Source organism: Nomascus leucogenys, chromosome 18, assembly GCF_006542625.1.
Source record: "Nomascus leucogenys isolate Asia chromosome 18, Asia_NLE_v1, whole genome shotgun sequence".
NCBI classification, from domain to species: Eukaryota; Metazoa; Chordata; class Mammalia; order Primates; family Hylobatidae; genus Nomascus; species Nomascus leucogenys.
The window spans coordinates 82,665,011-82,737,099 of record NC_044398.1 but is presented as its reverse complement, the minus strand read 5'-3'; the positions used below and the strand labels follow the sequence as shown (position 1 = coordinate 82,737,099).

Genomic DNA, 72,089 nt, shown 5'->3' with positions numbered 1-72,089 from the left:
TAAAAAACAATTGTTTTGCTTGGTGAAGACCAGAAGAATCATGCCAGCTCTAATGCAGGAGAGAAATACATTTTAAAAAATAAATATCCTTGGCTATACAGTTGATTGCCTTTCTATTCAAATTTAATCTGAGCAAAATATAACTTTAATTATAGAAATTAGATGCTACAAATCAGAAATATCCTTACATTTCTTGAGTTAAAAAAATGATCTTCCTTTATTTGTGTAAAATTTCATTTGGAAAAAGGGAAAAGAGAGTAAAGAGATGGAGTAAAAAGATGTGCATCTGTAATGTTGGCTCTGTGCAATCAGTATCTTGATAACCATATTTTATACAAACTCTCCAGCAAAACCAGAGAGTCAAGATGTTTTAGGAATTACTCCTCCCCACTCCTCCACCTCCACATTCCACCACTGGGAGTCAAATTGTCTGTGGAAAAATACATTCTAATATTAAAAATGGCTTTCTGATTGAATTGTGGCATATTCTTGAAGCTGCCGTCCAAGAGTCTCTTGCAAGAGTTTAAAAATTCTACAGATCAGGTACTTAATGATTTACAGAATAGGAAAAATAACGCTGGTGGTTTGAGCTGAAAAGCACTTTGTCAGGACTGCCTATGATCTTCTTAATACTGGCAAAGAATAATGATTCATATTTCTATCCATTATGGTTGGGTTGAGGTGAGGGTCAAAAGCTGGGCTCCATGAGATACTGATTCCTAGACGGTCCCCATCCTCCTCATCCCCACTGGTCTCTGAGCTGAGTCTATACTCAGGCAGAGGAGAGATAACTGCCATAGTCAAACTCAGGACTGCTGTGAGGGATCTCTTTCTTTCTTTCTTTCTTTCTTTCTTTCTTTCTATTTATTTTTTTGAGATAAGGTCTCACTCTTTCACTCAGGCTGGAGTGCAGTGGCGTGATCACGGCTCACTGCAGCATTGATCTCCTGAGGTTCGGTGATCCTCCCATTTCAGTCTCCCCAGTAGCTAGGACTACAGGTGTACACCACCACAACCAACTAATTTTTTGTGCATATATTTTTTGTAGAGACAGGGTTTCTCCATGTTGCCCAGGCTGTTTTGGAACTCCTGAGCTCAAGTGATCCACCTGCCTTGATCTCCCGAAGTGCTGGGATTATAGATATGAGGCACCATTCTGGGCCAGGATCTGTTTCTTTTGTGCCCTGGTTTATTTCAGGGTGTTGTATGCAGGACACTGATCAACCCTCACATTCTCTGCCTACAGTGTATATAACTGTGCTGAAGGGGACTTTTCCCAGAGCCAGACTCTAAACCTTGGATATACACAGATGCCCAAATGCTGTAAAGTACTATAGAGTACAGATCATTATATAGCATGAATATGATCATTTCCAAAAAGCAATGTGATTTTAAAACTTGCTTTATTACCTAAGCTCTGGAATTCATTACTTTCCAGTATTTTTTGGATACCTGTGTTATCTTGGTCAATGTAAATTAATAAGAATGATGGTTATGAATAATGTGCTGTCATTGACATTTACTTGGATGTCAGAGAATGGATGTTAGCAGTGGGGATATCTGTGTGGATGCAGAACCTGGGACTCATTCCTTCTTACTCACTACCTTTAGAATTTATTCTTCCTGGGGGCAGTTCCAAGATGGCTGAATAGGAACAGCTCCAGTCTACAGCTTCCAGCGTGAGTGATGCAGAAGATGGGTGATTTCTGCATTTCCAACTGAGTTACTGGGTTCATCTCACTAGGGCTTGTCAGACAGTGGGTGCAGGACAGTGGGTGCAGCACACCGAGAGTGAGCCGAAGCAAGGCAAGGCATTGCCTCACCCGGGAAGCACAAAGGGTCAGGGAATTCCCTTTCCTAGCCAAGCAAAGCTGTGACAGATGGCACCTGTAAAATCAGGTCACTCCCACCCTAATACTGCACTTTTCCAATGGTCTTAGCAAACAGCACACCAGGAGATTATATCCCGCGCCTGGCTCGGAGGGTCCCACGCCCACAGAGCCTCACTCATTGCTAGCACAGCAGTCTGAGATCGAACTGCAAGGCAGCAGCAAGGCTGGGGGAGGGAGGTGCCCGTGATTGCTGAGGCTTAAGTAGGTAAATAAAGTGGCCAGGAAGCTCGAACTGGATGGAGCCCACCGCAGCTCAAGGAGGCCTGCCTGCCTGTGTAGACTCCACCTCTGGGGGCAGGGCATAGCCAAACAAAAGGCAGCAGAAACCTCTGCAGACTTAAATGTCCCTGTCTGACAGCTTTGAAGAGAGTAGTGCTTCTCCCAGCACGGAGTTTGAGATCTGAGAACGGACAGACTGCCTCCTCAAGTTGGTCCCTGACCCCCGAGTAGCCTAACTGGGAGGCACTCCCCAGTAGGGGCAGACTGACACCTCACATGGCTGGGTATCCCTCTGAGATGAAACTTCCAGAGGAACGATCAGGCAGCAACATTTGCTGTTCAGCAATATTCGCTGTTCTGTAGCCTCTGTTGCTGATACCCAGGCAAACAGGGTCTGGAGTGGACCTCCGGCAAACTCCAACAGACCTGCAGCTGAGGGTCCTGACTGTTAGAAGGAAAACTAACAAACAGAAAGGACAATCTGCACGTGACCATCATCAAAGACCAAAGGTAGATAAAACCACAAAGATGGGGAAAAAACAGAGCAGAAAAGCTGACAATTCTAAAAATCAGAGTGCCTCTCCCCCTCCAAAGGAACGCAGCTCTTCACCAGCAACCGAACAAAGCTGGATGGAGAATGAGTTTGACGAGTTAAGAGAAGAAGGCTTCAGAAGATCAAACTTCTCCAAGCTAAAGGAATAAGTTTGAACGCATGACAAAGAAGCTAAAAACTTTGAAAAAAGATTAGACGAAAGGCTAACTAGAGTAACCAGTGTAGAAGTCCTTAATGACCTGATGGAGTTGAAAATCATGGCACGAGAACTATGTGACGAATGCACAAGCTTCAGTAGCCGATTTGATCAACTGGAAGAAAGAGTATCAGTGATTGAAGATCAAATGAATGAAATGAAGCGAGAAGAGAAGTTTAGAGAAAAAAGAGTAAAAAGAAATGAACAAAGCCTCCAAGAAATATGGGACTATGTGAAAAGACCAAATCTACATCTGACTGGTGTATCTGAAAGCGACGGGGAGAATGGAACCAAGGTGGAAAACACTCTGCAGGATATTATCCAGGAGAACTTCCCCAACCTAGCAAGGCAGGCCAACATTCAAATTCAGAAAATACAGAGAATGCCACAAAGATACTCCTCGAGAAGAGCAACTCCAAGACACATAATTGTCAGATTCACCAAAGTTGAAATGAAGGAAAAAATGTTAAGGGCAGCCAGAGAAAAAGGTCGGGTTACTCACAAAGGGAAGCCCATCAGACTAACAGCGGATCTCTCAGCAGAAAGTCTACAAGCCAGAAGACAGTGGGGGCCAATATTCAACATTTTTAAAGAAAAGAATTTTCAACCCAGAATTTCATATCCAGCCAAACTAAGCTGGATAAGTGAAGGAGAAATAAAATCCTTTACAGACAAGCAAATGCTGAGAGATTTTGTCACCACCAGGCCTGCCCTACAAGAGCTCCTGAAGGAAGCACTAAACATGGAAAGGAACAACTGGTATCAGCCACTGAAAAACATGCCAAATTGTAAAGACCATTGATGCTAGGAAGAAACTGCATCAACTAATGAGCAAAATAACCAGCTAACATCATAATGACAGGATCAAATTCACACATAACAATATTAACCTTAAATGTCAATGGGCTAAATGCTCCAATTAAAAGACACAGACTGGAAAATTGGATAAAGAGTCAAGACCCATCAGTGTGCCGTATTCAGGAGTCCCATCTCACATGCAGAGACACACATAGGCTCAAAATAAAGGGATGGAGGAAGATCTACCAAGAAAATGGAAAACAAAAAAAGGCAGGGGTTGCAATCCTAGTCTCTGATAAAACAGACTTTAAACCAACAAAGATCAAAAGAGACAAAGAAGGCCATTACATAATGGTAAAGCGATCAATTCAACAAGAAGAGCTAACTATCCTAAACATATATGCACCCAATACAGGAGCACCCAGATTCATAAAGCAAGTCCTTAGAGACCTACAAAGAGACTTGGACTCCCACACAATAATCTCTGGTACCACATCAGAGACCTAGATCAATGGAACAGAACAGAGCCCTCAGAAATAATGCCGCATATCTACAACCATCTGATCTTTGACAAACCTGACAAAAACAAGAAATGGGGAAAGGATTCCCTATTTAATAAATGGTGCTGGGAAAACTGGCTGGCCATATGTAGAAAGCTGAAACTGGATCCCTTCATTACACCTTATACAAAAATTAATTCAAGATGGATTAAAGACTTACATGTTAGACTTAAAACCATAAAAACCCTAGAAGAAAACCTAGGCAATACCATTCAGGACATAGGCATGGGCAAGGACTTCATGTCTAAAACACAAAAAGCAATGGCAACAAAAGCCAAAATTGACAAATGGGATCTAATTAAACTAAAGAGCTTCTGCACAGCAAAAGAAACTACCATCAGAGTAAACAGGCAACTTACAGAATGGTAGAAAATTTTTGCAATCTACTCATCTGACAAAGGGCTAATATCCAGAATCTACAAAGAACTCAAACAAATTTACAAGAAAAAAAAAAACCCCATCAACAAGTGGGTGAAGGATATGAACAGACACTTCTCAAAAGAAGACATTTATGCAGCCAACAGACACATGAAAAAATGCTCATCATCACTGGCCATCAGAGAAATGAAAATCATAACTACAGTGAGATACCATCTCACACCAGTTAGAATGGCAATCATTAAAAAGTCAGGAAACAGCAGGTGCTGGAGAGGATGTGGAGAAATAGGAACACTTTTACACTGTTGGTGGGACTGTAAACTGGTTCAACCATTGTGGAAGACAGTGTGGTGATTCCTTAAGGATCTAGAACTAGAAATACCATTTGACCCAGCCATCCCATTACTGGATATATACCCAAAGGAGTATAAATCATGCTGCTATAAAGACACATGCACACGTATGTTTATTGTGGCACTATTCACAATAGCAAAGACTTAGAACCAACCCAAATGTCCATCAATGATACACTGGATTAAGAAAATGTGGCACATATACACCATGGAATACTATGCAGCCATAAAAAAGGATGAGTTCATGTCATTTGTAGCGACATGGATGAAGCTGGAAACCATCATTCTCAGCAAACTTTCACAAGGATGAAAAACCAAACACCACATGTTCTCAGTCATAGGTGGGAATTGAACAATGAGAACACTTGAACACAGGAAGGGGAACATCACACACCGGGGCCTGTCGTGGGGTGGGGGGACGGGGGAGGGATAGCATTAGGAGATATACCTAATGTAAATGATGAGTTAATGGGTGCAGTACACCAACATGGCACATGTATACATATGTAACAAACCTGCATGTTGTGCACATGTACCCTAGAACTTAAAGTATAATACTAGAAAAAAAATCTTAAAAAAAAAAAGAATTTATTCTTCCTTCTACTGCAGAGGAATGCACTCTGAATAGGTAGATCTCTCAGTCACGCAAGTGGAATCTCCGATGTGGAAATCAAAGAGACCATATGCCTTCTAGCTTCCTTTCCTGAAGAACTGTCAGACACTTAACAAACTTTTAGGCTTGTGTGCAACATCAGGACAACAGGAATTATATGAGTAGATAGAAGGCATCAGGTTCTAGCATGCATTATTTTTAAGCCACAGAATTAAACTGAAAGAATACTGAGAAGAGAAAAACAAATTGATGATATAACATAGAAGACAGAGAAACAGATCAGTACACATAGGTTACTTGGACATGTGTGTTAAAAGTGGTATTAAAAATCAGTGGCGAAAAGATGACCTACTAAATTAATGACGTTGGAACAATTTCCAAGGAGAAAAAAAATTGCTGGATTCGTTTCTCATACCACACACAAAAATAAATATAAGAAACAAAGTTATAAAATAATAAGAACAAAATACTGGATTTCTTCACTACTTCTAGAGTGAGAAAACTCTTTAAAATACCAATAAGTGTATCCTATAAAGAAAAATATTTATCCATTTGAGTATATAAAGTTTAAAATTAAAACAGGAAGGATGAGGCAGGGGGAGAATTTGTACCAGGTATTATAGGCAAAGGATTAATGTGCAAACTATATAAAGGAAGAGGGTGGGGGGGAGGGTGAGGGCAGGTAAACTACTTACTGGGTACTATGACGACTACCTGGGTGACAAAATTATCTGTATACCAAACCCCTGTGACACACAATGTACCCATGTAAGAAACCTGCACATATACCCCCTGAACCTAAAAGTTGGAAAGAAAAAAAGGAAAGGAAAATATACAGATTCGGAAAAAAAGAGATAATACATAAAAGAAGAAGCCACTTTAAAAAAAAGCAGAGAGCAGAGAAAGACAATTCAAACAGGAATAAATCCAAATGGCAAATAAACACATTAAAAAAAACTTTCTACCTTATTTGTAATCAGCAAAATGCAAATAAAGACGAGGAGATACTCTTTTATTCCCAATAAACTGGCAAAATCAAAATGGTTAATGACATAAAATATTGGTGAGAAATGGGAGTTTACATTAGCTTATTAGTATATTTCATGAATGTAGTCAACTTTCGAGAGCAATCAGCAGTTTTTAGTAAAATCTTTGATAGGTATAATGTATGACTCAGCATTTCTACCCCTAGGTCTTCTTGTTTGTAGAGGTGAAGAATTGGAAAAAACCCAAGTGTCTAGTGAGTACAGAATAGGAGTGGTTTTCAAAATATTTAGCAATAAAATAGGTAGAGGCACCAACCAATCAGAACATATGCTGGTCATAGAGTGGGGCAGGGTCCTGCCAGATCAGGGCAGAGTGTTCGGGGCAATATTTTAATAACAGGAATGGCTTACTGGTGAGGATGCCTGAGTTTGCCTGGATATTTAGAGTGGAAGTCAAGGGATGGGATTCTGGATTCCGATCTTCTGGGGTTGAATTCTAGCTCTGTGGCTTAAGAGCTGTGAAACCTTGGGCTGATTCCTATTTCTTTCTTGCTTTAGTTTCTTCCTTATATACACCAGGGATTATAACAATCTCTTCCTCATGGACTTGTTATGATGATTGAGATAATACACAAAAAACTTTTAGAATACTTCCTGGCACATAATAAGCTCTCAATATATGTAGTAGGAAAATAGAAATGGATAAATAAAATGTACTGTATATTTATGGATAGAACATCCCATAGCAATTAGAATGAATGAACTGTATGCATTAACCTGGATAAAGTTCGAAAACAATGTTGAGTGAAAAAGAAAGGCTTCAAAAAGATCAATTTATATTATTTATGAATTCATGTGAGAAATTAAAAGAGAAATATGGACCACGGAGATACCCATCAAATTCATGATATTGATTATTTCTGAAGAGGAAGGGGAATGTGATTGGTGAGGAAAACAAAATGGATTTCAATCTCTCAGTAATTTTTTTAAATCTAAAAGTAAAAAGTCCTGAAGCAAAATGACAAAAACATCAGCATTTGTTGAGTAGTGGTTTGACATTTATAATAATCTCTGAACTTTTCTGTATCTTTCCTCTCTAAGAAAAAAAGAAAGAAGGAAGGAAGGAAAGAAAGGGAAAGAAAAAGAAAGAGGAAGGAAGGAAGGAAAAAGAAAGTGAGAAAAAAAGGAAGATGTTGGGCTAGGTATCAGGAGATCTGAGTGCTAGTACCAGTTTCGCCTCTAATTAGCTACGTGACTTTGAGCCAACCACTGAAATCTTTCTAGATTTCAACTTCCTGCACTGGAAAATCAAGTTAAGATAATATTTACCTTAAGGGAGTGTTTCTGAGAATTCAATGAGATCTGGGGCATAGTTCTGTAAATGCCAAAGCTCTACTCAAACGTTAGTTAAAATAAAATTGGGTTGGTGGATTAATAATTCCTGAGACTTCTGTAGCTCTGATGGCCTGTGGCTAGTGGAGGTATTTTGAGGAAGAAGCAGGGCTATGCATATAAAGTTCTTAGCTCAGGGGCTGGCACCTCGCTTGGAACAGAGACTGCTGGATGCCTACATAGTATTGATTCTCTCCTTCCTCACTCACAGATTCTGATTTTATTCTGGTTGGTGATGGGCCTAGATACAGAGACATATTTCCTAGCCTCCTGTAAGTAGGAGTTGTTTGTTGGGTTTCCAGAAATCTTCAAGAATGCTGCCTCAACCGAGAGAGCTACGTGTTTTGCCTTTCCCTTTTTCCTGGTTCTCTCCTAGAAAGCAGAAATGATGGCTGGCATTCCAACAGCTTTCTTGGACCATGAAGTGACCTTGAGGATGAAAGCCATATGCTAAGTATGATGGCAAAGAAAGATAAAAAGCACCTGGTCTTCAGTAACTGTGGAACTTCCATTACATCCTGGGGCTGCCTACCTCAAGACCTCTTTTATGTGGGGAAAAATAAACTTGTATATCATTAAGTCACTTATGTGGGCTACTGTTATATGCAGAGGAAGCTAATCCTAACTGATACATTTTTGTTATTCTGAAGATGCTTATTCTCTTCCTATGTGTTTTGACTAGGTAAATGGATAAAAATGAAAATAATAGTAAGGACGCCTGTTGCTCTGCTAGCTATGGAAGGAGAGGAAGCCCTCAATTGCTCTCTCCCTTCCTCACTGACCTGTTTTGTTGCTATGAAGATTGTCAAGGACGTGCCTCCAGAGGAGACAAACTCAAGGAAGGCTCTGCTGTGTAGCAGTCCCATGGCCCCAGGCTGTCCTTAGCTCTCATTATGCCACTCACATTGGTGAGTTGAGAGGAGCCCTTCCCCCAGGAGTCTGAGATGGTGAGCATTGAATTTGTTGCCCTTGGTCATACTCAAAGGCAAGACCACAAAAGAACACAAAATAGCTCTGCCTGAAGTGGAGAGGAGAAGAAAGAACATGATTCATGTTTGTCAAATCCTGCATTTATTATGTGGTCCAAAGCTTTCTGTGGTCTGATACTGCAAATTGCAATTTGTACTTTGTAGGAAAAATATTATACCAGTTATAAATAAGTACTAATCAATACTAACCAGTAAGCAAGACCTCAATCAAACTTTGGCTATATGGAGAGGTAGATGATCATTTTTAATGTAGCAGAGAAAAGACAGAGAGACACAAGATGTTCCCCATAAGCTTTAGTAGTAAAGAGGACATAAAAGGAATCCATCAGCCCCTTGGAGCCATGTGTGATATGCAAGGTCCCAAATGAGAAATTCTCTGGAACTTAATGTGATAGTTCCAGCAATTTCACCCGAGATACAGATGTTGTTAAGGAAGTGGGTTAAAAAGGGAATAAAAAAACAAAAAAGAGACATGAAAATTCAGAGACAGCAAAAGAGGGGAATATAAAGAAATGAAAGAAAAAAGCAAAGAAAAAGAAAGGAAAGGGGAATGAATGGACAAGGGAAAGAAAGAGAAAGAAAAAAGAAAAAGAAAAATGAAAGACAATGAACAAAAGGAAGAAAAGAGAAAGAAAGGAAGGAAAGAAGGAAGGAATAAAGAAAGATGACAAATTTAGAAATCCTTCAATGAAACTTTCTCTACCTCCTGAGTCAAATAAAAGCTCTTTCTTGGCAGTGGGTTGGTGTGCGAGGTGTGATTACTTGAATTCAGTAAAGAGCCTGAGAGAAGTGTGCTTGTTCTACTGAGACCGGTGGTACTCTTAGCATGTCTTCCTGCATTTATATGCAGCCAGGGAACTCCAGGCCATTCTCCATGGTGCTCACCTTCGGGGGTAACTCCAACCTCAGTCCTGGGCAGCCTCATCTGGGTTTTAATTCTGATACTACCATTTATGAGCAGCGGACCATTGGGGAGGTCACTTAACTTCTTGTAGTCTGCTTTTCCTTGTTTCCAAATCCTGGGATTATCACCCCTCCCTTGAAGAATTGTTGGGGAGAATGAAAGGGCCATTGTGCATGAAAACTATTGGCAGAGGGCTTGACCCAGAGGAGCACTTCCATAAATGAGATGCCTGCCTCCTGCGTTTCTTCTCCCTCACTCTGCTCAGATGTTATCAGAGGTGCTCTGGGCTGCACTGGTGAGATTCTCCCTGGCTCTGGGGTCATGGGTGAGAATAACAGGCAGAAGAGCGCCAAGGGCAGAGCCTTTGGGGAGCTCCACCTAGTGCCAGCAATAGGGGTGCAAATCTGTAAAGAATTGAAAAACAATGACAAATCAACTAAAATGGGACCTGTTTTTTGGTTTTTTGTTTTTGTTTTCCTGAGACACGGTCTCACTCCCTTCGCCCAGGCTGGAGTGCAGTGGCACAATCTCAGATCACTGTAGGGTTCACCTCCAAGGCTCAGGTGATCCTCCCACCTAAGCCTCCCGAGTAGCTGGGACTATAGGCATGCACTACCATGCGCAGCATATTTTTGTATTTTCTGTAGAGATGTGGGCTCACTATGTCGTTCAGGCTGGTCTTGAACTCCTGGGCTCAAGCAATCCACCCCCCTCAGCCTCCCAATGTGTTAGGATACAGGCTTGAGCCACCACGCCCAGCCCTTTGAAACACTGCATACAGTCCCTGAGATCCGTTTTCTACTAGCACCATGTACCCCCACTTCTAAATAATGTCATAATAAAAACTCTTCCCTGACAAAATTTTTAATGATCTAGATGTTAAACAATAGTTGTGCTTACTGTTGAGTTTTAATGCTATATAGGCTTCAAATCAGCACGTTTTAATTATTTACCTTTTTTATTTTTTCTGAGACAGAGTCTGGCTCTGTCGCCCAGGCTGGAGTGCAGTGGTGCAACCTCAGCTCACTGCAACCTCCACTTCCCAGGTTTAAGCGATTCTCCTGCCTCAGCCTCCCCAGTAGCTGAGATTACAGGCACGTGCCACCACACCCGGCTATTTTTGTATTTTTAGTAGAGACGGGGTTTCATTGTGTTAGCCAGGATGGTCTTAATCTCCTGACCTCATGACCCGCCTGCCTCAGCCTCCCAAAGGGCTGGGATTACAGGTGTGAGCCACCGCACCTGGCCAAATTATTTACCTTTTAATAAATATGTCTTATATGGAAGTTAATCCAGAAACTCCCTGGTTATGTGAAAATAAGCACTTATTTGAAGAGTCAGTTCATAATGGCTTGGAATCCTTTGAGGTTGCGTTGCTGTTTGTTTCTTCAATGCTTATTGTGCTGAATATTCCTACAGCAGATTTGAAAAAAAACAATGATTGCAAAAGACAAAGAAACAGAAGTTGAATTACCTCATTTCTGACACTCAAACATCTTGAGTGTTTGTGTTTAAAATCTGAAACAGTGAAACACTGAAAATTGATGCGGTATGAATTTTTTGTTAAGTGCATATTCTAGTTCATACATAAACTATTTTACTGAACGTAAATAATAGCTTTAAAATGGAAATGCACTCTTCTTTTAAAATTATAATTATTCATTTTAAAACTAAATAATGAATCCAGTAAATAAAATATTACCACAATTGCATGATTTCATAGCTGCCTGACTTGTATTTTTTGTAGACATTTTGGTTTTATTAAAATTTATTCAGACATTGCCAGACAATTCTTTATATAAAATAATATATTGTAAAGAAAGGATCAAAGCTCATGCTGTAAGGTGGATATAAAACCCTTGAATAAATAGTTGTGTCTTTCCCTTTTATGTATGTATAATAAATTTTCCCTCTCTCCCTTCCTTTCTTCCTTTCTTTCTTGCAAGGCTATATGTATAAAAATATAGTAAAGAAAAATTTTCACCGCCTTTCCTGGCCACATTATTTTTAAAATTTCCAATTATTGATAGAAATAATTTTGCTGAATAGAGGAGGAGGTATTAATGATGATCTGCCGTGGGTGAGAAATGTGGAAGATAGGCCACTGACAATAGGTTTCCCTGCCCTGAGCACAGAACACCCAAAAAGGCATGTAGGTGCCAAAGCACAGGCCCTCCCAGTTGTTTGAAGAAAATACTTTTACTCAGCTCAGGGCACTGATTTTCCAGTCCTGTGAGCTCCAACCTTCAGGAAAATAGCAGCAGCAGTAGTCAAAACAAATAGCTTCTCCAGGCATCAGGCAGCTATTTCCATCCTTTTCTCTCCCAAATGGCCCAGACTTAGGCTTCCTTCAGTCTACTTCAGACGATCCAGTAGTTGCACTTTAAAGTCAGCCCACTCTGCAAACTGTGCAGGAAGGAGCAGCCACGTTGTAATCTTTTCTCCGTAAAGTTCATTGATTTCTTCCTGTTGTACCGTGCAGTGCTTTTTTCCTAATGCCCTTTTGAGACTGAATGAAACTTTAATTCTAGCTGAAGAGGAAGGGCTGGGAGGGTTGGACAGCACCGCTGCACCATCAGTGAGACCATGGGGGAGTTAATTATGCTCTAACTCTTTTGTGGCTTGGAGCTCATTACTTCCCCTTCCCCTTAGCCCCCCTTCCCTTTAGGGCTGTTTAGTTATTTCCAGCTGAAGTTGCTCATTGCCTGGAAGAGTCTCCTAGGACTCAACTGCTTACCAAACAATAACTGGAGCTCTTTCTGTCCTGCTATAAATGCTCTCCTTCACTGGAGATGTTTCTTTTCACGATAAAAGCCTGGATTTATATACAGTCAGGGCAGTGCCCTCTGTCCCACTGGACTGGGCCAGGCCAGATCAGTGGTAAAATGCATGATGCAGTGTCATGGGAAGACAGCAGCTAATCTGTTTCCCCAGCATGTCATTAACACAGGTGAACACAATCCATATCAAACATGGTTTCCTTTTTAAAGGCCCTATTTATAGCCCATTAGTAGTTAGGGCGAGTGAGAACAAGGTTTTTGGTGGTAAGAATGCAATCCATCACAGTAATTAAATGGGTTTAAGTACGGTACTAACCTGGAGAGTGCAAAGAGTTCTAACTTGACATATTTACCCCCCAGAATGAACAAAGGCAAGGAAAGTTCCTGTCCGCCGTCAGGACAGGAACCTCTGTCTTTCAGTGTGTTTCTGCTTTTAGGAACTCTATCCATGTCTGTATTCCTTCGTATTCTTTCTCTCTTTAAATCTCTTTCCCTGTATATCCCTGTCTTTCTTTGTTTTCCTAGCAGATTTCTTTTTTTTTTTGTTTAACAAAACCCTTCTTCACTTTAACACTACAATATCTAATAGCATAAGTAAATTCTTCCAGAAATTAAACCAAAAACAAAACAAAACAGAAAAACCTTTACCGTACTGCCCCTACTTTCAGCATTTTACCCTTTAGGCCTCTTGCCAACTCCAGCCAGAGTAATGCACTTGGCTATACGATTAGATTTTTCATCAAGATTTCAGAACGGTCCTGGCACTGCCTCACGTCTCCCTTGCTACCTGCTTTGGTTCAAGGGCAAAAATTCAAGCCACTCGGCTGATTAGATACTCCCCTTAGCCCCCACCCCTGCTGAGAATGTGAGCTTCCCCATAAAATGCTGATCTTTGGTGCTTACAAAATAAGCAGCCAAAAGCAAATCTCAAGCTTTGAGCACGTAATTTTTACCTGTACACTGAAGCATATCATGGACCCTAGAGCCAAGGTGCTGAGGCACCAGGGATATCAGACTCATTTCACACAACCTCCAGAAGCAGCTGCTTGTGGAGGGCCCCGACAGGTGTTTCATACACAGAGCAGCAGTGCACACTGGTTTAGGATGGGAAATGAAGAAGTGGCACCATATCCAGTTGCAGCCACAGGGGGCACCGAAGCAGGCAGGATGTAATTACCCTTGGTGCATTTCTTTGCCTCTCAACTTCAAGAAGTTTATAATTCCTCCTTACTTAAAAAATATAAAAAATTATATATGGTCATAATACCAGCCAATGCTGGCTTCCAGAAACTGCTTTCAAATTTGCCTCTGTGGAAGAGGTGACCCAGGAGGGAGAATGCAAACACTACAACCACGTTTTTGAGGGCCTGGCTCCAGGCAGACAAGACAATGTGAGAATTTAGGGTCATCAAAAAAACACCAGGTCAATTTATTTTTCATAAACATATATTTTATGCTACAGTAGTCATGGTATACCAGAAGAAGATTATATATATTTTTTACCTTTCTACTATAGCAGCAGGCTTTACATTGATAAAGGGAGGTTATGTACCTAATAAATGACATTCAATGACTATAAATTACATTTTTTTCTTTTACCCCTTTAAAAAATCATTAAATATCGCATACATACAGAAAAGTCTAGTATAACAAATAATGAACACCATTATTTCAAAGGATGCAACATCATCAGTACCCCAGGAACCCTAATCTTGCTTCCCCCCCACAACCCCTCATCTCCCAGGGGAAAGCATTCTATTCTGACTTTTAAGGTGATCACAACTTTCTTTACAGTTTGACCACCTCTGTATCCCTAAGCACTACAGTTTAGTTTTGCCTCCTTTGGAACCTTAGATAAGGAAAATCATATACAAGACATTATTTTGTATCTTCGCCTCTGTCACTCTATATTGTTTATAAGCTTCATTAATGTTAAGTGCATCTCTAGTTGATTTGTTTTTATTGCCATTTAGCATCCCAGGGTATGAATATGCTACAGTTTACCCACTCCCACTGGGTATTTATTTACCCACTGGTATTAACATTTGGGTATGTTCCCTGGTGCATACATTTTTCTAGGGTTTTTATGTAGGAATAGAATTGCTGGATCATAGAGATGTATATCTTCAACTTGACTAGTGTTCTGTGTGTGTCTATTTGACATCCACTTATCACAGGGCCAAGTATATTAACTGTTTTTTCTTATTTTCTGTATTCTTTATTCTCTGGCATTTGGGGGCCTTGCAGACCCAGGGAGATGCTGCCCCTCCCAGGGTGAGCCAATTCCTGGAGATTGCAAAGGGCTTGGCCAAGAGCATACTTTTCATATACAAGCCAATGAATCCAGGATCTATAGTCCCAACCACCCTCCTTATCTAACTCTCACATACCAAGCCAATACTTCTTCTGCCCTAAATTATCCCAGGGCCATGTTCCAGGCAACTTGAGACCAACCCTGTAACCCAAGGGCTGATAGAGGCTATTCAAACTAGCTCATCCTAAACTGTTTACTCTGTCCTGCCTTCCCTTTTCAAGGAAACCCTGATAAAGGCTGTGCCCCCAGCTTTCCCCTACCTCCTGTCTTCTGCCTCCTGACCATACCGATGCTTCCCACATGGCCCTGCATGGTAAGCATGCCCCCTTCTCTTGGGAAATGAAGTAATAAATTCTACGGTGGCATTAGCTTCTCTGTGTTGTCGCTCAGTCATGCCTCTGTAAATTAAGTCCTGGGTATAGTTTCAGAACAACTAGAAAATGTCAAACTGCTTTTCAAAATGCTGGTGTCAGTTTACACTCCCACCAGCAGTGTATCAGCACCTTTCCAGAGATGCTCCTTGAATGAACAGGATATTTCATTGTTGTAATATCATAAAATCAGAATTTGAGTGCATCTGGGCCAGCTTCCTGTTTCAGAGATCTGTGCTGAATACATAGTGAAGTCACTGCTGCAAAGCCATGGCCTTAGCCTTGGTCCTGGCAGTGGGGCAGTCAGGAGGGCACCTGAAGGCATGTTCATTGGGTCTTTAAGGAGAAACCTTAAGATTCACAGTGAGTGGTGAATGTTGATTCTTTTGCATTCTGATGTAATGCTTTATTTTTAAAGCACTGAGCTATTTTCTGAATCCGCATATGCTTTAGTTGTCTGCTCAATATCTAGTTCTCCTGTCTTTCTTACCAAGAGAACTCTGATTCGGTTTAGGAGACAATGTGCCCAGCCCTAGTGATGGATCATGCCTGGCCCAAGTCAGTCAGAATAATTTCCTTCCAGCTTACCAGCCTCCCTCACCTTTGGGGGTGAGACGTATCCCCTAATCATGTGACTTGGTTTTGGCCGATGAGATATGAGCAGAAGTCTGGGGAGGAGGCAGATGTAGCTGGAACCCCTTTATCATTTCTTCCTGTTCTGACTGTTGGAGTTATCTCCAGAGCTTTAGGAAACATCTTGAGGTGATAATTGAATAGAATTTTCGAGTCCTGATAATGGCCAACCATTGAATCAACATCAGCAGCCACTTTGTTCCAGACTTCTTATGTGAGAATATAAACCCTTGCTTGTTTAAACTGGTTGTTCAGGTTTTTTTGTTGTGCAGCTACTTGCACTCTTAACTAATACACTGAAGGAAGCCCAAGTGTCTCTGTGCAGAAATTTGTAATTTCAAGGGGAGTAGAGTGGGAAGTGTTGCCTCTGAATGATGCAAACATGAACACATGAGGATTGCCTTTGCCTTTTATTACGTACCCACTTCTTTAATTTTTCACAGATTAATCTGTGTATTTTTCTGTCACACATCTGAGCCCTTACTGTGTGCTAGGCATTGCCTTCGGTGCTGGGGATAAATAAGAGAGGGTTGTTATCCTCAAGGGCCTTGCACTTTATTAGGGAGACAGACACAGAAGTAGTAATATGAATACTAATAATGTCAGTGTGATAAGTGAATGACAGAGGAATGTCCAAAGTACATGGTTAGCACAGAAGAGGAGTGCATCACTTAGCCTAGGGTTGGCAAGGGTTGGGAAAGGGTAGCAGATAACCCAGGGAGGAAGTGAGTTATGGATAGTTGCTATTATTTAATCTTGAAGTCTTGAAATCTCAAGAGGATTTATAAGTCACCTAGAAGGGAAAGGACATTCCAGACAGAAGGAACAGGGTATGTAAGGGCACAGAGGTTTGGAACCATGTGATATGTTGAGGAGCCACTGTCCAGTATTATTGGAGTGTGGCCCTTGAATCGGTGTGAATGTAGTTCCCAATATGAATGGGGCAGTAAGTGTCGAGTGCACATTTATGATATGAGGTGACACATTTGAGTTGTCACCTTTACAGCAGGGGCCATGGAGTTCATTTTTTGTGGGACCAGGTCATGGGGTCCATTAGTCATGGGACCAAGATCAATCCTTGGCAGTCTTGTTTGCTAGGGATCATCTAATTTTTAAATGGCAAATAAGTTTTGTCTTGTAGTCAGACCTGATTGGTAAGTAAGCACCCAGAATTCTATATTTTAAAGAATCAGAAGCTATATGTATTATCAGCAAGAAAGCCTTGATTGATGATGTGGAGCCCATGGCCATGAATTTGCCACCTTTTTTCTAAATGCCTTGCTCTGCAGTAGTTCAGACCCTGTGGAGGAGCCCTCCAGAATCCAGCTCATGCTGTTTGCATATTGCTTGCCTTATTATGTGCACAATGCTGCTCTAATCACCAGAGTTACCATTATAAACTGCATCAGCCATCTGCGTGCCTGGGAAGAACAGATACTAGGGTGAACGCAATTTAAACTCTCCTGGCTTTCAAATGACAGGAAGATGAGGTACTGAATGTCAAGGTCTTATTTAAGGAATGATAAAACAACCCGCTTCATGTGCTATCATTAGAGCAACCACATTTGTTATAGACAAAAATGAAGAACAATTTATATTTTGAGTCTTTCTCTTTCTCTTTCAAGCTAAAATGATCTCAACATTCCGTCCTACAAGCTGTAATGGTACAATGTGTGTATAGCAGGCTGGTTTGATTCGCAACTCTGAAAGAATCAGTTTCCTGGTACTGAAAAATAAAAGCCCTCTGTATTCAAGCGAAGCCCTGCCTCAGGTAGCTAGGTTCTGGAACACATCTATATTAAATTAAGGGACTGGAGAGAAACAGTTCTAGGGGCTAAATTAATATGATCAATGTATTTTTAGTGCACCTATGGAAGACAAAGGTGATTTTCTTGTTAAATGGCTACTCCCAGATCATGTGGGCAGACCCCAGTCACATCAATGGTGCATGCTAAACCTAAAAGACCCTTGACTTAATGAAGACAAGAAACGAGACACACTCCAGTGCCACAGGAACACAGTGAAGAGCAGCTCCTGGGTGTCTGTTGCTAAAATGTTACAGAGCATTTTAGCACTGAAGTGACAGCCAGGAGAAATCATTCTTTGTTGTGTGGACTTGCATGGGTTCTTTGTCATCCCTGAACCCAGTTTCCTCATCTGTAAAATGAGAAAAATACTCCACAGCTTCATTAAATGGATCTGGCCAAATGAGATTCTGTGTGTGAATTGGTCTTTAAATTATATAACACCATGTAAATATTAGGTATTATAATTACTATTGTTACCTCATAAGGCTATTACAAGATTCAGAAGAGATAATGTGGGTGAAATTGCTTGGAAAAGTACTATGGAAAGATCTGTCTGGAAAAGTACAAACGTAAAATGGTAATCGAAGTAATAGTGTCAGTACTTTTAGTTATGAGAGGCTAGAGACAGTATGAGAAGTACATGAGAGAGTACAAAGGCATTATGTAAATAAAAGGTTTAGAGCATTTGAAGAACAGGCAAGTGGTCAATTCAATAAAAATACAAACCCTGGAATTTCCCAGAACAGAAGCATCCATGTTACTGGAGTTGCAAACAGGTTAGGAGTCATTGTTCAGACAGTAAGTCCCTACAGCATTTTATACTTAATAGGCCTTTAGATGATCAGAACGAGAGACTGACTCAGGTTACAGTGAAGAAATCGAGATTCATTGGTGGATATATGTAGGCAGAAATCTGTACCAGACCTCATGGGGGAATTGCAAAGAGCCAAAACTCATGGACAATGGTATGTCCATCAGGAACTAGGAGGTTACACAGAATCAGAAGCAACTCTGGGAACTGGATTGCCTTGTGGTCCTACAGCAGCAGGACTTTTCTAATTTTCTACTATTTGTGCCACTGCACAGCTGAGTATCTCATTGTTCTTCTGCATGTCACTCAGTTTTAGCTGTCTAGGACTGCAGGCTTTCCCCTAGATTTTGCCTGCCCAGGCTTCCTCTTGCCTGTGGCTTCTGCTGCTCTAGGTTTCTGCTGAAGGCCTCTGGGCTTCTGTTTCCTTCCTACCTTTCCACTCGTGAATATCTCTATGATTCTCATTTAGACTCTTCTAGAGAGGGACTCTGAGTGCTTCCATTGATCCCCCTTGTCTTTGTTGGGCTCAGCTTTTGTGTCAGGCTGACTCAGAGAGGAGCTGCTCTGAGGTCAGACTTCTGCACCTAGATTGTGATGGTTAATACTGAGTGTCAACTTGGTTGGATTGAAGGATATAAAGTATTGATCCTGGGTGTGTCTGTGAGAGTGTTGCCAAAGGAGATTAACACTGGAGTCAGTGGGCTGGGAAAGGCAGACCCACCCTTAATCTGGTATCTAATCAGCTGCCAGCACAGCTAGAATATAAGCAGGCAGGAAAATGTGAAAAGAGACACTGGCCTAGCCTCCCAGCCTACATCTTTTTCCCATGCTGGATGCTTTCTGCCCTCAAACATCACACTCCAAGTTCTTCAGTTTTGGAACTCGGAATGGCTCTCCTTGCCCCTCGGCCTGCAGATGGCCTGTTGTGGGACCTTGTGATCATATGGGTTAATACTTAACATATATATATATATAGACACACACACACACACACACACACACACACACACACACACACATATATATTCCTTTAATTCTGTCCTTCTGGAGAACCCTGACTAATACAGGGTTCAGACCAATCACCTGTGAATGAGGAAGAAGAGTCACCTGATCTGAACCTAGCAATTTATGCTCCAAGAACCCCTTCCCTTGGGGCTGTTGGTGGGCACCCCTTGGGGTGGCGTGGGATAGGGATAGGGGTCTGTTGCTGGGCAGGCACTCCCACAGTTTTCTTGTTCAGTGCACATGTGAGGATGCTTGGAGTTCTGTGACACTCAGTTTACTTTCCACTACCAGGTCAGTAGGAGCAGTGGCTTGCAAAAGGCACTTTCTGTAAAAACAAACACATTAAACAAATACCCTAAGTACAATCACGGCAATAATGATGGCAAACAAGGTGAAGGAGGAGGAGAGGGAGAAGAAAAAGAAGAAAAATGTAGGGATTTTGAAATGTGTTCCTTTTAAGACATTGTGAAAGAAAATACACACTGTAGCGCAGGTGTGTCCAATGTTTTGGCTTCCCTGGGCCACACTGGAAGAAGAATTGTCTTGGGCCACACATAAAATGCACTAACACTAACGATAGTTGATGAGCTAAAAAAAAAAAAAAAAATCTCATAATGTTTTAAGGAAGTGTATGGGCGAAATTCAAAGCTGTACTGGGCTGCATGCGGCCCGCAGGCCACGCGTTGGACAAGCTTGGTGTAAAGTGTCAGGAATATTATGCTTGGCTGAAGCCAAACTTTATTTTGGATTCTGGTTATTTTATCTAAAGCAGCTTCGAAGTGGCTTCCTCGACATAATTAAGAATCTCAGAATTTTGGAACAGAAAGAAACCTCAAGAAATCTACTGTTTGGTTAGACCATTTTGCATGGTCTAATCCCTACATCTTAGAGAAGCAGAAATGAGGCTCTGTGAGGCTGAGTGGCTCGGGAAGCTTAGGAGGCCTCTGTTCTGTGATTTCAGAACACAGCAGCGATTTCAGAGATTCTCTGCCACAGAACTGCTAACTCTGGTTGGCTGGTTTCCACTTGAGCACTTGTGTAGATGGAAACCTTATTGGCTTAAATAGTTACCTCTTTCTTGGGGGCAGCTGGCCTGGAATTCCTGCCAGTCTTTCCCTTATAAAACAGAAATCTGCTTTTTCTATAAAGGCATGGTGTATTTTCTAAGCTTTATTTCAGACCCTGGGTGTTCCCAAGCCATCTTTCACTGTCACATTCTCACGTCCAATTTATTCAGCCTCAGAGCTGTTACCAAATGGCTAGAACCAGAAGCCACACTAGTTTCCAGGTGGTTGTGAAGGATCTGGCCACTAACAACACAAAACAAAAATAATATCACAATGTCACTGCCATTTTAATCAATCTCCCAACTTTATCACACAACAGTGGCTATCCTGGGGGAAGTTTTTTATAAGTTTTGTGTTCTGCCAACAAACAATCAAAAAATAAAATTGGCACTGGATTAAAAAAATTCATATTTTATAGTGGTAGCTGAGGTGTTCTTGTGGTTCTAAAATGAGAAACAAAATAACCAAAATATGTATAAGATATCTGCCATGTTTTAACTGTGTGGCTCTGGGCAAGTTACTGTCTCTACCCTTTGCAATTCCTATCTGAACACTAGGATATTTGTGTTCTTAGCACTGTCGTTGGCTTACAGGAAATGCTTAATAAACTACCTATTAATATTGAATACTTTTTATTTAGTCATCATAAGAACTGTATAAAGAATGAAGCTCAGAAAAAATCAAGCAATTTTCTCAAGTTCTAAAAAGCAGAAAGTGGTAGAGTTAGCATAATTAGAACTAATTATCTGAATTCAATTTGGTGGTCTTTTTGCTTCACCAGAGCTAACCACAACTGCCATGTTTTAGGGCTAGGCAATGGGAACCCCAGTGTGTATCCTGGATCTGACTCTCAGCTCCCAGGATTTAGAAACCCCAGTGCAACCCCTATCTCAGTGCCTCTCTCCTTGGAGGCATCTTGTGGGCCATGCCAACACCCACTGCCCCTCTGCTCTGACAGGTGGCGGGATCCTGGGCTCTGGAGGTGTTGAAGGAGAGGTGTAATTTTCTTCCTCCCCTGCCTGTGGTTTGGACTGTTTGACACTCCCTGAGGGGCCTCAAGAACTTCTTGCCATAGACTCTAGGCTCCTTATCTTGGCAAATCCACATAATGCTCAGCAAGTTGGCTTTCCTCAAGTTAAGGTGGCTGACGTGTATGAAATTACTCAGTGAGATTTATTGAGAGCCCCACAGAAAACTTGGCAGGTTTTACTTCTTAAGTGATGACAAAGGTGGCCCTTGCCAGTGAAAGGCCATACTGTTGGCCACCCCTTCTGAAATAGTCTTGTTGACTAAAGTTCTGTGCAGGATTTTATTGGCACCTATAAATAGACAAATTGGCAGCTCCTCGTTTTCTTTTTTATTGACAGATGTGGTGGTGAGGCTTGCTCTTGGATGCTGTCAGGAAGTATCATCTGACTGCGTTTGGTACCCTGGGGGAGACAAACAAAAACTTGAGTGAAAGGAAAATGAGAACTCACCTGTAACCAAGAAGAGTCTTTGGAAAAGGATTTTTGTGTAGGTCATCTGGAAAGTGTTTACTCTCAGCAGTTATGCAAAACTATAGTCTTAAGAAGAAAGTGAGGTGGGGGTGCGGGTAAGGGTGGGAATGGGATAGGGGTAAACGAGTGGGTGGAGACATGTCTGTGTGTCCAAAAAACTGCCCCAAAGCAAACATGGCCACATGCACACATCTAAACAAAAGCGTCTCTTAAGACTTTAGCCTCCAGCATGCTATGTAGTCGCTGCATTCGTTGACTTTCTTGTCTTACCCAGCAAAAGATGTAGATGATTTCCACTATCTTTCCATAGACCCTTGCTAAATGACCAGATGGGAAAAGTCTATTGCCTGACCAAATTGCCAGTCAGCCCATGAGCAGTCCAGACCGTGCAGGATTTATAGCAAAGGAATTTTTGTGATTTCTCCCTGCCCAACCCCCACGAAGAAGCAAGGGCCCTACTCTTGACCTTGGCATCCCCTTGTTGCTTTCTTCTCGTCCATGATACCTAGGCTTGATATTCTTTACCTTGGGTATTCTTGTGAATATTTGCTGAATTTTCATTTATACCAAGTACAATTCAGAAGACAGAGGCTTTCCAAGTTTCAGATCTCCTGAGAAAGGTATGAGTGTGTAAGTATGTTAAAGAAAAGCTCTCAGCTTGTCTCATGGTTTAAAGTCCTCCTGAGATATCTGAGCTTAATCTAAGGAATAAAGTAGATTGGTTCCTCCCTGTCTGATGAGTTTTATCAAAATGTGATAAAATGTGGTAAAGAAAAATTGTGGGCCAACTTCGTTATAGTTCTACTGAGGGACACTGTACAGGTAAACCAGGCCATAACTCATTTTTCCTGTGACAGTTTTTATTATTCTGTTTTTATGCAGTTTTGAAGAGTGAGGGGAATTGCCCTAGATAACAGATGTGAGAGACTTTTTTCTTTCTTTCTGTCCTGTGGACAGGGCAGTGACTCATTGTTGTGGTATTATATACCTCAAGATGAAGTGTGTGCGGTGGAAAGTGTGGGCAGGATTTATCAGTGCGACTTCTTCCTTTGAAGTATCAAGGCAGGCTACTTTGCTGATGGTTTCTGGAACCTGGCCAAGCCCCAATATGCTGTGAAAATAGCCGTCTTAGGTTTTCCTGGCACATGAGAACATTTGCACTCGATTCTCAGACCTCCATTGCTTTCTGATGTTTTTGAGGCCAGTGTTCTCCGGATTTAGGGCCCAGGGCCAGATTGTAACCCTGCCTGTTTGTACTCCTTCAAATGCCCCATCCCAACATGGTTTTGATGGCTCCAGATACAGACTGTAACACCAACTTGAGTTCCAAAGTGCAGGGTGGCTTTAGGTTGCTTTTAAGCATTCATGCATAAATTTCTCTATAGCCCACATTTCCTGCTGCCCTGCCCCCACTAACAAAATGCTGACTCTTAAGGCGTTTTACTGTGACAATGCTTTCTATGGCAAAGCATCTTCGCATTTTCAGCTTGAAACCAAGGCAATGTGTACGCGGAGAAAAACACAGGAATACCATGATAACTCTATCAGTAAATTGAAAAAATAGGGCTGGGCATGATGCTTTTACACCTGTAATCCCAGCACTTTGGAGGCCAAGGCCAGAGGATTACTTGAGGCCAGGAGTTTGAGACCAGCCTGGCCAACATGGTGAAACCCCGTCTGTACTAAAAATACAAAAATTAGCTGAGTGTGGTGGCACGCGCCTGTAATCCCAGCTACTTGGGAGGCTGAGGCAGGAGAATCTCTTGAACCTGGGAGGCGAAGGTTGCAGTGAGCCAAGATCATGCCACTGCACTCCAGCCTGGGTGATAGAGTGAGATTCTGTCTCAAAATTAAAAAAAAAAAAAAGAAAGAAGGAAAGAAAGAAAGAGAAAGAAAGAAGGAAAGAAAATTGCTCCTTTTCTAGTTAAAAAAAAAAATCTTTTATCTATTTGCCTGTACTTTCCTCCTCCCACCTTTATTCATTGTCATACTGTGATTAATTTTGGGAACAAAGGACATAAGAGCCTAATTATCTTAGACTCCCAGACACCCTTCCAGAGGTGAATGATCAGCCACATTTCTCATCACCCAGCTATGTGTAATAAATAGCATCCTTGTAAATGCATATTTCCGAGTAGATGCCCCATTTCAGGTTTCCCTCTAGCCTGGGAACCAGACTCTGTCATTCCTGATTAAAATATTGCCAGCCTATGTGGGGGAACCCATAACTAACCTTGCTGAGCATCTTTTGCACTTTCTCCTTTTGAGTGGGCAGACCCTTTAATAAGGCAACTTGATGTGACTGGACTTGAATCTGGTCAAAGGCTTAGAAAGCTGGCAGATCCATGTCAATGTCCTCCTAGTTGAAAAGACAATTGATATGTTTGCAGCTTCTGCGGGATAAATCCTTCAATCTTCATGGGGGATCTCAGTGGCGCATCACAGCACCACCATGAATACTTGTCACCAGGGGTTGGCTGACTTAGGAAATTTGATAAGCCACCCTTAATTTTCAAAATGGGGTTGAAATTTGTAAGGTGTGGTACTGCTCAGTTCTCTTTTTTTGCTTACTTTCTAGGTGAAGCAGGTTGTGGCTCCCCCAACACTTTGATCCTGTCCTGGGTGAGAGGTGGGGCATGGGAGATGTATCGATCATTATCTAGACAGAAAAACAGAAACTACTCTGGATGTTTCAAACAGAAGGAATTAATGGAGAAAGAATGTTACAAAGGTGTTAGATGGGCTGGGCAAGCACACAGAGAGGAAAATGTGCCCCAGAGATCAGGGAGCTGGGGTTTTTCAACCTGGGTTGAAACCTGCAAGCCCACATTGTCTGCTGAGTTTCTAAAGATGCTGCTGCTGTTACCATTGCCACGGTCGGATCTATGCTGTTCTGACTAGGAACCCCGGACACTACATTTTGATACTGGTGAAACCAGGACTGACACCGCTAAAGCTCAGTGTCACCCATGGAGCTGCCAGAGCCCATAGTTGCTGATCTTGGTACTACTGTTATTGGTGGCTCTACCAGTAGCAGACAAAAAAAGCCTTCTTCCTCCTATATTCTAGCCTTCCTCTAGCAAGTGGACTGCAGTACAGAGGAAGGCATGGAAGAATGGCATGGATCTGGGACCAGCAGACAATAATCCACTCTCTTTCAGACTAGCTCTTTGCTCTGTCTCTTCTCAGTGTACTGTCCTGAGAGGTAGGTCACACAGCAATGGCCAGGAAGCCCCTCCCCAAGACTGAGGAGAAACCAGGTCTACTAGCTCTCATCCAATATTCTCTGAACCACATCATGGCATAGCTAAAGCCCTGCCTCCCTTTTCCTTTCCTTCTGGTTTCCAAGAGGAATGTGGACCACAAAAGGGCCAATGAGATCTACTATACTACCCAGCCACTGCAGTCAATACCTGTCAAACTGATGCTTCAGCTGAATTTCTGGTTGGTTGATTGAATTGGTCAAATGAATGTTCTCTGGACACATTTATTTCTCTGGGACATTGATAAAGTAGCAGCATCTACTTATCACAAATAAAACTTATTTTATTTATTATCTATTGACTTTTTATAAATAAAACTTCTTGTATTTATTATCTATTAACTTTTCAAGGTGATTTTACATTTTTCCCCATACTTTCAGCAACCATGGACATATCATAAATCATCCTTCTTTCATCCATTTGTTTTTTCAGAAAATATTTACCGGGGAGCCAACTATAAACAAGGGTTTATATTTTGTATAGTGGAAGGAATACAAAGAAGTAAAAGAAATAACCCTACCAAGAGGGAACTGATAGCTGCTGAGAAGGAGTACACTTTTACAAACCAAGTAACTGATGTGCAGAAAGAGAACAAGGAAGTGCTAGAATCAGCCAAGACTTCTGATTGGCAAGCCCAAGCCCTCCCCATAAACAACCCCCCACTTGTTGAATACTGAGGTGACACACTCAGTTGCATCAGCTCTAAGATTCAAGTCAATGTCTCTTATTATTTTGAATGGCATCTGATTATAGATTAATATGTGTTTGGTCTAAGGTTACCTTGAAGTGTCTTCATTTGTCCTCATGGAAGTGACTGAGCAGGCTTGGTTTTTTTCCATGTTGCTTAGCTTTCAGATACAAATTAAGCAATATATTGTATTCCTTCTGTCTAACCATGTGGTTGGTATAATTTTTCCACAGACAGCTGAATTCAACAGCCTGTGCGTAGTGATTCAACATAAGTAAGGACAAAATGGTAGGCGGTAAAGGTTGTCAGAAGGACACCTGGGCCTTCATTAGGTGCTGCCACTAAAGCCAGGCCATCAGATATGGCAAACCTCAGGGTGCTGCCAAATCTTACAGACCAAATTCTTTTCACCTGGGAATTTTACCCATTCATCAGACCCAATATTTCTCCTAAGTTAGGAGACACGATGAGAATTTTATCAAATCAATTCTGCAGTTAGTAACTTGACTACCATCTAGCATATTATTCTAGCCATCTATCCATTTCTTCAAATCATGGACTATTTCAGGATATTTCCCCAGTCATACTCGGATCTCACATGATAGGCTGAACCCACTCTCCCTCTTCTGAGTGGCCACTGTGCTCAACAGAGGCATTGATGTTACCATGGTTTCCTTAGTGACACAGATATTACAAAGGGGAGAGTATGGTTGAGGAGTCAAAGCATGAAAGGGAAAAGGGGCCTTGATATTCCTGTGTGCAGGGTGCTAGCCAGACTTCACTGCCTCACACTGGGGACAGTTTTCCAGCTCATGAAAGATTGCTGTCAGGGGATAAAAGCCTCGTTTGGCTCACTTAAGATTTATGAAGTATGTTCTGTGTATCAGGCATTTTACCATTTTAATTTCCAGAAAAGACAGCTAATTTTTCCTGTGCATCTGGGATGTTCCCCCAAGAGAGCAGAGACGAGAAGGCAGTTTTGTGGTGCCACAGTTGTATATGGGCTTAATTTGAAATGATTAGTTTCATTAGCCTTGATATTCTAATTATATCTCTACATTTCACCATCTTGCAGAGAGAATATGCAAAACAAAGGGCTATTGAGCCAGGGTTGGAAGGAGCCCTGATTTTGATTCTCATTTTCCTTTCTGTTTTCAACAGAAATCAATCCCTAGTGTTCAGTAAGGCCTCCAAGCCATTGGAGCCATTTAGCAGAGCCCTGCTAGGGTGTGCGCTCACCTGGACAGGTTCCTGACTAGTCATCCACTGCTGTCAGGACTTAAGGATGATGCTTATCAAGGTTCTTCTTATGCTGCTAGAGAAACTGCCACCTATTTCTCAGAGATTCTTTCCTGGGTAGAGGTACCTAAATGTTGCCCCGAGTTCCATGGAGTGTGATAGCTACCAGATTTGACTTCAATAATATTCTTCATCTCAGAAGCCGGGGTAACTGGGCAACTATGTAACATTTTGTGTTTGTAAGGTGGTGGGATTTGATAGAATAATGAATCTTCACAGAGCCCTGGGTTGCTAGGGAACCTCGATTTAGTTCCACTTTGGAATGAGGAAAATATGAAAAGAAAAAGAGAAGTAAATTTCTTAGAATTTCGCCACTCATGATTCAGTGCTGATACAGAGTTCCAGAATGATTGAATATCCTAAGCCCATGTCAGTCATCTCTCAAGGTTGAAAGGAGAAACCTGGTGAAAGGATAGGGAAGTGAAAGAGAACTGAGGTGGCTGTTTGAAAGGGGCCATGTCTCCTTAGAGACACGTGTCTTTCTTTTTTTTTTTTTTGAGACGGAGTCTCGCTGTGTCGCCCAGGCTGGAGTGCAGTGGCGCAATCTCGGCTCACTGCAAGCTCCGTCTCCTGGGTTCACGCCATTCTCCTGCCTCAGCCTCTCCGAGTAGCTGGGACTACAGGCGCCTGCCACCACGCCCGGCTAATTTTTTTGTATTTTTAGTAGAGACGGGGTTTCACCGTGGTCTCGATCTCCTGACCTCGTGATCCGCCCGCCTCGACCTCCCAAAGTGCTGGGATTACAAGCGTGAGCCACCGCGCCCGGCCGACACGTGTCTTTCTAGGATGATCAATATACAGCATTTTTTCTCCATGGCTGTCATGTACTCTTTTGAGACCTTAGTGTACTGTTTCTAGATCAACAATTTATGATATTTATTGAGCACCCGCAATGTGTCCAGCTTTGTGCTTGGTGATGTGAAGGCAAAAGATATAGAGGACCTGGTTTCTAATCTTCAAAAAAGTCTACACTGTGGTTGAAGTGGTAAAGTTTATTCAAATAAATTAATTTAGAAACTATATCAGATAGATATCATATAGAAGCTTATGCTACCTGTTTGCAGGTCAGAGGTTCCTTTCTTGCCATTGGAAAATAGAAAGGAGAGAGAACACCAAGTGTCAGAGTCCCTGGGAAAGGCTTCTAGAAGGAGGAAAAGCTTAAATTGTGGAAAAGGAAAAGAAAGTCCGATAGGTCCCTGACATTTGTGAGCTTCTAATTACACCAATATCGTGATAATTTCTTCCACATCACAAACACAAAGAGAGATTTGCCTCTGAACTGACAAGCAGAGAACCACAAGGCAATGTTGAGATGCAGAGGATGGCATGTTCCCTCCTAGCTGAGTGACTCATGCTTCCACTCCAGGGTGCAGGGCTTAGATTCATGACAGATAAGGACAGGCCATAGGCCTTACAGGTGGCTTTCAAATACATGAAATCAGGGATCTTCTGTATTTCAACGTGCGGAGATTTAGCATGAGGCACAGAGGTGAGACTGATGAAGAATCTGTTCCAGCTAGGATGAAAGTTCATGAAAGAAAGCAACAGAAAACAGAGTCCGCTTGTAAAGGGTACTGAGGTTAGACCCGATGCAGTAATTAAAGAGGAATTATTATATCTTATTGGACAAGCTAAAGATATGGGATAAGGGCTCTTTTAGAAACACTTCAATGGGAGTGGCATAAGAAAGAATTGGAGGGGAAGGGAAAACTAGAATCAAGGACATGAGTTAGAATGTAGATTTTATGAGAGGATGGAGATTACATTGGCAGAAAAGAAAGGGCAAGTCAGCAAGATTCTGCAAATAATGGGCTTTGGTGATAAATTTTCATAGACTATGAGGAAGGAGATGAAGAAAAAGGAGCGTAACAAAAGATGGTCTTAGCAATACTCCACAACTTCCCAATACTCCATTGTCTAAAGTAGTTTCTCCACTGTGCATGTGTGCTGGGTGATGCTTCACATGCAAAACACTCCATGGGCCCATGGTTGTAGTTCTATTTTTTGAAAAATTACAAACATTTAAAATTGTGGTAAAATGCACATAGCATTAAATTGATCATATTAGCCATGTTTGAGGTATACAGTGCAGTAGTGTCAAGTACATTCATATTGTTGTGTAGCCAGTTTCCAGAACCATTTTCATCTTGCAAAACAGAAACTCTGTACCCATTAAACAACAACATGGCATTATCAACCACCCCTCTCCTTTCTATCTGTAACTCTCATACCGTATTTTTCCTTTTATGACTGGCTTATCTTACTTAACATCATGTCCTCAAGGTTCATCCATATTGTTGTGTGTGTCAGAATTTCCTCCTTTTTTAAGGCTGAATAATATTCTGTTGTACATATGCACCACATTTTGTTTATTCATTCATCCAATAGTGGACATTTGGGTTACTTCCACCATTTGGCTATTATGAATAATACTGCTATAAATGTGGGTGTTCAAACATTTCTTCAAGACCTTGTTTTCAATTCTTTTGGGTATATACCCAGAAATGGAATTGTTACATCATATGGTGATTCTATGTTCAATTTTTTGAGGAGCCACCATATTGCTTTTCAGAGTGGCTGCAGCATTTAACATTCCCACCAGCAGTGCACAGGCATTTCTAATTTCTCCATATTCTCACTTTATTTTCTGTTTTGTTGTCTTTCGTATTTTTTGCTTGTTATTGTAGTCATCCTGATAGTTGTGAGGTGGCCCGTGGTTGTATTTTGAAGGTATGTCATTCCACTCACTGGCTGTAATTCTGTCTCTTTTTCTGTCATTTAAGAAAACACACTGGAATACATGAGTTTATGAATTACTTTGAAATGGCAAGAATATTGAGTCAGCTCTAGTTTGTCTTTTGTAATGGAACTCATTCTGACACCTTGGTATTCTATGATGAGGAACAACTTATTTGTGATACTCCCTATGACTTATGGAGACTCATCAGTGAGTCCTGACATCACAGTTGAGAACTGCTCCTCACTGAATTGAGTTTACAATACAGAATATTTCTTCATAAACACCCAGTGAAAACAGCACATTCCCCCCGGAATCAGTGCTACCAAAAGGAAGGGAAAAAGCAAAAGTAAAAAGGAAAACCAGTCATGTAACAAGATTTTATTTCTTCCCAAGTGGGTTTATCAGAGACACTTATCAGAATCAATGCCTCTCTCCATTTACAGACACTCTGAAATCCAAGGTTTGAAACCTGAGGCCGAAGTACCTATCACTCCTCTCTTAGGTAGATGGTTAGTGGTTCCCACCTGTCCGACTTGGTCATGTGGCAGCATCTAGAAAGGCAAAGCTATAACAATGAACAAGAGCGTTTTCTTTTTTTTTTTTCTGAGGTTTCATTTACACCAACAGGCTTTGTTCAGTTTAAGGAAAAAAAATTTTTTTCCAGCAAGGAACTTACATCTGTAGAACTGCTGTAGACACTTAATAAGTAATCTAAGTACACAGTAGCTTCTAAGGCCCCTCAAAGATGATGAAAAGCTGAGGATGCCAAATGCTATACCCCTAGACTACCGTGGAATAGAAAAAAGATAGGTCTTTGGCCAGAGATTCTGGTGGCAACTTTCTCCCAGCAATTTCTCCTCAAGGCCAGGTGGAAGAAGAAAATATACATAGAGGGTATGATGTCAGAAAGGCCAAGAAGAATACCCCAGTGTATTTTGTGTCTGGATGATTCCTAATATTGTTCTACTTGAGTGCTTTATCCCTGGTCAACAACTCTTTAAGTAGTTACAATAGAGTGGGTTTTTTTTTTGTTTTTTTTTTGTTTTTTTGTCTTCAGCTCCAGTTTGAGGGTTTTGTTTTACTAGGAGACCAGAGTCTCGCTATGTTGCCCAGGCTTGAGTGCAGTGGTTATTCACAGGCACAATCCTGTTACTGATCAGCATAGAAGTTTTGACCTGCTCCATTTTCGACCCAGACCAGTTCACCCATCTTTAGGCAACCTGGTGGTCCCTTGCTCCCAGGAGGTCATCATATTGATGCCAAACTGAGTGTGGACAGCCGATCCACATAGTGTACTACAGCCCAGAACTCCAGGGCTCAAGCGATCCTCCTGCCTCAGCCTCCTGAATAGCTGGGATTACAAGCACATGTTATCACATCTGGCTCCAGTTTAAGTCTTTAAAAAAGCCTGAAGGACACTTAGAAACTCAAGGCTGAGGCTTTTTAAGCAGCAGTGGGGCTATGAGATAATGATACTCTTAGGAGACCTTTCCTCCACCTACTCAATGCTCAGAACCAACTGAAGAACAAAGGAAAGTCAGAGGTTCTAAGCTGGGGATTTCTCTGAGACTCCTGCTCATTCTCCCGTGTGGTGGAGCACCGTTAATTATCCAGCCCTCCCACACTTAGAGGTTGCTTTTCTAAAACCTGCTTGAAATTTGTCTCCACCCATTTCTTTCTCTTTTTAAACTTGTAACTTTGCTTTTGGGAAACTATTACTGAGAGTAACTATGAACACATGCTAGTGGGTAGTGGTAAATAGGGCTGGGTTCAGGGTCAGACCACCTGTGTTCAAATCCTGGGTGCCCCACTTACTAGCTGTGTGATCTTGGGCAAGCTGTTTGCCCTCTCTGGGCCCAGATTTCACAACTATAGTTGGGGAGAGTGATATTGCCTTCTCAGAGAGTTGCTGTGAGCATTAAGGGGATTAAAACATGTGATGTGCTCAGAAGAGTGCCTACATATAGTATGCACCATATAAATATTAGTCATCGTCGTCATCCTGGGCTCTGAGTTCCAGTTCCTCTGCCCAGCTCACAGAGGAGAACATTCAAAACCCGACTGTGTCTTCTATACTAAACTTGCACTTTCAATCTCTTCAGATTCTGTTGTGGGCAAAGTCCGAAGGTATTTTTGTTCCAAAATCACTCAAAATATTTTCTCTCTGACTGTGAAGTGACCTTGCTTTCCCCTGCTCTTGAGTTAGTCTCCTTTTTCCTTTTTTCTCTGTTCCTTTTTCTGTTGCCTCTCTTTCCTTTTCTTGGATTTTTGTCCTTATACCAGAAGGTATTGCAACCTTCCCTACCCCTTGGCCCCCAGTATTCTGGAGGGAACAGAGGTTCCACTCCCGTGCAGATGCTCTCCTCCTTTACTTTAAAATCATAGAAATTGTTTTTCACTTAATTCTTTTTAGATTCACTGTTTTACTCTGTTTTGATTTTTTTCTTTCCAGGTCTGGCTTGCTGCTCGCAACTAAAACACCTTACATACATATACATACATCTATTTTATCTTTGTATGGACATGAGAGCAAAGGTGAATGCGTCAGGGAATATTCCAGGATCTCTAGAGAATATTCCTAGAGCAGGTTTTGAAAGCAGAAAGGAGAGGATGTGGTGGGTGGTATAGTGGTGAGGCCAGAGGGGAAGACAGGCTTGGGGGCCATGGCAAATGTCCTTGTGCCAGACAAGGGTAAACATGTGGCCCCAGCTGAGAGCCCAAGGCAGCCATGATGGCCCAAGGAGGTCTGGTGAGGGAAGGAGACTGGTGGCTCTTTCTGAGGGAGCTTTACGGAACAGTGCTATCTCTGACATAATCTTATAGAACTTCTAGCACCTTTCTTACCCCTCCCTGCACTGCCTCCTCGCTTTCTGTTACTCACCCCAGGGTTATTCAGGCTCTGAATTCCCTTCCAGCACCTCTCTCACTGCCCACAGGCTGGTGCCATGGCAACTGTCCGTCACAGATATGCACAGATGGCCAGATAAGGCCTGGTGGCAACAGCCTGAAGCGTGTGTAACAGGACCTCACCATGGCAGCCACTTCTACTACAGTCTGGGGCCCATTCCCTATGAAGACTCCAATCACAGGGAAGACTGGCCTGTCAAGCTAAGGGCAGCTGAGACATGGTGCCTGAGAACCCCGGGAGGAGGCTTACCTCCCCACCTCACTGCTGAGGAGGGAACGAGAGACTGGGAAGGTTCTCTGGGGATTTCCAGGCTGGGTCAGTGCAGAAACATTCCCATGAGTCAGCCCCCTGGTTGCAGGGAAATGAGCCATTCAGTAGCTGTTACAAGTGATCCTTGCTGTGAAATTGTGCTTATACTGCCCGTGTAACTGGGAGACAATGCACACACATTTGCACAGTCTTCTTTAAAATAGAGCAGGCTAGGGTTTGTTCTTATTATCAATTTACAATAAATTTAGCTCTGTCATTCTGTTGACCAGACGGCTTCTTTTCATCCATTTTCTCTCTCTCCTACCCTTTGCTCTGATTTTTAAGAACTGAGTACATTAGATTCCATATTTCTACCCTCAAAATGTGAGGTGGCACTTGAAATACTAGATTCATGGATGCATTCTTAAAGGTTCAACTCTAAGTACATAAGTAATAAAAAAGATTACTTTTATATTGAAATATGTGGACTTATGTGCAAAAATGAAAGATTATCACAAGCATGAGACTTTGAAGAAGCCATTCACTTGTGGAAGGCATTTGGGCTCACCCTCCAAGTGATGTATTGGCTCCCTCTGCCCTCAAGAGATTTTGGTGGAAAAGTTTGAGAACTGCCCTTGACTGCCCTTGGTGACCTTTGACTGTCTCTATACCAATTCTTGGAAAAGCAGTGATTTCTTGTGGACCACATGCCTCGCAAAACTGGGAGACATGGATCTGGGGAAAGGCTGGGCAGATTCTAACCTGTTAAAATTTCAGATACATAGTTATGTAATCATAATTATTCCCACTATAGTGGGCCATATTGATTAGCTGCAATAAGAGAAATATAGGTGACCAGAGGTGGTGATGAGATCAGCTTGTCTTCACGTTGAGGACTAATATTCTTCAATATGGTTCTTTTCATATTCTAATTCTCTGCATTAACCAGACCATATATGTTCATAATCAAAAAAGCATATTAATTTATGATTGTATTCTCCCTGAATTTAACTATCTCATACCTAGAACTTTCTAACGTGTGGTAAAATTGTTTACTTTGATCATTATCTCTTTCCCAAGAGGCCAAGTAGGAAAGTCAGCACTGGGTTGACCAGAGAACTGGTAACACTGGATGGTTCACATACCATTTGCATGTTTCTTATTTTGGTAGGCTCTAGGTACTTCTTTTGACCACCTTCCTAGCCATGGGTTATGTACTGAGGTTGAGTTGTAGATTTTCACATGCAGAGGAAGAAATAAATGCTCCTGCTGTCCTTGGGCTCCCAGTGACTGGAAAGAATGGCAGGTACCTTATTAAGAAGTTGGGCAAATGCTGACACATTCACATTTTGTGTAGGTAGGAATATTGCACACATGTTTGTGTGGCTACAGTTCACAGACACAGTGGCAGCTTCTTCCTGGTTCTGGTGGTTTGGCAAAGCTACAGTCCTGGGGAGGGGGCTCTGAGGTAGTCAATAGATGTATATTTAGCTTCCAATTTTAAAATCATTACTATTTCTTTTAGCTAGGATAAGAAACTTAACTTCTTGACATATCAGTTTGCATAATGGAGAGATATGATATCCATCCCAAGATACAATTGTTGAGATAATGCATGTGCATGAACTAAGCACAGGGTCTGGTACATAGTAGGTGCTCAATAAATGATTGATGAGCCAGAAGTCCTAAAACCTCCAAGGCATGTAGCATCAAGGTAATAATAATATTCCCTCCATCCCTAAACAAACATCAAAAGACCCCAAAACTAAAACTTACAGCCAAGCAGAAGGCTGAATGCCAGCATATTCTGGAGACAGGGGAGAGCATCCTCTGTGCAGATACCATGTCACTAGTCATTCCTGTGTGCTAAGCCAATGAGACACAAGGATGAGTTATTAGCATAATCTCACTTTGAAAATTCTGCTCACAGAGAATAGCACCGTCTTCAAGATGGTAAATAAGCTCAAAGGGATTTAATTTACCAAATGAAATGTGGATAATACTGTTTTATCTTTCAGAGAAGACACATTACTGCCTTTATAACCTCAGTAAGGAGGCTATTACCATCTCAGAGCGACTCTCTCCTGAGTTCTGATTGAGTTCTGAGGGAGCGGTAGGCCATACAGCTGTGATTCATCTGCAGAAGTCATGCCCTCCGTTTAGTCATCTCGGGTGACTCCCTCAGTTGTGCATTGCTGTCTCAGGTGGAAGGAAAAAGCAGAGAGGAAGGGGGGACTGAGGGGAGGGTAATGGGATGCTGGGCTCACTGCTGTATTTTGTAAAACCATTATTCTTCTTCATCGCCATGAGAGTGTCCTCATTTCTACACAATATTTTATACTCAATTCCTGGATGTATCATCAGAGACTAATGTGTTTTCTGTGTATACTGACTAACCTGGGATGTGTTTTATGTTATTTGTTTATATCATATTTTTTCAGACAGCAGTAATATATTAATTGCTCATTTGGAGAATAGAATGGCTATCCTGGAACCATCTTTCTTTGCTTAATTTAGTTCATCTGTTCTTATTGAAAATGCCATTGGCAATGGGGATCAAGAGCCAAGGATCCTACTGTGGTGTATTTGTGTATGTTAGATACTGAGTTATTTATTAATCTTCAAGTTCCTAGCTCTGTTGATAAAATAGTTGTCAACAAAAAAAGTCAAACTCTGTAAAATATTTGAGGAGATTTATTCTGAGCCAAATGTAAGTGACCAATGGCCTGTGACACAACCCCAGGAGATCCTGAGAATATGTGTCCAAAGGCGGTTGGGCTACAGCTTGGTTTTATACATTTTAGGGAGACATAAGACATCAAATCAATACATGTAAGATGTACATTGGTTTGGACTGGAAAGGCGGGAGAATTGGAAGTGGAGGGCAGGGGGATTGGGAGTTGAAGTGGGGGTGTTTCCGGGTCGTAGATGGATTCAAAGATTTTTTTTTTCCTGAGACAGAGTCTTGCTCTGTCACCCAGGCTGGAGTGCAGTGGCACAATCTCAGCTCACTGCAACCTCCACCTCCTGGGTTCAGGCAATTCTCCGGTTTCAGCCTCCCGGGTAACTGGGACTACAGGTGCACTCCACCACACTTGGCTAATATTTTGTATTTTTAGCAGAGATGGGGTTTCGTAGTGTTGCCCAGGCTTGCCTTGAACTCCTGAGCTCAGGCAACCTGCCTGCCTTGGCTTCCCAAAGTGCTAGGATTGCAGGCATGAGCCACCATGCCTGGCTGGATTCAAAGATTTTTGGATAGGCAATTGGTTGAAAGAGTTATTATCTAAGGACCTGGAATGTCTGGGTTATAGAAAGAATGTCTAGGTTATGAAGAGGTTATGAAGACCAAGGTTTTATCATGCAGAGGAAGCCTCCAGCAGCAGGCTTCAGAGAGAATAGATTGTAAATGTTACTTATCAGGCTTAAGAGTCTGTTCTATCAATCTTAAGGTCTCTGTATTGATGTTGAAGCTGGTCAGCTGTGCTTGAATTCCAACAGGAAGGAGGGCATAATGAGGCATGTCCAGCTCCCCCTTCCCATCATGGCCTGAGCTAGTTTTTAGGTTAATTTTGGAATGCCCCCAGCTGAGAGGATGGGTCCATTCAGATGGTTGAGGAACTTAGAATTTTAATTTTGGTTTACATTCACAGGATTGAGAAATGATTATCAGAAGCCCAGAATCTGTGAGCTCCTGTGGTGTAGAGAGGCACTGTGGCTGTGTAAAACATCCCGATGGGGATCCATGTACCCAAGTCCTGATTGATTCAGATGGCATCTGGTTGTTTTAGTCCTTACTTGGTTTCACTGCCTAGTAATGTAAGTTTTCAAAGGTTTGATAAATTCCTATTAGACAGCCATTGATTGCATGAGCCAAATAACTGGGTCAGAGATCTGTCGTGAGTTTTGAGCTCTCCCTGGAGGGTTAATGGGCCTGACTGTGAGGACAGGACATTCTTCCACACCCCTTGGCCACAGTTCCCTCACTGTTTTCCTGGTGGACCTCTGCAAGAGCTGTTGGAAGGATTGAACCGACAGACATCAGAGGTTTGCACAGAGGCCAAATAGCCTTATTTCCAACAGTGCTTTGGTAATAGGCTTCTGCTCTTTTTTTTCTTGCTCAGTTGCTAAAGTTTTGGGTACAGTTCTTGAAGGATTCATAGGTGCCTGAAAAGCCAATACATTCTTCCACATTGCTCTATCCTTAGTGGTTATGCTTTTCCTCTTTATCAGCAGGAGTTAGAAAACAAGCGGATTTTCCCTCTGAGATTCTCAGTATTGTTCTGGGTTCTATTAAAATGCTGGGTTAGTTTTCAGAGGGATTGCTTCATCCTTTGAGCAATTAGTACCTTTTAAAAATTCTGACATCTTTCAGACCCTGTCCTGCAGACCCCACTAAAGTGCTTTTGTCAGAACAGTTTTAGCAGTCCTAGATCATGTTTTGCCAGCTGCTCCAGCCAGCGGTACAGAGAAAACACTTAAGCATATGGTTCAGATGCTTGCATTTTTATCTGGGTAAAATCTGTGTGAAAAGGCCCCAGAATTTAAAAAGCCAATCAGTGTATATGATGTCAGAATGCTCACTGTTTGTCTCATTTTCTTAGCATCCTGGTGTGATCTTCTAGGTGTGTCTAATTGTTCTAAAGGCACCGCTGTGTGGATTTGATTTCCCTACCAAAAAAAAAAAAAAAAAAAGCCATATCCTCCAATGTCAGGGTACAATCTATGACTTCCCTCCTGGTTCTCACCTTGGAATTTCTATGAAGCCCCCAGACTTTAAACTCTTTCGGCAGCAAAGTAGAAAGCATTTTTCCTTCAGCCTTAAAGGCTGACTTTTGATACCTTTGAACTTATCCTGAAGAACAAGGACCATTCAGAATTGATCTCATCACTCGGACTTTTAAGCATGTTCATAGCTCAGAGCTAAAAGGAAAAAAAATGGAGAGAGAAGAAAGGAAATCTTCGCTGATCTTTCCTTTGTACATACTTGTGTGACCCTTTCATGCAGGCTTTTGTGGGGGCGTTGCAGCAAAAGATAGTTTTGCCTCAGAGAACAATTCTTTTGAGACACAACAGACTTATTTTCCTGGAGCTGAAATGAGTATTTCAGCATTGACGTTTAAGGCACCCTCTGAATCTGATCTTGGGGAAGCGGGAAGCTACTGTTTGTAGTTGGAAAAAGTTTCAACCTAAGATGAAGAGAATCATAGACTCTACTGTTTCCTCAAGTTACTCAAGGTTAATAATGTCAAAGATACACACTAAGCAGTGGGCATATTCCTCTAGGTAACGTTCTCACATGATCCAGTATTCCAGTTATGCAACAAAGCTGCCAAAATCCAGAGAGGACAGACACATTTGTGATGAACTTTCATCCTGAGAACTACGTTCTTGAATGAGTAGGCTATGGCCTCTCCCCATTACCTCTTTGTCCTCTATGGAAAGGATCAAGGTGTCTGAGACTGGAGTGCCTGCTCTGTGCCTAGATTGGAAACCTAGGCTGGTTTGATTTGCCTACAGAAAAAGCCTGTGGCTAGAAACCAACTTTTCCCACAGCTGCCCGGTCCAGCTCCACCTCTCCTTGGGAAGGCATCTCTCCTTGATTTGGAGATTTCCTGCAACACACTATCCTGACAGGTGACTCAGCTGCCAAACTTCCCTTCCTGGACCAATTGCACTGCTGTTGAAGCACTTATAAAGTATCTAACCTAGTCTTAATTATTAGTACTCACAGAAGAGAGCAATGATATAAAGCAAAAAACAGACCCAGCTAGCAGTCACTTCCCAGAACATGTGCTTTTGAATTGCTATGTTTTCTACTGCCGGGGTATGAGCTTTCCTAACATCAGCATAAATACCACCCACACAGCTGTTTCTCATGTTTTTTATTAGATATTGTTTTTGCAGTTGATAGGAGTCAAAGAAGGTCCTTATAAAGCTTTGTCTCAGGGAGTCTGTGTCAGTAATAAGTGACAGAAAACTCAAAAAGGCTTAAGCAGAAAAGGGAATTTATTAACGAAAGGTATTCAGGGCTTCAGAATGATAGATTTGGGGACTTAGGTTAGTTAATCACAACTGTTGTTATCATCATATTTTGACTTGGTCATTTTTTCTTTTTTTGTAAGCTTAAAAGTCTCAACTCCATGTGACAGCAAGATAGTTCTTAGTTTCAAATCTAGCAAGCAACAAGAGTGACTGTTTCCCTCACAAACACCTCAGAAGAAAACTCTAGGGTATCTCATTGTCCCAGTTGGGTTAAATGTCCTTTCTAAGCCAGTTATTGAAAAATGTAATAATCATGTTGGGTGGTCTGAATCACATGTCACAATGAGCTTGTGTTATGATCATCTCCCTGGAACCATGTAGACTAAAAATAGGAGATGAATGAATTTCTAAATGAAGATGGGGACTGTTTCCACAAGAAGTGGAAGTAGAAACTGGGTGTGACTAAGAGTACACATGTTCACTATAGGCACAGATATAGCTAAGCAACCATACCTTCTCTAATGGTGCCAACTTCATAGCAGGCTACATCTGCCATGACTTAGTAAAAGGGGAAGAGAGAAAGATGTGTAGAGATGAATAAAACAGAATCTTTGCCTTGGAGAATGTTGGGGCCCAGAAAGTGATGCCCCAAAGACTGATGCTGTGATGTGCTGAGGAGCCCTAGAAGTTGCCTTAGAATGAAGATTCCTCTACCTTTGTCTTGTCTCTTAAGCACAAGGAGGGACTTTTCCTAGAATTTCTTTATGTGACCAAGAAATCTTCTTTCCAAAATAAATGCAATTATCTTAAATGCTTTCCTTAGGGACCTCATCAAATAACCAGGAAAGATTAATCACCTGAGAAGAGAAGAGACCGGGAATCCTTGCCCTGCCCAGACAGACTTTTCATCTATTCTTCTGAGAGTAGCTCCAAGAGATTACCTGTGGGACTCAATTTGCATAATAAGATGACCTTTGTTCCTGTGCAGTTCCACCCCTCACCTTCCCATAATGTCTGCCTCCCACCTCCCAGGTCCATTATTTTTCCCTAATGACTTACTGCTCCTTAAAAGAAATGTCTACACTTCCCATCTCCTTCCTCCCCTACGGAAAAGGGTATACCACTTCTATCATTCTCCTGTGATCCCCTGTGCTATACACATTACAATAAAATTTTGTATGCCTTTTCTCCTATTAATCTTTTTGTCAGCTGAATTTTCAGCAAAACCTCAGAGGGCAAAGGGGTAGTTTTACTTTGGTCCCTACAAGAAACTCCACATTGTAAGTTTTGCTTTGGCTGGAGATTGCAAATTCACGGTTCAAGTGCCAACACATCTTGTCTTGTGCTCATAGCAGACTCACTAATAGGCCTTTCCTGATGAATGTGGATATAGCTTTAGAATTCTTTGCATCACTGCAATCCAGGCAGCTGGTACAAATCAACGGAGATTGGCACATAAGATACTTATTTTTCAACCTGTGTTAGATTGGTATTTGTAGGTTGGACCAAGTGAACATTTATTTTCAGTGTGGTTGGGTAAAGTAGGTTGGGTGTGAGCTGGAGGAATAAGAGAGGTGGTTGGCAACAGACCACAGATCACTAGTCATCAGGAAAAGCCTGGATCTGTATGAGGATAATTGCCAGTTGACTGTATTTCACAATTTGCGGATATCTAGCTTCTTACAAATAGATCAATGAACATATCACATTCATTTATTTTCAAAATACTTGAATATTTAAAATAGTACTAGATGAAAATGACAGTGAGGAATCAAGCCCACATTTTTAAAAACAATTTTATTGAGTAAGATCTGCGTGGGGTAGGGGGAAGAAAATTCTTATTTCACATTACTACAGCATAACTAATCTAGCTGTCTACTCTCTATGTTTAGAAATCATACTCAGTTGGTTTAATGGTAGAGTTAAAGGCCAAATCTGCCATATAGTAAGTAGTACATGAAGCCAGGAGAAAGGATCCAGGATACAAACCATGACAGAATACACACACATTTTGGAGATGCATGCTTTCTCAAAGCTCTGAGGACCATCATGAAGACATATTAACTGAAAGAATATGAAGCGGTGTGAATAGGTCCTAACTATTGGAGGTAAACATTTCTAAAATTATTTGGACAAAAAGTTAATACATTGTACAAGTTACTCTTAAATCCTTTGTGAGATACAAAGAGGATAAGCTTGCCCCTTTTAAAAGAAAAGGTAAACAATCAAGTTGGAGATACAAGATTTACAAATATGAAAACTTAAATAACAATAAAGCACTTAATAGTAGCAAGCAATAATGGAAAAGATGTCAGTAGGCAGTAAGTGGTTAATTACCAAATGTATTATCTGAATACTAATTGTGGAAACTTTTTTGAAAGGATCGACTAATTCAACTTACAGAATGAGAAACATCATTACTAGAGAAGTGAGATCTGACCTTGGTCCCATTTGGGAGTTAGGATTAGGTTAGGAAGGCAGTTTTGGTGGGGAAAGTAGTCTAAGAAAAAGGAAGATGAATGGAAGGATAAAAGTATATTTGGAAGAGAATGAGGAAATAAGTTTATCTGGAGTTGTTATTTTATGTAGACAAGTTGAGGGAAGCGGAGGTAGTAAAAGTATATTGAGGCCCATTGTGGAGGCTCTTGAACTCTGAGCTGAAGGTTTTGGATACAATCCAGTAAGCAATGAGGAGTCCTGGAAGGCTTCTGAGTGGCAGAGTGGCATGGTCTGACAGTGTTTTGGGGAGGGATAGTTTGACATAGATGTGGGGTATAGAATGGAGGTAACGGACGTTGAAATTGAGGAAACCATTAAGGGGACTTTTCAGCAATCCTAGGAAAGGTAAAAGAGTCCAATTTAGCCTGTTGTCAGTAGGAATATAACCAGCACTGTGAAATAAGAATCAACAAGACTTGGTCACTATCTTAGTCTATTTTGTGTTGCTATAGAGGAATACCTGAGGCTGGGTAATTTATAAAGGAAAAGAGTTTATTTAGCTCACTGTTTTGCAGGCTATACAAGAAGCATGGCACCAAACTGTGGTTGTCTTCTGGTGAAGATCTCAGAAGTTTCCATTCATGGCAAAAGGTGAAGGGGAGCCAGCTCCTGTAAAGATTACATGGCAAGAGGAAGTGAGAGGGAGAGAGGAGGTGCCAGCTCCTTGTTAACAACCAACTCTTGTGGAAACTAATAGAGTGAAAACTCATTCACCACCCCCAACCCCCGCCAACCCCAGGGAAGGCATTAATCTATTCATGAGGGATCTACCCCTATGACCCGAACACCTCTCATTAGGCCTCACCTCCTAACACTGCTACACTGGGAATGAAATTTAATCATGAGGGTTGGTGGGGACAAACGAACCATATCCAAACTCTACTGGTCACTACTTAGATACTTTCCATAGAGGAAAGGGAAGACATAAAGTTGAGATTTCAGTCCTAAAAGATTGGAATAATGGAGGAATCTGTAGAGAAAGACAGTTTTGAGCTCAGATGAGAAACTTATACCTAGATGTTGAGGTTTTGGTGAAGGTTCAGTGATCAAGTAAAATGTTCATTGCTTTGCTGTGTTGATTGCCAATGAGGTTTTGGGTGGAGTTTCAGGAGTCATCTGCATGGAGGAGATGTTGGAAATAAGAGGAGAGGGTATATCCTAGGAAAGCCAGAGCCAAGGATTGAACTAAATAATTTCTCATTTTTAAAAGGTAGGTAAAGAAGGAGCGAATGAAGAAAAAGAAAAAAGCTGTCAAGAGGTGGGAAGAGAACCAGGACAACACAGCATCATGTCAGACAATAAAATGGTATAATTTCCAGAACAAAGAGTGGCCAATAGCCCATTGGCTGCAGAAGAATCAAAGAGCAGAAGAAACAGGAAAAGGCCTTTAACTTTGTGATTAGGATGTCAAAGGTGACCTTCCGGGCATTACAATATATCAGCTGAAAGAAAGTGAATGTGATCTAGACAGAGAATTCCACAACATAACCCAATTAGCTTAATGGCTCAAATCACTAAAATCATACAGATTCTTGGTAAATCTTAAGCTGATAAATGTTACTACTATCAGCGATCATGGAAGGGAATGCTAGTACCTCAGCAAAACAACAGATTAAGCATCCGTGTAATTTATACCATATGCATAGTCTTTGTTTCAATGATGTTGGTAATATTAATGCAACGTTGATAAAAGTAAACACCCTCTATATTCTAGGCACTGTACTTAGCACTTTAACACATTTGGTTCACAGCACAATTCTGTGTTTTGGAGTTGAGGAAACTGAGTTTTGGAAAGTTAAATATTGCTTCTGAGATTATGTAGCCAGTAAACAATGGAGTTAGTATTCAAACCGAGGTCAACCTGACTCCAAAGCCCATGTATTGTCTACTGCACCAGGTGGAATAGCTTTACAAAATGAGCACTTGACATGAGAAAAATCCCTCACCTCTAGGACTTCCTGTTTAATGCCAAACCCTGTTGATAATGAGGACTCCTCCTCAATGAAAAGACAGTTTCTTTTATAACGTGAACATTTGTCTTCATTTATGAATTTGATCATGTTAGATTTAATCATCCACACTGGCCATCTGGCACTCACCTTAAATGTCTTGTTGTCTTGTTAAAACTTTTAGAATTACGGAAAATTTCAAAACTATGTAAGTTAGAAAGAAGAGTATTATAAATCCCCATGTAGCTATGCTCCAGCTTCAATATTGATTGATCAATATCTGATCAATCTTGTTTCATTTGCCAGACCACTTCCATCCGATTCACCACTTACAATCTTGGAAGGGGGAGTGGGCTGGTTAACTTTTCCTGTGTTTCACTGAGTGTCAACCTGTTTCTTTCTAGCACAAAGCATCTTGTCTAATATAAATTTGTGAGGAGTTTGGTGAACCAGAGATTTGAGGAAGAAAAAAATATTTTTTATCTTTGGAAACAATTTTTAGGTGTTAAAAGAAAAACCTTAGACAAATTCAATTTGACAGAGTTTAATTGAACAAAGAACGATTTGTGAATTGTGCAGCCCCCAAACCGGAACAGGTTCAGAGAGACTCCAGCACTGCCACATGATCTAAGAAAATTTATGGAGAAAATGGAAGCGAGGTACAGAAACAGCTGGATTTGTTACAGCCCGGTGTTTGTCTTGTTTGAATGTGGTTTGAACACTTGGCCACATGTGATTGGCCGAAACTCAATGATTTGTACAAAAGTCGTTTACAGCCTGTTTATACATCCAGTTATGTTTCAGTTCACTATCTATGGAGAAATCTTTAGGCCAAACTTAAAATATGTAAGGGGGCAGCTTTAGGCCAAACTTAATTTAACATAGAGTACTTGTTTATAACTACTACAAAATAAATTGGTAAATATACCCTATTCCTAGGCTTTCTCTAGCTAAAACTCAGGAGATCGTGAGCTTAAGAAGACGTGTGCATGTGGTATGAGGTGCCTCTTGGGAATCCCTCTGCTGAGGGCAGACAGCCATCTAGTCTTTTCCATTAGGCCAGGCAGGCATCTGTGATAGGCATGTTAGTGCTGACAGTCACTAAAATCAGAAATGAAGTGTGGAAAATGAGCAGGAACCAACAGTCTGGTCTCTGTGGGAGGTCGGAGTCAAAGTGAATTGACCTCTACTCTGCCTCCTTTCCTCTTTCTCCACTGGAGGTGTCCAAAGACTTAAAGAGAGATCTGCTCACAGGGGGTCACCAAAAGGAACCCATGACAGTGGCCATTGCTGAGGTCTTTAGCAGAGCCACAAATACCTGGGGCTGCATCACAGGAAAGTTTTAACTTACGCTTCTTGCAAAGTTTTGTGCTCCAGATTAAAAGAGGGTGAAGTTCTTAATTGGTCATCTTCATTTGCAATGTTTCTTCTTTTACTTTTTATGGAGGCATAATATACATACAGACAAGTGTATATGTCATAGGTCTACAGCTCCATGAAGTTTCAAACTGAACATAACCTGTGCACCCAGGTTAGGAGACAGAACATTAGTGCACCTAGGTGTGCAACTGTGCTTCCGTCCAGTTGGGACCCCTCCCAGCAGTAATTACTCTCCTGATTTTCTTACAGCATGGATTACTAACAATGCTTCTTACAGTAAAAGTTGGAGATAGTTCTCAGAGAAATCCTTTCCTTTTAGGTCCTTCTCCTTGTTATATTTTTAATATCTTTTTAAAAATAAGCCAACAATCCCAGTGGTATGGGAAGTACCTAGGTAAGAGGCAAAAGCCATCTGTCAAGAGCAGTACCACCATCTCTCCCTGAGTCCACTGTGGGTTTTGACCTCAGTCATTGCCTTTCTATCTTGACTAGCTCCATGAAAACTACTCGGAATTGATTGTCTTAACTAAAAGCTAAGAACTTGTTGCCAATGCATTGCAACACTCCCATAGCACATGTTGCAATTATTGAATCCTCCATAAATATCCATAAATAATGCAAGAGGTGGCAACTTGGTGGGTTGGGCTGCTATGGGATGACAACCCCAGGAAGCAAGCTGTGCTTGCAAACATCCTTGAGTCCTCCATCCGTAGATACACAGCCAGCTTCTGTGAGGCTCAGGTTTCTACTCACAAAGAGACACAGGCAGGGCAGAAACTTGGGTCTTTTAACCATCTGACTCTCCTCAGTCTGGTTTCAAAGGGAAAGTCAGGAAGGAGAAGAGCAAGGGCTTTGGAGTCAGACAGTCGCTGGCTTCAGCCATGCCTTCACCATGGGTACCTTAAAAATTTTTTTTAAACTTAATCTTTGTGCCTGCAAATTTAGGATAATAGTATCATGAAACTCATATGTGACAATGCATGTGGAGTGCTAGGCAAATTATGTGCTGCCTGGTAAATACTCAATAAACATGAGATCTTACAATTTTTAAAGAGTTGTTTTCCCAGAAAAAGAACAAAGACATTTTAGATTGACAGAATGACACAAAACTTGACTAATTTTTAAATACTTAAATCAATGAATCTGGACTTAATTAGACAGTTTTGATCCATTCAAATCTCTTGGTTTTGTCTATAGGACCAAAATGGCATCTTCTGGCCTTGGCACCTCAGAGACACTGCTCCCCGCACAGAGTGGCAGGACAAGAGGACTTCGTCCTGCCATGGGTCCAGATTTTGTGGGAGGGAAACCCTGTAGGACAAAGCTTTGACAGAAGTTATGAGAAAGAAGATAATCATCTTAAAGCTTATAATGAGATAAGGGAAAACTGGAATACTTTCCCCCTTAGTCTATTTTAGATGAAAATAAAGTGCTTTCTAACACCCTTTAACAACAGAATAGTGGAAGCTGAAGTACTTTTGGCCACAAAAGTTGGACCTACTATGGTTCTCTAATGATTTCTGTGGCTATCATGTTGCCCCATTCACCCAATCTCAAGACTGTTGCCCCTCCTCAGCTTGTACTACTTGTACAAAATTGGGGAGGATTCCTGAACTCTTTATGTTTCAGTTTTCTCCCGAATCAAGCAGGGCTATCAACAGTACCTCATTCACATGGCTATTGTAAAGAATAAATAAGACAATGTATGTAAATGGCTCAATACAGAGCCTGATACTTAGTAAGCACTCAAGAAATAATTGCTGCTGCAATTGTTATCAATCACCATCGTCATCACCATCATCACCATCATCATCAAATTCTGAGGCATGAAAGTCTTATTGACAATCTCCCTCATGTCTCCATGGTGTAGTTTTACCTCCTGACTTGCTTTGAATGTGAAATTTTGGATTTACATATTTAGGTCATGCATTTGTCCAATTTACTTCCAGCTGCCTTGGAAATCTGCCCATCCACTTCATTGTTTTTATGTTCATTCTGCATCTGAACACCTGGATGAAAAATGAAAAACTCAATCAAATCTTCAGCTATTTACTCCATGTTGTACCAAACATTTAAGTTGTTCTAAATATTTGGAGCATTGATAAATTTTTAGTCTGCTTTTGGATATTTGGCAGATTAAAAACCAGAAGACACAACTTTATCCTGGGCAAGGCCAGGAAGAAACAAATCTCTTTCATGTGATCTATTTGAAACAGCCTGTTGATGTGGATAACATTTTTGTTTGATGGATCAGAACAATTTTAAAAATTGTTTTCACCAAAAAATGGGTGTCCCCTTCAAGATGATGGATGAGACGAAGATTAGGATTGGGGTAAGGCTATCTCTTGCAAACATTATAGTTTATAATTCCATGATTTATTTAAATTAAGGTATAATTTACATTCAGTGCAATTCACCAGTTTTAAGTATACAATTTGATGAGTTTTGAAACATATACACTATTACCGCATCAAGCTATAGACTATTTCTATCACTCTAGGAAGGTCCCTCATCCCTTTACAGTCAGTTCCCATCCCTTTCAAGCACTGATCTGCTTTCTCTCACTATAATTCTGCCTTTTGTAGAACTTCGTATAAATGAAATCATAGGATATGTGTTCTTACATCTGGCTTTTTTCACTGAGCATAACTCTTTTGAGATTCTGCATGTCATTGTATGTATCCGTAGTTCATTCCTTTTTATTATTGAGTAGTAGTTCATCATACCACAATTTGTTTATCTGTTCACCAGTTGATGGATATTTGGCTATTATGAATAATGCTGCTATGAATGTTCAAGTACAAGTTATTGCACAGATGTAAATTTTCATTTCACTTGGATAAATACCTAGGAATGGGAATGCTAAGTTGTAAGTATACGTTTGACTTTTGACAAAACTGTTAAACTGTTTGCCAAAGTGGCTGAACATTTCACATGTCCACCAGCAAAGTGTGGGAGTTCCCACACCCTAGTTTCAGCAACACTTTGTATAGTAATTGATATGGTTTGGCTCTGTGTCCCCACCCAGACCTCATCTCGAATTATAATCCCCATGTGTTGAGGGAGGGACCTGGTAGGAGTGACTGGATCATGGGGGCGGTTTCCCCCATGCTGTTCTTGTGTTAGTGAGAGATGATTTAAAAGTGGCAGTTTCCCCTGTACACGCTGTCTCTCCTGCCGCCATGTAAGATGTGCCTTGCTTCTCCTTCACATTCTACCGTGACTTTAGGCTTCCTGAGGCCTCCCCTGCCATGCAGAACAGTGAGTCAATTAAACCTCTTTCCTTTATAAACTACCCAGTCTCAGATAGTCTCTTTATAGCAATGTGAGAACGGACTAATACAGTAATCTTTCTTATTTTAGCTATCCTAGTGGATTTGTAGTGGTATTTCATTATGATTTCACTTCTCATTTCCCTAATGACTATGATGTTGAGCATCTTTTCATGGGCTTATAGGTCATTTACACGTCTTTGGTGACCTTTCACCAAAGGTCTCCACATCTTTGGAGACCTTCTTTTCAAATTATTTGACCATTTATTTTTAATAGATTATCTTATTCTTATTGTGTTATAAGAATTCTTTACATATTCTTCATCTCCTTTATTGAACTTATCTTCTGCTATTATTTTTCCTGGTCTGTGGTTTGCCTTTTATTTTTTTAGTGGTGTCTTTTGAAGGGGAGGCATTTTAAATTTTGATAAAATTCAATTTATCAGTTTTTAAAATGGTTTGCATTTTTTGCATCCTACCAAAGAAATCTGCTTATTCCAAGGTCATAAAGATTTTGTCATGTTGTCTTGTAGAATTTTATATTATTCTAGGCTCTAGAATTTAGATCTAGGACTCATTTTGAGTTAATTATTTTATAGGGTAAAGTGAAGATTGAGGTTCATTTATTTGTACATAGACATCTATTTTCTCCCCAGCACTATTCGCTGAAGACTATCCCTGAATTACTTTGACATACTAAATAACTTTTAAAGAATTGAAAGTTCTCTTTTTTTCTTTTTTCAGTTACGCCAAAATGTTTCCTTCAAAAAGATGTGCCAAATTATTGGGTACCATTTTAAAAAAGTAAAAAGTTATTAAGAAGATACTCAAAGATCTGTATATAAGGATGCTTCTTATAACACTGTTTGTAATGATAAAAGCTGGAAACAGTTGTAGGGGATGAAAGATTTCTTTTCCTCACTTATCACTAGGTTCAAGGCTGAGGCACTATAATATAGATTAACAAGAGAAAACCATACAGTTTTATTTAATATGTTTTATACAGTACAGGAGGCTTCAGACAAAGAAATCTGTATAATTTTATGGTAAGTTTGATGAAGGAGTTGATTGTTGTGGAGAAATGTGATTGGACAAAGGAGGTATGATCTAATGGTAGTAAACTGGGGGGAGTGTAGAAAGGTCTGCTTGTTTAGATTCTTCCCTGTGTTTCTGTGTCTTCAGAAATGAGAATGTTCCTTTTCTGTGGGTTTAGAGTGGGCACCTTTCACATGAGCCTGTTATGACCTACTTCAGGAGAAGGTCAGAACATTTTTTCTAGGTTTTGTAGCCTACTCCAGGGCAGAAGGGCAAGAGAAAGACAGAGAGACCCTCCTTTCTCTGCAGTTTTCTCAAATGCCAAGGTGTCATACCTTGAGGTAATGTGTGCTGAACCCCATCACAATCTAAATATCTATCACCAGGAGGCAAGTTGAATAAATCATGGCATGTTCATATAGTGTAATATTGCAGCCAATAAGAATCTGGATGTTAATCTACATATGTGACCAGGAAAAAATATTCACAACATGCTTTAAGGGAACATGCAGAGATCACAAATAGGAAATCTGGTATTTCATTTTTGCAAGTACAAAAACAATAAAAATTATAATTGCCTATGCATATATAGAAACAGATATAGAATGATAGACAGTGGTTATCTTTGGATGTTAAGATTCCTGACAATCTATTTTTTTTTAATATTTCTTTTTCAAAGAGTGTAAATTACCTTTAAAATTAGGGACAACATTTCTTTTTTCCTTTTTTTTTTTGTTTTGAGACAGTGTCTTACTGTGTTGTCCAGGCTGGAGTGCAGTGGTGCGAACATGGCTCAGGCTTAAGGGATCCCGTCTCAGCCTCCTGTGTAGCTGGGATCATAGGTGCACATCACCATGCCCAGCTAATTTTTAAAATTTTTTAGAGACACATCTCACTTTGTTGACAAGGCTGGTCTCGAACTCCTGGCTTCAAGCGATCCTCCTGCCTTTGCCTCCCAAAGTGCTGGGATTATAGGCACGAGCCACTGCTCCTGGCCAGAAAACATTTTTTTAACAAAAAAAATTATGTACTCTTGGCAGCAGTGTTTAAGGATTCCCAGAGACGTGGTTCAACAAATCAATATGCAGTATTTTCACTTTAAATGCTTTTAGGTGGTATGAACTCTCTGGAAAGCCAGTTAGCTGCTGAAATCTGGTTTGCTTAAGCTAGAGAGACCCACAAAAGGCTTACTGTCTCAAAGACTCTGAAGAGAATGAAGCATTTAAAGCTTCATTTCCATTAAAATGCAAATTAGAATTAAGGTTAGCCATATGGTGATGTTCTAATTTTCCCCCAATACTCCTTCTAACTCAAATAAGAGACAATTTCTATTTCTAAATTCTTTAATGATATAATTCCTCGCAATTAAAAGTATATGTAATATACTCCATTTTTCTATCAACAGCACATAGAAGTGCATCTGATCACTTGTAGGGCCATATGGTATGATGAGAAACCAATCTACTTTAAAAAGTTTTATTTTCCCAGAATATGTTCTCCCGTTAGTTATATGTGTACCATCACTCAGCTTTTTAGAGGGTGGCTCTTAGAACTTTGACAAAGCCTTAAATAAGCCTAAAGAACTCAGAACACCTGGAAAATAAGGAATATTAGAAGATTAAGAATATACCACCAACCAAAGCCAGAGCAGGGCCAGACTGAAAGGCTCCGCGAGGACAAAGTATTTGCAACACTGTGTCTGACTCCCAGAAGCCCCTAGAAAATTAACTGGAGAAGAACATGGCTGCTCATTTAAGAACCACAGTCGTGTTTCTATTATTACTACCACGATCAAAGAAAACAATGTTTTAACTTCAGGGCTTCTTACATCTTTTATGATATGAAAATAATTAGAATACTTAGTATTATCTTATTCATCACATAACCTTTTTATTACTACTTTTTTTTAAATGTGAGAACATCGAAGCTTCGGTAGAAAGTGTCAGAGTCTAGATTCGATCCCAGGTCTTCTGATCAAAGTCTTGTGTGTACTCTTCCCCAACCTGCTTCCAGACCCCTTCTAGTCTCAGCCCCATGAACTCAAGCTCCTCATCTCCCACTTGAGCCTTTCTCCAAGAAAACAGTCAAGGAGCCTCAGAAGCCTCTCAGGGGGTAGAGGAGAAACTAAGTGAGCCAAGCAGAATGTAAATAAAACACTTTACTCCATAGCATCAGACCCTCTGCTGGTTGGCCCATTGTGTTTTGTAAACTATGTAGAAAGAACCTTGGAACTAAGGAGTATGAATCTGGCCACTGTGTAACCACAGGCACATCAGAAAAAGCTTATAGGACTAAGTGATTAACTAATTCAATGAGTATCTACTGCATCCTACCATGTATCCCATCACATGGCAAAATATAGCACATTCTCATTCATACTTACGCTGAAATTTAGTGGTGGTGGGCAGCAGGGGACTATGTAATTGGCACAAACACCTAATATTTAAAGGCAGGAATCTTTTAGATGTAGATAAGAAAGCTAAGCATTGTTACTTATAAAATATATGCAAAATAAGTAACATTTTTGTGGTGTATTATAATTTTCAAATCACATATTCACTGGTTGGATTCAAACAATACTGAGGGTGAGAGAAACAGGTGTTATACCATTTTGCAGACAGGATAACCGAGGCTCAGAGGGCAGAGACTGTGTCTGACTAATGAGTATGTGAGCTTACGCATTCTGAATCTCAGGTATTCCTGCAGTTTATTTTAAGGCTTTGTTTGGACAAGCTCATTTTTTTTGTTTGTTTGGGTTTTTTTTGTTTTAAGAGAGATAGGATTATATCTCTGTTTGCCAAAATAGACGAGCAAATTAGGAACTAGCTTGGCAGAATCTCCCTTTCCTAGAATGGATGTAGCAAGTTATAACACATGAGGTCCATGGCAAAGCAGCCACCTCATAATTACCCCTGATCAGCCCTGTTGTGATTGCCCCTGACAGTCAGTCACTGGCACAGAACATGGGGATGCATTCATTCTCAATTTAAAAACCATATAAAATGACCCAAAGAGTTGTGTCTAATCTGATTCTTAAACATGCATGTTCTGCTGATCAGTAGAAAGAGAACCCAGATGCATCAGCCCCCTTTGAGAATGCCTTTGGGAAAGTACCAGAGTGCTATAATGCTTTGAGCCTGAGCAGTGGCTGCCAGCAGCGAGCAGTCAGAACAGCTTCCACGGTGCACATCACTGACCTGGCTCCGTGCCACTTGCGTTCTATTGTGGATGTTTCATCATGGGAAGGGGAGGCAAGGGGAGGAAGCAGGGGTGGGGGGATCATTTGGGAAGCTAGAAAGGTCAGATATGATGGCATCTGGTTGGAAAATGCTTCTTACAGATTGAACAGTTTGGGGTGGGTATGAGGATAGCTCTCTAAGGGTCATTAATAAAAATGAAAATTGTTCCTGGAGAATTGTTAAGACCCAGTTATGATGGCTGAGTATTAATGACATCACAACTGGGTCCTCTGCCTCTCACCATTTTCTTTTTGAAAATATTTGGTTATTTGCCTCATCTTTAGTGCTTAAATTCCAGAAAATAACTATAGATTAGTGATTCACTTTGGTTATCTGAGCCAACAACCTAACTTACTAGGAGGGAAATCAGACATAGCAGCTCTTTTTTGAGATGGCTTATTTAGGGTGTCAAGGCCATTTGTCGTCATGACCTTGCAATCAGCATTGTTCATTTGCTCATTCCATCAACACTGTGGAAGAGACATGTGCCAGGAGCTATGCTGGGCACCATGGGGGATAAAGGGTGAATGAGAGGTAGCCTGAGGGGGTTTACAGTTGAGAAGGAGAAATGAGAGGATACACACATGTCACAGGCTGTCCTTATGAACTGTCATGTGGGCTGAACCCAGTGCAAAGATCCCTTCCTCTAGGAAATAAGGGAAGAAAGCCTTGGTGGTGTGGAATGGAAACAAGGAATGGTGAGGCATTTTAGTTCAGGGAGTGGTTAAAAAGGTAGAGTCCTTTTCCAGGAGTAGTACGTTTTCCTGTTTGGTTAGAATAAAGGTCTGAGGAAGGATATAGCAAGACCTAAGGCTGATGGGTAAGCTAGAGCCAAACGGTGGACCGTTTCAGTGTCAGGCTGAGGAACTCCTACTAGGCAGTGGGAGTAATGAAGGAATTTTTTTGTTGAAGGCAGATGCAAACAAGCCTGTGCTTTAGAATGATTAATCTAACTGGTATAGTGGAAGGATTGAAGTGGAGAAATGCTATGGTGAGAGAGACAAATCGAGTGGGAGAGCTATTGCAATAGACCAGATGAAAGATCATGCAGGCCAGAGCTAAGAAAGATGGTGCATAGACTGTGAGCTATTCGGAAATTAACACTATCAAGTCTTGCAGACTGATTAGATGTGGGTCATTAGGGAGAAGAAAGAGATACAGATAAGTTCAAAGAGGGGCTGCAGTAGGAGGAGGAGCATGTTTTAAGGAAGACCTAGCAATTTCAGCCTAAGCCATGTATTCATTTGCTAGGGCTGCCAGAACAAAATACCACAGACTGGGTGGCTCATGTAACAAAAATTAATTTTCTCTATGTTCAGGAACTGAGAAGTCCAAGATCAAGGTACTGAGTAAGTTTGGTGTCTCCTGAGGCCTCTTTCCTTGGCTTGTGGATGGCCGCCTTCTTGCTGTGTACTCCCATGGTCTCTCTTCTGTGTGCACATATCCTTGGTGTCTCTCTGCATGTCTAGTTTTCCTCTTATTAAAAGAACACCAGTCGGATTGAATTAGGACCTACCATAATGGCCCCATTTAACTTAGTTACTACATAAAGGCCCTATCTTCAAATATAGCTGCATTCTGAGGTGAGACTTCAACACGTGAATTTTGTGGGGACACAATTCAGTCTCTAAGAGGACATGCAGAGTTTGAGGTACTGGTGGACATTCCAGAGAACCTGCCTAGTAGATAGGTGGTTTGAAGCATATGCTCAAGCTCAGGGCACAGGAGAGGGTTGGGGATGGAGAGGTGAATGTCGTAAACTATGCATGAACCGAGGTCTGGGGAGAAGATGAGAAGAGATCACTCTGGGGGTCGTGGTGATGAAGATAATAATAAAATAGCAATAGCTGCTGTGCATCAAGTTTTCTGTATATTAGCACTGGGCTAAGCCCTGTGCATGCTTGGAATGACAGATCTGTGAAAGAACAATTACTATTGTTATTTTGATCATTTACCTTGATTTTATAGAAGAGAATGCTAAAACTTGGAGAGGCAAAGTGATTTTCTAAGGCCTAATAGTTTTTAAGCAGCAGAACCAGAATGTGAAGTTCAAGTAAATCTGACTTCAAAGATCCATGCCCAAGCACAGGGCTACACTGCCTCCAGGGAAAGCAAGTAGAAGAGAAAGAGAAGAAAGTCAGAGGCAGCATCAGTATTTCATAGGGGAAGCAAAGGAGGAAGAATAGGGAAGAGGAACTGAGAGGGGATAGTCAGAAAAGAGAAACATCAGAAAGAAAGGATGGGCCAGGAGCCAGAGGTGGTCTTGGGGCACAGCCAACAAGGCCAAATACGGCACAAGATGAGTAGGAAAGACTACCAGTGGGCTGGGTGGCAGGGAGGACGCTGGTAACCTTCGTGAGAGCTGGCTTTCTGGAACATTGGAGGTAGATGACAGATGGCCATGTGTTGAGGAGAGATTGGGAAGTGAGAAGAGGAGGTGGCAAGCTTCGTCATCGTGGGAAGAAGGTGAGAAAGCTATGGTGGGAGGGGAACAGAGTCAAGGGGAATTTATTTTTAAAACAGGACAGAAAGATTTTAAAAGATGGGTAGGTCGAAGGAGTGGGGGAGGATGCAACTTCTGAAGATAGCAGAGAGGAAATGATTTAATGAGTAAGACCTTGGCAGAGGTGGGTGGCAGGGTGAGGCTTCAGGTTGAAACCAACTTTAAAAAGAAGCAGGGACCCTTTCTCTGAGACTAGAGGGGATTAATGAAAGATGGGTGGTGAGATGAATGAGCTAGGAGGTTGACTGGGTTGGAACAAGAGATGAATGGAATTATACTAAATAGAACAGATATGTCTGAAGAAAGGTAGCAGCAAGAATGACGAATTCCTGAACCACAAGCCACATTAAGCCAGATATGGTTCTGTTTTCTCAACCTAAGGCTTGAGCTGGTCTTAAAACTCAGCTGGGCCTGAGAGTGGACCCAAATAGCTTCAGTTGGCAGGATTATGGGGCTGCCCAGGATCAATAAATATTAGAATATACACATTGAGAAACATTCTCAATCAGCTGATATTTATGGAATGACCTCTATGTGTAAAGCATTATAAATTCTTGGGAAACCGATTTTCCCAACTTGCCTTCATGTGTAAATTTAATCCCACCCTTAGCCTGTGGCATAAACTGGTACAAATATAGAAATGTGGATTAGAAATGGTTACATGCTATTCCCTGGCCTTCTCAAGATTGTGTTTATAGATGTTTATACTTTGTTAGAGTTGGCTTTGGTAATAAGCACATCATATAACAAAAGGACTCAGCCTCTAGCAATCTGGCTTGGCAACACTGAGAGCCAATTAATTAGAAGGTAATTTAATAACACTGCTTTTAAATCATCCATGTGATATGACAGGATTCTGGAATTTTTGAAGCAATAGGCATTGTCTAGCGAAAATGCAGGTATGCGTGTATTGAACAGTGTGGGTGTGAGAAGGGCATGGGTATTCTAGTGTTCCACAAACCCTTCCCAGTGGTTGGAGCACTGCTCTGTGTTTGGGAACTGAGAATGGCTGATTTCTTCCCAGGGAGTCTTGTTGGTGTGAGAACCGCTTGGCTTGCGTGTCCAGACCTCGTATGAAGTGGATGTTGAGGTGGTGGGAAACAGAGGAAGAAGGTTTGTGCGCATGCTGCAAAGCCATGTGTCCCACATCAAATCTATAAGGCACTGGGGACCAAGGCTGCCCTCATTTGCCCCAGGAACTAGCAATAGCTCACTGGTATTTGCCTCCTTGGAGGCATCTGAGAGGTGGCTTCTTAAATATTTAGAAGCAAATACTTGGAACTTGGCTAAAGTATTTCTGGGTCTTGTGTTCCAGCCTGCACCATGGTTTATACAGGAGGGTCTTTGCAGCCAAAATCTGAGCTTGCAGAGGCAGCATCAAAACATACTTTCACATCTTCAGACTCCACACACCTTTGGCATCTTAAAGTATGCATTTGTTTTAAAATGACAAATGACATATCATGAACTTCAACAAAATTCATCACGTAACTAATAAAAATTTGGCATAGTTCGTCTGGGAAGCAGAGTAGGGAATGCAGGTGCCTGGGGACACGTACTCTACAATAAGATCCTCTAAGTCTGTAAGCTCCATTTTTTTTTTCTTAGGAAAGAAAATAAAACATTGAGCTAGAGGAGATCGTTAGAGGCGATTTAGTTTACCCTAGTGAAAAGTCAGAAGAATCACCTTGCACATTACAAGTGCCCCTCTTTCCAGACTAGCCCAGGACCTGGATGGTGGAGGAGTTCTGTCAGCATTTTCTGAATGATATATCAGAAATGTGGACTGATGAATGCTACTAATATTGGATGAAAATATCTCCAAGTTTCCTATCAGTTAAAGAAACAACAACAAAAAAAGCTATATTCACGAGTTCTTGTTTTTAAAAAGCATGCTGTTTCACAAAGAGAGAAACATCCTGAGTGCTGAGAGCAATTTATTGCATGGGTTATTCTATGATGGGCATGGTAACAACTAGCTATAAATATGGCTGTCTCTCACAATGGCTCTTAATAAAAACACTGAACATGATCTGAAGTCACAATGATGTGAAGGGATTCTAAAGAGAATTTAGTAGGACAGTTTGGCTATGTAGGTCTTTGGTGGTTTGACTCGAAGGATTAACTGGCTGACTGGTGGCATTTCTTCCTGAGTACCTAGCCTGGATGCCAGGGAGGACCCAAAGCCACATGATCAACATAGGGCACAATCAAGGATGCTCATCTCACTCAAATATAAGAGTGGAAGGAGGAGAAAATGTTGAGCATTTTAACTGGTATTTTAAAATTCTACATGTTAAAATAAACATTGATAGATTATGATATATGGTATATAACAAAAAATCACAAGGATATATATATATACACACACACATATATACATATATATATTTTATTTTATTATTATTATTTTGAGGTGGAGTCTCGCTCTGTCATCCAGGCTGAAGTGTAGTGGCATGATCTCGGCTCACTGCAACCTTCATCTCCTAGGTTCGAGCAATCCTCCTGCCTCAGACTCCTGAGTAGCTGGGACTACAGGTGCATGCTGCCACACTCAGCTACTTTTTGTATTTTTAGTAGAGCTAGGGTTTCATCATGTTGGCCATGTTGGTCTGGAACTCCTGACCTCAGGTGATCTGCCTGCCTTGGCCTCCCAAAGTGTTGGGATTACAGGCAGGAGCCACCGTGCCCAGCCAAGAATATTTTTATGATGAAATCTCTTTGAAAAAATTTCTTTTTTCATCAGGTCACTTCAGGCTATACCTATAGATGTTGTGATAAATATATTCTCTGCTGCGCCTGGGAACGATTTGATGGAAAACTCTGAAAACCCTCTTAAATATATTCTTTTACATGAGCTTTTAATAGGAGTTATATGGCTGACAATTCAAAATTGGGGTCCCCAATCAGAACTTAAAGAGCGGACTTTGTAGATTAAGAAAGGAACCCCAGACCTTTGTCCTAAGCAGGCAGGCAGAAAAAAATGAGGTTTTGTTGTTAAATGAACACATCCCCTGTCTTTTTTCTGAGCAAAAAAAGCTTTATTCCAGCCGACACACAAATGCTAGCATACCTAGGCATGCCTGGATGGAGAAATAGGTGAGCTGTGAGTTATAGATGCTATTCTAGTTTAAAAAATCTATGTGATTTAGTGAAGGGTTTTGCATTTGCCTGCAATAGTCTTTGCTGTCATTTTAACCTTTACACTAAAAGTGGGTCTTTCCATTGAATTGCTTCGAGTTATTGCCGGGGTTAAAGAGCAGCACTAGAGTTTCAAGCATGGTAGAGGCTTCTGTTTAAAATGGGGAACAAGTTTCATTCCAATCCAGGGACACGAAGGCAGCAGAGTTTGCTGATTTTTATTACTGTGGCAGCTCCTTAGTAAAACTTCGCTTCCCTTCTCCAGCGGTTTCCTGTCACATACTTGGAATAAAACTCACAGTCCTGCCCATAGTCCACAAGGACCTATGGGATCTGTGCCCTTAGTCCCTCACTTACTGTCTGGCTTGCTCCTCTCTAGCCATGGTGGCTAATGGCTCCTCATGCCCACCTCTGGCTCAACGCTCCACCTGGTGCCTCTCCCCCAGACACCAATAACCGTGATCTCTCACCCTCAAGTACCTGCTCAGTTTTAACCTTCTCTCTGCAGCCTTTCCTGATGCATCATCCCTGACCCCTTAGCCAGCCTGTTTTTTCCTTCAGAGCACTTATCACTACATTTATATATTTCTTTGATGATTTGGTTTATTGTCTATCTTTCCCTAGTAGAATATAAACTCCAAAAGGGCAGAGAATTTGTCTGTTTTGTTCACTGCTATATTCCATGATCTAGAACAAGACCTTACCCAGAGTATAGGCTCCATAATTATTTTGGAAAGAATAAGTTAATATTTAATATTCTGTTCATCTTAGACGATCAATGGCCAGAAAGAGGCCACTGTATGAAGATTGGTGGCCTGTGGCCAGTGTCACATAACTAGAAACAGCATTTGTGTGGTGAGAAGAGGCAGGGGAATAATTAGTTGGAACATTTTTAAATCTCCTCTTATGGGAGAAAATTCTGAAGAATCAGGATCTTTAAGGAGGATGCTAGAAATAGAATATGGTAGAGCCAATTAGTACCTTAGGAGATGGTTCTGAGACTTTGCATCACCAGGGATCTCTTTTTAAAATCTCTCCCATATATTTTGTCAGATCTTTCTATTAAGACCCTAAACTTTTTCAGTAGTTCATTGATCATTTTCACTTTTGTGAGGTAAAGTCATAGGCAGCTGCCAATTAGAATGCCAGATTGAAGTAAAATAATCAGAATATCATAAGACTATGAGATAATTTCTTCCAAAAGCAAGGGCAGAGCTGGTGCAGCCTCAGTTCCAATAATTAGGTGCTCCCAACTGGACTCTCCAAGATTTTGAAAATAGCTCAAAGGCCCCCTTGACCTATTTGGCTCAACGGAAATGCTGTGACTTGCCCAAGATCACATAGCAATTTATTGGCAACATTAGGCCAGAATCCTCGTCCCGTGACTCCCATGTTAGTGCTCTGGTGTATTAAAGGTATAGTTTCCCAGGGAGTCTACTCACATGTTAGCTCTGTTTGAGTTATGTACTTAGAGGCCAAGGTAACAATAGCTATTATGTTTATTAAAGATATACTATATCTGTGCCAGATGATTTTCCTAAATTTGATCCAATACTCAGAATAACCTTTATAATAGGTATCACTACTCTCATTTTGCTACAGAAGAGTCACAGAGGCCAAGTGACTTGTTCAAGGGCTCACAGCTAGAAAGTAGCAGAGTCAGAACCTGAACCTGGATTTTTCTGCTTTGAAGCCCGTATGTTCTTCCTTACACCTTGCTGTCAATATACCCAGAGCCAGGTTCCTGTCCATGATTCAACTGTTAAGAGATTATGCCCTGGAGCTATGATAATTTTCAATTATTTGGATAATGGAACCCTTCTCCCAAGTTGGTAGCTTCCCCAGGACACTGACTCTAATTCACTGCTTTCTGCACCACCGGGAGAAAAGAAGACAGTTCGTAGGAAAAACGTTGAGGAAGGTGGGTGGAGGAGCCTTCAGAGAAGGATAATCTCTCAAACTCAAGTTATTTCTATCATCACCTAAATCCTTACAATATTCCACAGCTTTTCTATCTCCTTCTATAGTTCATCCTCATCCTATATACACACAGTGTATTATTTGTGTCACCGTGACCTAGGAATCTTTCTATCTGGGAATCACATTTCCTGGCTATTTTTAAAGATTACAGAATTTTCTCTTTCCTATGAGCTGCCTCTGTGAGCATTGGCAGATGGGGAGCATCTTGAGCCGTGGTCACAAATGTTTAGAAGCTCTAAAGGTCATGTCTATTGCCTAATGAATATTTGGTTTCTGATAATGGACTTGTGACAAACACCTATCATTTGAATACTAATTACAGTGATTTATATTGAATTCTCATTGGCTGCCTTATGAGATGATGTTCCAGAAAGTCCCTGGTGGGTGAAAGACTGGAATCATGTCTGGCATTAAGATGTTAAAAGGAAAACAGTACACTTTGTTCTTTTGGCAAGCTCCCATTTAACTGACAAATCTGTTGAGCTGGAGAAGCTTTGTTTAAGTAAGAAATAAGGAATGATTCAATTCATGTAACAGTCTAAATATGATATTTCCAAGACAAGCTGGGAGATGTCTGACCTCTTTTCTCTAAAGAAGAAAGTGTAGTCTGGTGGGAAAAGCATGAACTTTACAAACAGAGAGACCTGGATTTTTAATTCCAGGGTCACTGTTCATTATTATTATTGCTGTTGTAAGTTATAATAATAACAATAACAATATGTCTGTCTTAGCTGATTTTCCTAAATTTGATCTGATTCTCAGAATAATCTTTATAATAGGTATCATTACCCTCATTTTACTAAAGAAGAGACATGGAGAGTTTACTTTGCATATATAGGTAGTATACTAAAGGCTTGCCTGAATTATCTTAATTATTACAATAATCCTATGACTTATTATCAAATAGTATTAGTCATCTCTATTTTACAAGGGAGGGGACTGAGGCTTAGTGTATCTGTCAGGGTACTGGGAGGAAACAATTGAATTCAGATGATTCCAATAAGGAAACTTTAATGAGACGACTCCTTACAGAGGTGGGGCAGGGATAAGGGAACCAGCAAAGGATGTTGAGGCACCCAGAGACTGCAGCCTTGGCACACTGTTACCACCCCTAGTGCTGGAGGGACAACCGAAGGGAAGAGTGAGTGGTGGCATGTTGCAGGGGGTCGGGGGGCTGCCTGGTGGGAGCTGACATACAGGGATGCTGCAACAGCCAGAAACGTGTACCAAGTCAGGGAGAAGCGCAGAAGAAATGCCTCAACCTTTGTCTCCTCCTCCCTCTGATCTATCTGTGCTTCTTGTTGACTAAACCCAATGGGAAGCCAGAGAGCAAGGGAGAGTGATGATGCTTTGCAGATCAACCCCAGGGCACAGGCAGATTAGAGGACCAATGCATTCAGAGCGTCTTTATCCTGAAGAAACAGGATGGACCCCATTTGGTTTGGATATTGAAACTGATGATGCCACACAAATGCCAAGTGGGTATGAAAGGCTTAACTCACATAATGAGGCTTTCTGGGAAGAGCATGGCAGCCCCTAAGCAGGTTTGAGAATAGGTTAAGAGAGCAAGGAAAGGAGACTAATATGGCAGGGTGAGGGTTCTCATACATGGTTTAAAATTCCAGCCTGTACCAAAGAGAAAGTACCCAGGCTTTCTAATCAGCTTGTCAAGATGGGGGCTGGGGGTGGAAGAAGAGGGAGGAGTGAGTCTTAAAGGCTGTCAGCAGTCAAACATCAAAACTGGTGTTAGATCCATTCTAACAAGGTGGCAGATGGAGATTAAGCAGCAGAGAGATTCATTAATTAATGATTAATCACTTAATCATTAATTAAGAGATTAATTAATAGTTAATCATTTGGTTTTCAACCCAAGTCAGTCTTTGGCCAAAACTTGTGCTTTTAACTATCACAGTAACTGACTTCGTGACCTTGAGCAAGTTACTTAATCTCTCTGAGGCTTGACTTTCTCATCTATAAAATGGAGATAGTATCTGCGTGCCTGACACATAGCTGGTGTTCCATTTAATGCAGTTAGGATTGTTACCCTTTTGCTTCTGCTGCAGTTGTTACTGTTCGGGAAAGCCTGGTGTTCTAGTGTCTCTGAGAAAAAGTCTGGCACAGATTTGACTCCTATTTCTCTAAGCAGCATATCCTGCGACACCAAGCTATTACCTTTTTCTTAAGACGAGGTTGAGAGACTTATCTTACCAAGTCAATCAACAGACAAGTTTAACATCTGTCTCCCTGGCATATGTCAGAAAAGAAGGCTGCACAGCCTTCAATCATTCAGATGCCACCATGATGTAATGGAGTTGCTGAGAAGTGAAAGGGGCCTCTCTTACTTCATCCTTGGCTATTAACTCTGGAAGATTGTCTTTCTAAGATGCCAGGAAAAGAGGGATGTGAGATGGGCAGATTTGTTTTCCAGTGTTCCTTTAATGTCATATGGTTCTAGAATCTTCCATTTATTTAACACTACTCCAGTTCATCTACCCCATGGGCTAGGAGGTGCTTTGCACATAGTATCTCCTTGATCACTCTTTGCTGAATTAAAGACTGATTTTTTGAACTAATAGCATGCCAACTAAGCTACTCATGGCTTGTTTTTCTTTAAAAAAAAATGCACCTAACAAAATAAATTATAGTGAATGTTTCAGATAGAATTTTGCTGGCAGCTACCTTTTCACATGTGGGAACTGAAATCACTTCAGAAAAATCCCAGCTCCCCAGACTTCATGTAAACAATTGATCAATTAGTTGATGACACCAACCCACAGCGTGGGGATAGGTATGTACCAAGCCTGCAAATGCCAATTCTTCCAGCCAGGGGACTGAGGCTGTTAGTTAAAGATAATCTGTCAAAAGGTTGTAATAGGAACTTTCTGGGAGATTTCAAAAAATCATCACTGAAAAAAAAGAAAAATCCTGGCATATGTCCTTTAGCCAGCAGTCCTGTTGTGGATAAGAACAGATGCTACCCTGGCTAAGTAAAAAGCACAACATGAGTCTTTTTCTTCCTGCTTTTTAAACCAGAAAACACCATCCATTGCAGGCCAAAACAAGACAGGTGGCATCCATTCGAATTGGAAATGAGGTGCTGAGATAATAGACTGTGGGATCCACCGTGGCCAGCCTTGAGGGAGTGGCTCCCTGTCAGAGGGCTCATTGTTTTTCTCTTTTAGTGAGCAGGCTCTATAAAATGTACAGCTCCCGATGCCACTTTGGTTCCATAAATTGTATTAATTGTTCTTTTGTGTGCCCTCCTTTGCACAATTTGCTTTTGACGAACCATGAGTGCTCATTGTGACTGTGCAGGGCTGCCTCGAACGGAGACCCTGGGCTTCCTGTGAAGCAACATGGAAACAAGTGGTTGTATGTGGGATGATTCCCAAAGCGTCTGGAGAGTTCTGGAAGTGTCTGTGTCACCTCCCTGGCACAGCCCCCTGTGTATGGGAATCATTAGGGCCAGGGAGTGTAGAGTTATAGTTTATGGGTGAAGACAGCCATAGAAGCTTCAACCACCACTCGACTGGAAAAGGCAGAATTTTGGGGGGGGTGGGGGCGGTCAGGTGGGCTATGGGCTTCTCTGTCCTCCTCATTATAGGATGACACCCTGGGCTGTCCCTGGCTGCTCTGTTCTCCCAGTCCCTTGCTTCCTACAAAGTAGGGTGGGGAGGTTTGGGGGCTGGGGGACAAGACCTATGTTTCAGATTCTCCCCCTTTCATACTGTTTCTCATCTTTATATCCTCACACCCCCCAACAACAATAAAACCCATGCTTTCTGGCACTCAGGGCTCAGTGAGGGCTTCCTAAATTGAAGGAAAACTCTGAGTTAAAGTATTAATGTTTCTCCATGGATTAGTCTGTTTACCAACCTGGCTAATGGTAACTTTTGTATTTTTACAACATAGCTGTGCTTATAACCAAGGTAGGGCAGGGTCAATTTCAGTCATCATGAAAGAGCTGGTTTGGGAGCTATTTGGGAGCAGGAAGTATCTTTCCATTTTCAAAGCCTCTCAAATTAAGCCACGAAGAGCCCGTATTAGGCAGTGTGGCCTCATGGGAAAAGAATGGAAAGATGATGGGTATAAAGAGGTCCAGTGTTTCCATATCTTTTGATTCAGGAGTTGCAGCTCTAGGAATCTGTCTTAAAGAAGAAATATTCAGATCCAGACAATGCTTATGCATGAAAATGTTTATTGCAGTGGTATTTTTCCAGCTGGAAGATTAATTAGTCTAAGAGCTAGTCACAGAATACTTTTGAGTGAGAAAGCTGCCTTGAGTCAGGTGACAACTTCTGGGGTAAAGCTAAGGCTTCATGAATATGCCTGATGAAGCCTATGAAGATGAGTGTCTGGTGAGGGACAGGAACTGGACAAAAAGATAACAAAAGTATTCTGTCCATGATGCTTACGGTTATCGAGGGGTTAGGAAGAGACGATAGAACAGACTGAGGGGAGAGAATGAGGAACAGAGCATCGGGAAGCAGGGTGGCATAGGAGCTATTTAGAAATGTCAGGTTTTGCTGGGCAAATTGAAGGTGTGTGTGGCCTGCTGGCATCTATCTGTATAAGTTTATTTGAATGAGGGAAAGATAAAGGAAAAAGGAGAAAAGCTGGATGGGGAAGACAAAGTGGTACCCATCTGGGCCCACGGGCAGACCTCATGGGCCTAAGAAGAGAGGCGATTTTCCCAGAGGAACTTTAGGGCTTTGTTACTCAATGTGCGGTGCTGGGACCACCAGCATGAGAGTAGATCCACCCAAGACTTCATGATTCTGGATCTGCATTTTAATATGATCCCAGATGACTTGTGTGCACATTGATGTTTGAGGAGTGCTGTCCTAGGAGACCCATGGTATCTGAATACATCTGAGAGAGTGCAAAAGAGCAGCCTCTCCTCACGTCTGCTTAAAGCTTTCCCCAGGCTGGGACACAAAGTATGGAAGAGAACCTGTCAGGACCTTGAGGTCTCAGGGAGGGAGGATTGGCGGTTAGAACACGATCCTCAAGAGGTTTTTCAGGTGGTAGAAACCAGGTGACAGCAGCTGAGAGAGAAAAGTTGGTGAGGATTGAGAACAAGCATGAGATATGGTGGGAGGTCTCAAAAATACCATTGGGGTTTGAAGAAGGCAGGGATCTTGTGTCACACAAGAGCACTCTTTGGGTTGGTGCTGTCAATACCACTTTAGATCCAGAGGCTGGAAAGGCCTTGGGAAGCCTTGCTGGTCTGTGTAGTTAGTATAATCTTCTCATAAACAAAGAATATAGGCAAGGGAATACTATATAATGAGTTATATTGGTTTTAAAACATGATTAGGAAAAAAGAATGGAAAGAAATGTAAATTTATTTCTGTGTGACTCAGATTTCACCTTCATACATACTTGTACTTTGTAATTTTTTTTCCGATGAAGATAGGTAAATATAAGTATCAAAAATGCAGCAAAATGTAAATAATGCCTGCTTCTGAATGGTAATGTGTGAAATTCTCCCCTTTTCTTCATATTGTTCTGTGCTTTCCAAAGTTTCTCTGTGAACCGGTAATACTTCAGAAGGGAAACAAAAAGAAGCACAGATGTGGAATCAGAAGACCTGTGATCCAGGTGGACACCTGCCCCCAGTAGCTAATAGCCTAATCATGTGTGTTCTACAGCCACTGTGACTTCCTTCAACCTCTCCTTGCTCATGTGTAGACAGACACAGTCACAGACCCTAGCGGCTGCAAAGATAGTGTATGCAGAGGACTTTGAACTGGTAAGTACTACACAAATGTTAATGCTAAGGCTGGCTTGGTGAGCCATGAGGTCCACTTCTTGGAGCTCTTCCAACTCCCTCCCTTGGTCCACCCTGTTGGAGGTCAGTAGAGGGTGTCTACTTCTAACTGGCTTCAGGGAAACATCAGAAGGGGTCTTTCTTTTCTACAAATTAGTGGAATATGTGGGCCCAAATTTCCTTTTTCCCTTTAGCCAATTTGACCGAGGTAGAATTCCTGAACTTCTCTTAACAAATGCCACCTGCTGTCTGTCAGGCAGTAGTAGCATCTCTCATTAACATTGTTAGGATCTGGCCATAATGCTTTTCTATGGAGTTCTTACCATCTGATGTGACAGTGGTATTCTTTAGGCCTGTTCTCTGGTTCACTTTATGAAGAATTATTATCCAAATCTCAGAGTAACAATAAAACCAACAAAGATATATATCTGCAATCTTGAAAAGGTCTTTGAAATAGCACTATATGTAACTAACAAGCAAAATTATCTATGAGGTCAATTCAGTATATATGGAAGAATCATCTTCCTATACCCACTGAAATGTTCTGCTAGCTCTCTTCACCCATAAAGCCCCTTTGGTCCTACAAGCCCAATGCATATGTTCTGTAGGGTTGCTGAGTCCAGAAGCATTTTTAACTTTCAGTCTGGGGTGCTGCAATTCAGGGCAACCACGAACTGATGAGATAGCCCACATGTCCTTTGCTTTCTTCAAACTAGTGCAGATGTGATATGGAAACCTGAGGATGATGGCTCACATGGAGGCTTGGCAATCCAATGCCTGATGACAATGCAAGAAACCTTGTGCGACCGAAGTTCCAGCTGACTCCACTTTTAAATTTTGCCAAACTAAGGGGAATTAGGGTTCAGATCTTCTGTATGGTTTTAGAAAGATTTCTTACCTTGCAGAGGTGCAAATCTTAAGGTAATACGATAACCCAGTTCTCTGATTTCTCTTTTTCTTATATTTATCACGTGTGTCTTTTTTTACATTTATCATTTGACATATAAAATATAAAGCATAACAAAGATTTTAAAGTTAAAGAATTGGCACATACAAATATAAAATGACCAAATGTCAATGAGTTTATTCAACTCATAAATAATAAAAGAAATCAGTAAGGTATTAGGACTGATTTAGAGGAACAGGGATAAATATAACCAGTCAAAAGAATTATGAGATAAATATGTGAACAGTTATAAACATGTTTGAAATGCTAAAGGGCAACGATATTCAAGGCTGTCTTTTCTGTCAGAGAGAAATCAAGCACATCCAATTGCATCAATTGTATCTTATCCCTTTGCATTATTACACATGGGAATTCTTTGACTCAAAAAATAATCTTTGCAATAATATCAGTTTTCTAATGAGTTAACCTCTACCTCACAAATTTCAAAAATAGCCTAATCAATGAAAAATTGTTCAAAGGTGCACACCCCGATAGAAGAATAGAATCCCAGGAAGATCTACTAGATTATGTCGAGCAGTCCACTGAAAGGATACCTAGTAATCTTTTTAACTTATTTCCAGATTTGGAAATTTTCTTAGCAATTGTTTGATAGAATGGTGCTTTTCCCAATATAATTTTAATTTAAAACACTTACAATGCATGTATCATGCTTTTGTTTTCAGTAGTGTTTTATTTTGTTTTGTTTTACCTTTGAAAGGAATAAATCCTTTTAATCTATAGAGATTATCTTACATGTTGACACAGAATTGCTTATGTTACAATTATTTAACATTAGCATCTCTGACTTACTTCTTATTGGCTTTGATCTCATTAGATACAAGCTAGGCCATTTGTTGACTTATTTGCCCTTGTTCGTGTCATTGCCTTGACAGACGGCGAGCAATGTGGTGGTCAACAAATATTTACAGGGCCAGCTCCCCCTGGGGTTGGCCAGGCAACCTCTCTTCCCCATTCTGTCTCTGCTGCTTTTTCATGGGGCTCAGCTGGGCAGTGACTCAGAGAGGCAGCTGGAGAGAAAAGACTGCCAGGTGGTGAGAAAGAAACCAGAGTCCCTTGTTGGCACACAAGCAGCCCATTAACTCCCTGGGCCATCAAGGTGAGGAGGGGTACAGCTTTTCCTTTCTTTCCCACATGCTTGTTCTTCAGGCTGTCTCCCGCCCTGCTACCACTTGTTTTCCCTTCCAGGCTATATGTGATGTCAATTTTCTCCAGAGTCCAACTGGATTTTTTTTAAGAAGTGGGTTCAAGGTAGAGGAGACATGGTGTATTTGCCTTGAAGATTAGATTCTGGCTTTCTGCAATTTGGGAACAAAGTCTGATGCAGATAATGACTCTCATTATTTTCCAGACATTAAGATGGGTGCTTTATATGTAAATTTTAAAGAATTTAATGTAGCAGAATATGCAAATATAACTACATTATTTATTTATGCTACTTGGAAGAAGTGAGCTCTTTGCTCCTGGAGGAAAGAAAGCTGCTACTGCTTTTCTGAGGGCTGAGCCTCCTTTCTCTTAAGAAAGACAAAACAGCTCTTTGGTGGTGATGGGCTATTGGCTTCATAAATCATCTACCACTTCTCCCTAGGAGCAGTCTAATATCCATCATTTTTAAAAATGTTTTCTTACTCCTTAACCTTGTAATCCAGGAACCCAATCAAGGAAATGTGGGAAGAGGCCTCAGTTTCTCAGCCTACTGAAATAATCTCTGAAGATGCTATCCCCATCATGAAACCAAGGGGTAGAAAGACATGTTTTTTTTCTTCTAAGTGTTGAAAAAGAAGGGTTCAAGGCAGAAAAGAGCGGAATTCTCCATGAGTCAGGACAAGGAAAGCGGGGTGGTGGGCAGATCCAAGAGTGGTAAAACTTGAGCCACATGTTCCCAGCACTCTAGAGGGTGCTGGTGGTTGGAAGGAAACAGCTCAGAGTTGCATGTGGGCACTGGGAACCAAAAGCAATGGGTCCCCAAGGTCAGCTGGGCATGGAGGGATTGCAGCCACCAGTGGGTGTCTTTGACAAGGGTGTGTGAGTGTGGCACGAAGTGCCTTTGGAGGTGATCTCAGTAGACTGACAATCTGAAGCCTCACCCCAAAGGTCTTTGATTGAGTTCCTGGATTACCAGGTTTAGCAGTAGGGAACTATAAAGAAAAATGACAGCTACTGGACTGCTCATGACATTGGTTAGACCTGTGCATGGACTTGCCATACTTCAGAAAAAAATAATTGGAAAAAATCCATGATAGTCCAAAACAGGAAGAACTAAACTCTACACTTTGGAATCAGTACATAGATGGTAAAACTAAAGAAAAGCAAAAGAATAATTATCAGAAAATTTAGGTGGGAGGAAAGTTAATATAATGGGGATTAGCCACCTAAGTAGGGCCTCAAGACAAAATACAGGGCCCCCAATTGAATTTGAATTTTAGGTAAATAATAAATGATATTTTAGTATGTGATTTTCCAAATACTGCATGGAACAAACTTATACTAAAAAAATCATTCATTGTTTATCTGAAATTCAATTTCCACATTTTTAATTTGCTAATCTACCAACACTGCTTTTAAGGCACCGACCATGATGTATTTCTTGACCATGGCTATGCTATTACTTGACTGAGAGCATTCACTTTATTTTTAAAAAATGTACATACATATTTTATGAGCTTTTCTGTATATACACTATCTTTCATGATAAATTTGTGTTGAAATGTTCTCACTTCTTAAATACAATGGAACAATTTGTACCAATTACAAAAACATTATCTTATTTACCTCATCTCTCTCCCCACCCAAATGCTGAATGAAATCCATTCATATCTCATTACAGATGAAGAAACTGAGTCTTACAAGTTAAATACCATGTCCATAGCCACAGAGCTGGTAAACAGTAGAATCAAGTTTCAACGTGAGTCTATCAGACCCCAAAGTCTGTACTCCTAACCACTGTAAAATGCCTGTGTTATGCAACAAAAAATAACATGGATCAAAATCTCTGGAGGCCCTTAGGAAACTTGCATCTGTGCTTGTCCTTGGAGCAAATTGGTCCATTGTCAAATCTTGGTCCATTGTCAAATCTCTCTGACAATGGGGTCAAGAGTAAAAAATTTTATAAAAGGATAGAGGGAATCAACAAACACCCACACTGAGATGTCACATATATTGGAATTATCTGGCAAGGATTTTAAAGCAGCCATCATAAAAATGCTTTCACAAGCAGTTATGAATGTGCTTGGAACAAATGAAAAAACAGAAATTCTCAGCAAAAAAATGTAAAGAAGAACTAAGTGAAAATTTTAGAATTGAAAATATAATAACAAAATCTTTAAAAAAACATAATGAATGGACTCAATAGCAGGAGAGACCACAGGCAAGAATCCATGAACTTAAAGATATAACAATAGAAATTACTCAATCTGAGCAGCAGAGAAAAAAAATAGACTAAAAAAAGAAATGAACAGACTCTTTCAGGAACCCGAGCAAAAATAACAAAAGACCTAACATTTGTGTCATTAGTTTCAGAAAGAGAGGAGAAAGAAGATGGAGGTGGAAAAGTATTCAAATAAATGAAGGCTGAAAGCTTTCCAAATCTGGCAAAAACTGGAAAACCTACAGTTTCAAGAACCTGGGAGAATCTCAAAGAGAATAAACCCAAAGATATACACACCAAGACATCTTATAATCAAACTTCAGAAAACGAAAGACAAAAATAAAACATCTTAAAAGCAGCGAGAGAGAAATGCCATTTTACCTATAGAGGAAATGACAGTGGATTCCTCATCAGAAACTACAGGGGCCAGAAAGAAGTGGCACAGGATTTTTTAAGAGCTGAAAGAAAATAACTGTCAGCTTTGAATTCTATGTCCCATGAAATTATCCTTCAAGAAGTGAAATCGAGACATTCTCAGAGAAAGGAAAACTAAGAGTTTTTCACTAATAGACCTACCCTAAAAGCAGGGCCAAAGGAAGTTCTTGAAACAGAAGGAAAATTAGAAAAGAAGGAGTCTTGGAACATCTGAAAGCAAGCGAGCAATGGAGGGGTAAAAATAGGATACATACAATAGTCTCTCCTATTCTTAAGTTTTCTAAATTAGATTTGACAGTCAAGGCAAAAAAGCATGATATTGTCTAATATGAATTTCAATGTACATAGGGAATATTTTAGACAATTGTGTTGTAAATAGCCAGGGCAGGAAAAGTGAAGGGACTAAGAGGAAATAAGCTTTCTACCCTTCACTCAAACTAGTAAAATATTGACAATAGTAGATCTTTGTGGTGATCTCTATCTTGGTTGTGATGGTGGTTAAAAAATCTATCTATATGTGCGATAAAATGAAATAGAACTATACACACACATTATACCAATGCCAATTTCCTGGTTTTAATATTGTATTATAGTTATACAAGTGTAATATTGAGAAAATTGAGTAAAGGGTAAATGGGAACTCTCTGCTCTGGGTACATGGGAACTCTTCGTCTTATCTTTGCAATTTCCTGTAAATCTGCAATTATTTCAAGATAAGAGGAAAGAGAATGAGAAGAGAGTGAGAGAGCGAGAGCGAGTGGTAGAACACAGAGTGCTACAATTTTCATGTTTTTCTTGGTATACTTGTTTGATTTTATGGTATCTAGAAAAAGCCCAAGTGGCTTTAAGATGTCTAAGTTCTGGCTAGATGGAGACTACACTAATTGAACTGAGGCGTCTGTGGGTCAGCCTGAAACAAGATGATCTTGTGCCTGAAACACATCTTGGTTTCCCGTGTCCTTTCAAGGGAATCAATATATTGATTTTCATTTACCTAGCCATATGTGGCCAGGACATGGTTTATTCAGAGATGTCCCCTTTCCCTATGCATCAAAAGACATGGAGTGGGCTAATTGAGAGCTCTAAAAACACAGTTTTCCTAGAGAGGTATAGGCCACAAAACAGAAAGGCTCCTTCTTTGGAATTTCCTCCTTTTCCTTCCAGTTTGGCCTTCTGTGCTCATGGGCTGGTCTTTCTGAATGATGTGCATACCATGTATACCCAGACCCTTATCTGAGCTCTGCCTCCAAACTATATTTTTACTTTCCCACTCCTTTCTTTATCCATCACCATCTTCCTTGC

The 72,089-nt window shown here is 41.0% G+C and overlaps 2 long non-coding RNA genes across 2 annotated transcripts; one reads left to right on the top strand and one right to left on the bottom strand.

Annotated features, from left to right (window-relative positions):
- Window positions 1–21,917: 21,917 nt before the first annotated feature.
- On the bottom strand, window positions 21,918–26,687 carry LOC105737848. The gene is made up of 3 exons (XR_001113536.1): window positions 26,165–26,687; window positions 24,355–24,480; window positions 21,918–22,052 (listed from the first exon to the last, which is right to left on the bottom strand). It is a non-coding gene; the product is annotated as an uncharacterized LOC105737848 (long non-coding RNA).
- A 14,474-nt stretch (window positions 26,688–41,161) lies between these two features.
- LOC105737858 lies at window positions 41,162–43,065 on the top strand. Its single transcript, XR_001113545.1, has 3 exons — window positions 41,162–41,358; window positions 42,265–42,340; window positions 42,960–43,065. It is a non-coding gene; the product is annotated as an uncharacterized LOC105737858 (long non-coding RNA).
- Window positions 43,066–72,089: the final 29,024 nt, after the last annotated feature.